Genomic DNA, 60,948 nt, shown 5'->3' with positions numbered 1-60,948 from the left:
TGGCATTTGCCCTGGCATTTGCTTGCTCTGTCTCTCCGGGGCAGCTGGCTTTTGTCCCACTGGAGCAAGAGAACAGCTCGGGTGGCCTCTGCGGCAGGCCTCACTTCTCCCATGCTTCTCTCTCTGCACCCAGAGATGTCTGGGAACCTGCATACAGACCTTTGAGCCCTCCCTCCTGGCCTTCCAGGCTCTGGGGCTCACAGGATGGCTGGGTGTGGTGGGGAAACTGAGGGAGAAAATCTGTGGACGTGGGGACCAGGAGACTCTGTGGGATCCAGGGTGCACCCCCCTCTTCTAAGATTGGTTCCCCCAGCTACAAAAAAGAGGAGCTGGATGCTGGGACTCTGTAAAGTAGGCAGTGGGTGTGAGACTGGTGGAGTGTCCACCCTGGAGCCTGAGTCAGGAGATCTTTGAAAAGAATGCTTCCTGGTCACGGGTCACCTTCTCTGTGCTACACACTGCATTAGGAAGTTTGTGTGCATGACCTCATGGAACTTAAAACCGTCCTCTGGGTTGAGTTTTATTGTAATAGCATCCTTGCCTTAGAGATGGTTAAGTCTCTAAGGACCAGAGAGGTTAAGTACCTGGTCCAAGGTGGCTCAGCTAGTAAGCTGTAGAGTCTCAATTTGAATTAGGTCTCCTGGACTTGCAACTTGTGCTCTTCCTTCTGGCAGTAAAGGTTCAGGAAGAGGCAGGTGGCCTTGGAAGGCAGGCTTTCAGCCCGTGGAGGATGACAGTCTCCTCTTTGGATCTGAGGGTAGTGCATTTCTCATCCAGGACATTACGTGAAGACCAGCCTGGACAGCTCTTTTTCCAGCCTCCTTCCACTTGGGATGGGGCTAGGGGAAGGGCATGTGGTTCTCAGCAGCAGATTCTAGTTTGAGATACCCCCAGCTCTGCCCTGAAGCCCCAGGTGGTCTCAGCACTGCACATCACCTCTGGTCCTCAGTTTCCTATCTTACCAAATGGACACAATTCTGGGGCTACTGGGTTTTAAAAGCTCAAGTGTCTCAAAGATCGCGGGTGAAAAACCCACCTTTACCCGTCACAGAATAATTAATAAAATGTCTTGGCTGGAGGCAGAGCCGAGGAAGTAAGTGGGAGGCGGCCGAGGTGACAGCTGGCTGGAGAGGTGGAGCCAGGGAATGGGTAGGGAGGGGGCGGGCCCGAGGGGCCGGAGCTCCCGGGCAGTTAGAGACGCACTCCAGGGGCCTGAGTCTGTCTCCAGCACGCAACGGCCACCCTGCACCATGAGCCGTAAGTCCGGCCCCAGTGCCCCCCGTTTTCCCCTGTGGCCTCCCGGTGGGGCTTTGAATGCCAGGCTCAGCCCTTCAACTCTCTCCCTTCGCAGGGCAGGGTATCTCGCTCCGATTCCCGCTGCTTCTCCTGCTGCTGTCGCCATCCCCCGTCTTGCCAGCGGACCCCGGGGCGCCCGCGCCAGGTAGGTGGCCTCTCTCCTGTCCCCGAAGAGCCCAGGTCCTGCTTCCCTGGCCCGGCACCCCATTCCCTCCTCTCCCCTCCCGCCCGCCCAGCTTCCCCTTTCGGCTCGCGATGCCTGGGAGGGGGGAGGGGGCTGTCTGTCGGTGGGATGGGGGCTCTCTGCAGACCCCCGGGATGTGGCCTGGGCTAGGTCCCCAGGGGATTCTTTTTGCGGGGGAAAGGGCAGACTGGGATCTTGGGCGTCTTTGGGAAAAGGGACCGAGTCTTTCCAGGCCCCTCACCTGTTCTGGGACCCCAGCGGTCCCAGCCGAGTCGGTCCCCAGCAATCCTCGCTGTTTCCCCTGCGGGCCCCTTTCGGAGGAAGTCGCAGGCGCCAGGGGAAAGCAAGCTGGCGCGTTTTCTGTTAGCCTCTAACTTTCCAGGACCCGTCCGAATTCCCAGCCCCGGTGGAGACAATCTCCCTGGGTGAGGACCCCGGGTACACCCGCCATTCCGGAGAGAATGGAGGAGGAAACGCACTTACAGGGCTGAGCTGCTTCCTCTGGAGACTGAATCTTCACCGGGGAGGTCCCCATTGCCCGGATGAGTCAAAGGAGGCTCAAGTTGGGGCCATAGCGCCCTCAAGCTCACCCAGGACACGGTGGACTCAGGGCTGGAAGTTTCCAGTCGTTTTGCAGGGTCTTTCTGCAGAGTTCTCCCTGCCCTCATCTCTCCCTGCCAATGGACCCCCGTTTCTTCACTCCAAAGATGACCAGGAAAGTCCTATCCTGGAGAATTCCCCTGCGTGGCGCCATGCCTGTGCCAGGTTCCAGGTGGAAGAATGCAGCTCCTCCTTCCCATAGCCTCCCTCCCCACGCAGTTTCTGTGTGTGTGTGTGTGTGTGTGTGCGCACGTGCACGTGTGCGTGTGCATGCTTGCACATGCAAGGTCTGGACAGAGCTTCACCAAACTATGTGAAACCTCCCCAGGGTCTTCATTTCTCATCTGCAAAATAGGGACAGGAGAGGATGGGGAGTGATCTGAGCCTTCTGTTGTGATGCTCAGAGGAGAAAGAATTCGGTGCTCAGAGGAGAGGGGAAGGACATCTCTGTGAACTGGGAGTCAGACCAGGCTTCCTGGAGCAGGGGGTTTGAGTGCGTGGCATTTCGGGAAGCCAAGGAAAGGGTGCTCTAGGCAAGAGTTTAGGCATGTGTAGAGGTCTAGTTTGTCAGAAGACGAGGAAGAAGACTCCCATGGCCAGCACTTTACAGTTTACAAAACCTAGCTGTTGGCTTCTCTGTTCACAGCAGTCCTGCCAGGGAGATGTTAGTCCCATTCTACAGAAGGGAACTCTGAGGCCCAGAGGGGTGAACCATTTGAGTCTCTGCTGACATTGGTCTGAGACCCCAGTAGCAGAGGCAGGGCTGACCATGCCATCCCAGTGGCCCGTTGTGTTAGCCCCTAGATCAGCCCAGCAGTTCCTCTGAGGCCCCATTCAGCCCCATCCGGGCCCCCGGGGTCCCGAGGCTCACCCTTCCTGTCTCCCTGTGTCTGTTCACCAGCGCATAGTGAGCCATGGGTGTACCCTTTTGCTTTTAGCCTTTTCTGCTTATCTTTATATTGTAAGTGTTTAAACAGAATTGTGTTTTTCACGCCACAAACATTCCCAGGGTATTGCTTTATGCCAGTCCTTGGCTGGAGCCTGGAGGCTGAGCTGGGAGGAGCTCGCAGGCCGATGGAGGAGACAGAAATGCCCACAGACTGCCATCAAGGAGGTCATGGCCATGACTGAGGGAAGCTCAGGGGTGTGTGGGGCTTGGGGATGGGTGATGATTATCTCTCAGGTGTGAGGAATTGCAGAAAGCTTCTTGGAGGTGATGACATTTGACCTGGACCCTAGAGGAGGTGGTAGTGGGAGGTAAAATGGTGAGGTTTTACTCTCAAACTCTGGAAGGGCTCTTCCAGGCAGAAGCAAGGGTATGAGCAGAAGCCTAAAAGTCTGAGTGATGGGAGTGGACAGGCACAGGAAGCCGTAGGACAGAGGCAGGTGTTGGCGGACATGGGCCTTTGGATACAGAGTGAGGAGTGGGCTTGGGTCTCAGGATATCCCCCTGGGAGCAGGGGAGTGAGACGGGGTGGATGACTTGGAGGTGAGACTGGAGGCTGGGAGATCATGAAGGAGGCTGCTGCAAGGGTCGAGGAAAAGACGGAAGACAGATTGGGGGTGGGCTGAAGGCTTCGCTGCCTTCCCATCGCCAAGTCTCTGGGTGAACTGAGGTCCAAAGTGCCCGGACACTTAGGAGAGGCATCTGCTCTGAAAAGCCAAAGCCTGTGTCTAGTCCCCAGAGTGTCAGCAGAGGCCGATCCCCCAGGAGATGAGGGCTTACCTGGGGGCAGGTGGCGGGGAGGATGCTGCTTCTGCCTCTCTTGTGATGGAAGGTGGAGTCCGGCTCAGAGGACAGGGCTGTCCTGGGGTATCCTCAATGCTCGAGTTCATCCCTTCCAGCTCCTGGACTTGGCTGAGTGCTCCCTCCTGGGCTAGGGATGGGGCATGACCTAACTGGAGCTCTGTGCCAGGCGGAGGGGCCTGAGGCCAGCTAACCCTGGCATGTGGGGCAGGCTTCCTGCGGCCTGCCACCTCCTATCTGCAGCACCAGCTGGGGCTGTGGGTTGGGAGGGGGCTTCCTTTCCAGCTGGGCTCTTCCGGCCGCCGGGGACTGGTGCGGTGGTCCCTGGCCACTGGCCGCTGCCCTTGCTGTGTGTAGGGGCTGGGGCCCACGTCTGGGCTGCTCCGGGCTCTTTTTTTCTCTTTGGCTGCCAACCTCCTGGAACTTCTCTAAATATTATTCTTATGGAATTTCAGTGCAGCCTCTTTAAAGGGCCCTCTTGCTGTCTGGTGCCTCTGCATCCTGAGAACTTGGTGTTCCCTCATTCTGCCTGGAATCCTGACTTCTGGGCTGGGGGACGCTTCCTTGCCGAATCCTCAGAAAGTTCTGGAGCCAGGCAGCCCCAGACTGTCCTCATTGGTGGGAATGTGTGTGCTATGGGCTTGCTGATCAACCCCACCTCTGGGGTGGCTTAAAGACTCAGAGCAAGCTGCTCAGTTCTCTGCTTATGGGGGGTGGGGATCATGTTGATGCAAGGAATCGAGATGTTTGGACATAAGTTGGCTTTATCCAGAGTTGAGAAGAAGAGAGGAAGAGAGGGAGGTTTCCTTAGAGCCTGTCTGTCCCCTCTCCTTCCTGGAAAACACTGAAAAATGAGGCCCACAGGACATGCTGTGAAGAGCAGGCACTCTCCCATGTATCTTCATCTAGCACCTGCTTGGTGCCCGGCCCTGTGCTGGGTGTGGGGACTCCAGACACTTTACACTCAGTGTCTGCATTTCCCCAGGTCTCTCTCTTGATGGTTTATTGTACAGCATGTCCTTCACTGGACACATGAAAGCATGTGGGATTTAAGTTAGACTGAAGGAAGGCCTTCCTTTGTGATTAGTTCCCAGCGCTCTAGCGTGGCAGGGGATGGTGATTCCTCTGGAGTCCTGGTTTCATTCATTCAGGATTTTCAGGTCCACCTTGAAGGAAAGGTAACATACCTGCCTCACCTGGGGTCATCCCCAGTCTGTGAAGCAAGGGGACTCGCCCTCCCAGCATCCCTTCCCCAAATCCTGGCCTGGGCACCTCCAGGAGGAGGAACGGAGGGGAAGGGAAGCAAGTTCAAGTGTTGCCTCTTTCGACTTTGAAGCAGTGGGGCTTGGATGAGCCCCTCGTCTGTGGTGGTGGCAGGGGGCCGGGGGGGAGTCTCACCCATCCCCAGGAGCAGATAAGTGAGGTGGATACACAAGGTTGGAGAGTCAGCAAGAGCCCTGACTTCCAGCCTGTCATGATAGTCCAGCTGTGGTCAGCCTGGGAGAGGGCAGAAAGTGACACCCATTTTCCTCTCTGCCCACCCTGACACCCTGGGGCCCCCAGCGACAGCTGCAGTCCTTGTTGAGGGGAGACTTTTCCTGCCCTGAGGCCACTGGTGCTTATGGAAAGATCTTGGAGGAGGAGGAGGAGGAGGGAGGGAAAGTTGGGCAGCCGGTCCAGGGGGAGGGGCCTCTGCTGGCAGGAGAGGGATGCCCTGGGCAGGAACTTCTGAGTCTGGGGGGCACGGCTCTGCTGCTGCTGGGCCCCTGGCAGGAAGCTCTCAGGCAAGACTTCAGAACCAGCTGTGTGTGGGGGGTGGGAGTTGAGGGAAGTGGATGGGGAGATGAGAGAACCTCTTTGACCAAGCTTGAAGTGGCCCGTCTCCTCGCTTCATTTTAAATTCCACAAACATTTGTTAAGCTCTGGCCACCGTATCTGGATTTCCTGGATGGATGGACCTCTCCAGGACGTGGGGTTGAGTCCCAGCTGTGCGCACGGCCTCTGGGAGAGGGGAGAAAGCCCAGGAAAGCCCTTTCTCTTGGAGGCTTGTGGTGGAGCAGAGCAGGTCGGGTTGGGACCTGGGGCCAGGGAGAGTGGAGTGTGAACATTTGGGGAGGCTTTCTGGTACATGCGCAGTGGGCTGGGTCGGGTAGATTAGGAGGGGATTTACTTGGGAGGAACCACAGCCTGGGTCAGGGAGGAACAGAGCTTTTGGCTTTGGGGTTGCGAGATGGGCTGCCCCAGGACCAACTGGAAGGACTTCTTGAGTTGGATTTGGGATCCCTACTGGCAGAGGGACGGGGAAACAGCCCAGAAAGGGCTGGGCCTCAGCTCCTGTACCAGCTGACTGCTATGATGATCTGCGCACCAGAGTTGGGAGCTGGGCAGTGTGGAGTCACAGCAGAACAGCACACTGTTCTGAGCAGAAGGGAGAGAGAGGTTCAGGATCTCCAAACCTGCTGCAGGGCTGACCCAGAGCTCCTTGGTGTTTCTGGGCCTGTGGCTGTGGGAGGGGGAGGCGGGTCCTGCCAGGCCCCTGCCTTGGGTTCCCCCTGCACCTGCCTGTTAGCCTGTGTTAGTCTGATAAGGCCTGTTTGTCCAGACTTCTTCCGATTGGTTCCTTCCTTTTACATCCTGCAGGGGCCACAGAGATGCTATTGTGGGGCCATGGGGAGTTTCCAGGGCTTAAGCAAAACTATTTGCATGATTCTGTGATGTGAGGAGACCTAAACCAGAGGGTCAGGCCCTCTGATTCCAGCATCCTGAGGTGACTTCTTGGGCTTCTCAAGAGGGTCCGTTGCTGCCCTCTTGACCCTCTATAATCAGATGCACAAAGAATTGGAGTTCCCTGTCCCGTTGGCTCTGAGCCCAGAGAAGGAAGCACGTTTGCAGGAGGGACCTGGCATTTTCTGTGTAAGGCTGGGGAAGGAGCCGCTGCCAGGAACTGGGCGCCCTGGTCTGAAGGAGGCCTGACTGTTCCATGGTCTTGGCCAAGTCACCACCTCTCCCTAAGCCTCTGAGTCCCTCGCTGAGCCCTGAATGAGCACCGAGAGAGCTCCAAGAAGTCTCTGACCTGGCTATTAGACGATCACTGAAGCTGTGGTTGGGGAGACCCGGATTAGACACAAGTAGGGACTTTCTGGAGGTCCATTCTCTAGGGGGTTGGGGGAGGGGTGATGCCAGAGCTCCACTCGCCCTCTGGGGAGAGTTTTCCAGCCACATGTCTCCTGTTCCCGTGGTCCCTGACCTCCCTCAAGGTCCTAGAGCCCAGACCCCACCCCAGGGGCCAGGGCTGGGTCTATCAGGAACGGGATCTGCGACTCCCCTCAAACCCATTCCCTGTCCATGGAGTTCTGGGAAATGTCTTTCCTTGGACTTGACTGCTGAGTCCATGAGGGTGGGGGTGGAAGGGAAGGGATGGGCAAGTGGTCTGGTACTACTTCCTGGGTGACCCATCTGGGCTTCCCCTTGTCTGGCCTCAATTTCCCCATCTGTTGGGACACCTGCTCTTCCTTCTGAAAAGGAAAAACAGAGAGATGGTGGGCGACCTCATCTTCTAAGTATCCAGGTGCCCAGAGGCTAGGGGCTGGCCTGAGAACCCCAATCCTTGTCCCTTTTCTGAACCCCATAAATTCTGCCGTTGGCTCTGACTTGGCAGAAAGTGAATGCTCTAGAAGCCTGTGGCCGTGGCATCTTATCAGCTGTGTGCCTAGCCTTCAGTGCCCCAGCCCGAGGCCTGGATGCGTCTGCACCATTTTGGTGGCAGCTGGGAGGGAAGGGGAGACTTCCTTTGGTGGCCTGACGTGGACAAGACTGAAAACCCAGAGCGAGGTCTGAAAACGGAAGGGCCAGGGGCTTTCTGTTCATAGCTGTGGGGACACAGTGGGCCCTGAGGGGAACACAGATGTCGGGTAAGTTAGAACAGAGTTGTGACTGGACTCCATGCCTCTGGCCTCAACGACAGGGGTCCCTGATCTCTGTTTCTCCCCCACAGTGAACCCCTGCTGTTACTATCCATGCCAGCACCAGGGGATCTGTGTTCGCTTCGGCCTTGACCGCTACCAATGTGACTGCACCCGCACGGGCTATTCTGGCCCCAACTGCACCATCCGTGAGCAGAGCCTCCAGCCCCTACTCCTTCTCCCCTGGGCTCGTCCTTCAAAGACCCCCACTTCCTACCCTTGTCTCTGGCCACGGCCCTCTTTCCTTGCCTACTTTTGACCTCTGACACTGCCCCTGACCTGGCTCCAGCACAAGCCCTTACTCCTGACACATCTCACTCCCTGCCTATGGGGTCTGTAGTGAGTCTTCACTGCCCGGCTCTGGCCTTACTGGCCTCCAACCCTGGACCTGTCTCCTGACCCCCGTCTGGTTCTGGCTATGTCACATGTCAACACTCCCAAGGTCCTATGCTTTACCCCTGACTCCTAAATTCCACCCTTGTCCATACTGGACCCTGTCCCTAGTTCCCACCTTCCCCTCTGGCTGCTTCCAGTGTTGCTAGGAGGGCCTGTCTGAGTGGCTCCCCCTGCCCCCACAGCTGAGATATGGACCTGGCTCCGGACGACTTTGCGGCCCAGCCCGTCTTTCGTCCACTTTCTGCTGACGCATGGGCGCTGGCTGTGGGATTTTGTCAATGCCACCTTCATCCGGGACACGCTCATGCGTCTGGTACTCACAGGTGGGTGGCAGAGGTGGTGCAGGGTCCCTCTAATCTAGGGGAGCAAGAAATCCTGCCACTTCCTGAAATTCTTGGCATCTGACCAGGGCAATGGTTGGGGATGGGGGAGTCAGGGTTTGGGTGCCAAATAAAAAAAGAACCCAGGGAATTCCCTGGTGATCCAGGGTAGGACGCTGTGCTTTCACTGCTGAGGGTGCTGGTTCAATCCCTGGTCAGGGAACTAAGATTCCACAAGCTGCTGTGCAGGGTAGCCAAAAACAAACAAATAAGAAAACAACCCAAGAGAAGGTGGGGAAGAGGGGTGTAACTGGAGGCAAGAATCCCTTGTCACCATCATTTTCGCCCTCTGCAGTGCGTTCCAACCTTATCCCCAGCCCTCCCACCTACAACATAGCGCATGACTACATCAGCTGGGAGTCCTTCTCCAATGTGAGTTATTATACTCGCATTCTGCCCTCCGTGCCCCGAGACTGTCCCACGCCCATGGGCACCAAAGGTAATGGTGATGGGGTGAGGGGGCTGAGCCTAGGGTGGGTCACAGGAGATGCTCCGTTCCCTTTGGGAAAAAGCAATCAGAAGAGCAATGACTGACCCATTTCACAGATGGGTGCACCAAGGCAAGACATGCAAGAACCAGGGATGAGGACAGGGGTGGGGAAAGAGGACAGAAAGAGGTTGTGGGAGGGTCTTGTCTGAGGTCAGTGGCAGAGTCAAACTAATGCTCCTGTATTTCCAGGGTGCCTCTTCACCCAAACTTTGTCTACTAAGTGGGTGGGATCCTGCTGCGATGAGGGTGACTTAAAAGTTGGAATGGAGGAAAGAAAGAATAGTGAGCTTTTTACTGGGTGCCAACTCTGAGTTTGGTTCATTACTAATGTGAACAGTCTTATGTGCTTCATCAGTGCAGTTTACACATAAAATCAAAGTTTTTCTTTAGTTGTTCAAGAACCTACTTGGTCTCATCGGCAGGAGTCTTCCTACCAAGACCTTCTTCCTCATCCACTCCTGATTGTCCGCAAACCTGGGGGTTTACTCAATTTAGAGCCATCAGTTCAGCTTCAAGTACACAAAGGGCGAAAGAGACATTAATCCACCACTGCTGCTGCTTCAGTTCCCACCGCATGGTGTCGCTGTTGAGCACTGGTCCCGTGCAGCCCCGTATGCTGTGTGCTTTTGCAGGTTCAGAACCTTGCACATGTATCAGTGTCCTTATTTGGGTCTCAAGGGCACTACTCTGATAGTTTTTACTATCCATGTACTACTGTTCCCAAAGCATGATCATTCTGGCAGGAAATCTGGGTCTCTCAGAGCTTCTGGACTCTGCCAACACTTCGCTGGCACCAGTCCTGTGCTGTTATTCAGTTGCTCAGTCATGCCTGACTCTTTGTGACCTCATGGACTGCAGCATGCCAGGCCTCCCTGTTCTTCACTATCTCCCAGAGTTTGCTCAAACTCATGTCCATTGAGTCGATGATGCTCAGTGGTAATCTGAGTGATAGATCCAGGTTACAGTGTGCAGACTGTAACTTCCCTTTGGGTGAGTTCCCTTTGAGGTCCTTGATGACTTTTCCTGCTACAGGAAATCAGTCAGTCATTTCAATCTAAAGAGTTATTCTAATGACATTGGGCCTCATAGATGTCTTTGAAAGATTGCCTTTTCTGCAAGGCAGTCTTGGGTACCAAGTCATCTGACATTGACTTACTTAAGAAAGGCTTCTTAAAGCTTGTCCTCACGGTGACAGACACATGCTTCAAGGTGACTTGTCTTTACCCCAGACATAGAAAGTTCTGGCATCTTTTAAAACAGATTGGCGAACTCCAGCCCGAAGGCCAAATCCACCCCACCCTCAATTTAAATAAAGCCTTGTTGAAACACATTCATGTTCCTAAGGTATTATCTGCCTTCCTGCAGCACCAGCAAACCTGAGTAGATGTAACAGAGACCATACATCAACAAAGCCTCAAATATTGACTATCTGGACTTGTATGGAAAAGTTTGCTGACTTTTGATTTAAGAGATTTCATCTCACTGGTTTTCTGTCATGCTTACACGGGCACTCCTCAAATCCACTGCATAAGAGAGATAGCATTTGCCCTATTTTATAGATGAAGAAATTGAGGCTCAGAAAGATGGAATGACTTCTCCCTCTTCACACACTTAATAAACGGCACAACCCATTTCGAACACAGCAACCTTATTCCAGGGTTGGGGAGTCCAAGGTTTTTGTTGTTGTTGTTATCCCTTTTTCTTTTTGGAGGTGGGGAAGGGTTAGCTTGTACAGAGCAGCAAACATACACGAAAGTTGAGAGAAAAGGATAATGAAGTCCTATGCATCCATCTCCAGATTTCAAGATTTGTCCACAATTTGCCAATGTTACTTCATCTATCCCCTTCACCTATTTTCTTTTTAATTGGAGAATAGTTTCTTTACAATGTTGCATTGGTTTCTGCCATACAGTGTGATAAATCAGCCATAAGTATACATATGTCTCCTCCCTCTTGAACCTCCCTACCCCCCACCCATCCCACTCCTCTAGGATGTCACAGACTAGCGGGTTGAGCTCCCTGTGTTATATAGCAACTTCCCATTAGCTATCTATTTTACATACGGTAATGTATATATTTTAGTTTTAAAAGCATATTCCAAACATCCTTCCATTTCCCAGAGTCTTTTGGTAGAGAAGGTGCAAGGGGCGGTCTGGTGAGAAGGAGGTGGTCCTGTGGGGTCCACTCTGGGATTCCTGTGTTAATCAGTTTGGTCTGGCAAGCCCAGAAAGCTCTGGGGCACAAAGATCCAGACAGGAAGCAGCTACTGCTCTTTCTTACCTCCCCAATCAGGGAAGAAGCAGTTGCCAGATGCGGAGTTTCTGAGTCGTCGCTTCCTGCTCAGGAGGAAGTTCATCCCCGACCCTCAAGGCACCAACCTCATGTTTGCCTTCTTTGCCCAACACTTCACCCATCAGTTCTTCAAAACTTCTGGCAAGATGGGTCCTGGCTTCACCAAGGCGTTGGGCCACGGGGTGAGTACCTAGGAGGGGCTCTGGACTTCTCTGGGCCACATGTGGCACAGGTAGGCTGCTGCTAGTGGGGCAGAACCCAGGGATCTGAATAGACTCTGTCTCTGTCTTTAGGTAGACCTCGGCCACATTTATGGAGACAATCTGGAACGTCAGTATCAGCTGCGGCTCTTTAAGGATGGGAAACTCAAGTACCAGGTAGCACTGGGCCTGGGGCTGGGGCGTTGGGAAGGGCCTTCCAGTCTCCCCTGGCAGAGGGTGTTGGTGGGGGGCCTTGGTGGTGTTCTATGGCGGAAGCTGTAGGTGCATGGGAGGAGAAGCGACAGTAAACCCTGGGAGCAGGTGCCAGGCAAGAGAAGCAGACAGGGAGCAGACGTGGGCTCTTGTGTTCTCTTGGGAGGTGGATTTTGGGGCTCCACGGAAAATGGACAGTTCCAGTCTGCATTTATTCGTTTAATCATTCCACAATATTAATTGGGCACTATGGTGTGCCGGGCAGGTGAGCAGTGGCCGTGGTAGTTGTAAGCCCTGCCCTCAAGCCCACAGACACAAACCCTAAGGTGCTAGTTCCACGAGGATTTTTTGTCGGAACTCTCACTGTCCAGGAATGTGAGGGCCACATAGGTGATTATCTCATGCGCTCCTCAGATCTACTGCATAAACTAGGTACCATTTGCCCTCTTTTATAGACGTGAGTCACATCCAAGTTATTAAAATTTTTCTAGTGGTCACATTAAAAAATGTAAAAAGCAACAAGCAATATTGATTTTAATAATATATTTTTGAATTTAACCCAATATATCCAGGATATCCTCATTTCAACATGTAATCAACACAAAAATTGTCAATAAAATATCTCATTTTTTTGTGCTGAATCTTCACATTCTGACTCATATCTTACAGTACATCTCAATTTGGGTGCCAAGTTTTCATTGGTGATTCTGATCAGCATTTAGATTTCATAAAATTTTGCGGTTGAGAAAGTAGATTCACATGTTCAAGTTGTTCTAAGCATAAAGACTTTCCGATAGCTGGGATCTTGATTTAAAAACGTAAATCTAAAGTAAATGAAATTGAAAATCAAGCTCTTTATCCACATCAGCCACATTTCTAGTCCTCAGTAGCTGCACGTGGCTAGTGGCTCCCGTGCTGGACCATGCAAATCGAAACAAAAACCGAGACGGGAGGTTCACTGCTGAATCTTTCGAGCTAAGAACAGTATCTGGCATATAGGAGGTCCTCTATGTTTATTTACTGAGTGAATGAGGAAACTGCCATATGATTAATTACACCTGTGATAGCTGCCACAGGGAGAAGCCAGGAGAGTGTGCAGAGGCTGGGGAAGGCTTCCTTAGGAATTATGAATAAACCAAGAGTTGCATGAAGGATAAGGAGGAATCAAGGAGGCCAAGAAGGGCCCAGGGCTGTCCAGAGTCTCAGGTTTCAAGGCTGGAGAGGGGCAGTCGCTTGAGTGACTTTGAGGCAGTGAAACAAGGGATATGCTGTTGGACATCTAATGAGCGTGGGTCGTATTAAGGATTTCTGATTTCTGCCAAGAGCAGAGAGAAGACTTGGAAGGTTCTTTAAGCCAGGATGTGATTCTAGATTTGGATGTTTTAAAGCAAGGGTCCCCTATCTTTTTGGTACCAGGGGCCAGTTTCAGGGAAGACTATTTTCCCATGGACCGGTGGGAGAAGGGATGGTTTCAGGATGATTTGAGCACCTTATATTTGCTCTACATTTTATTTCTATTATTATTACATCAGCTCCACCTCAGCTCATCAGGCATTAGATCGTGGAGGTTGGGGACCCCTCTTTTAAAGCACTGCTCTGGCTGCAGAGCTGAGAACGTCTAGAGGATAGAGTCACTTACAAGGGGAGTCAGGGTGGAAGATGAGGGTGGCTTGGAAGAGTGTGGTGGCCATGGGGAGAGAGAAAGGGACTCATGTTAGGAGAGCTTTAGGAGATAGAATCCACAAGCCTTGGTTAGGAAGGCCGGACAGCTGCCCTGCGTGTTACGGGCAGCTGTCAGTAGGAGTGGGCGGATGTCAGCGGTGCAGGTGCTGGTGCCCCGCCCCCTCCCCAGGTTACCAGGTGACTCCATCCCGCAGATGCTCAATGGAGAGGTGTACCCGCCATCGGTGGAAGAGGCTCCCGTGCTGATGCACTACCCCCGGGGCATCCCGCCCCAGAGCCAGATGGCCGTGGGCCAGGAGGTGTTTGGGCTGCTTCCTGGGCTCATGCTCTACGCCACGATATGGCTGCGTGAGCACAACCGCGTGTGTGACCTGCTGAAGGCTGAGCACCCGACCTGGGGTGACGAGCAGCTCTTCCAGACGGCCCGCCTCATCCTCATCGGTGAGGCCTCCCACCAGCCCTGCCCTGGAAAGTCACCCCCTCTGTCCTGAGAAGTGGGAAGTGGAGGTTTTGGGCACAGTGAGATTAGAATCCTGAGCAGGACCCTTCCCCTAGGTGAGCCTCACTTTCCAAATCTGTACAATGGGAATAATGATGCTTTTTTTTTTTTTGGCCACAGGGTGTGGCACGTGGGATCTTAGTTTCCAGACCAGGGATTGAACCCACATCCCCTGCATTGGAAGGCAGAATCTTAACCACTGAGCTGCTGGGGGTCCTGGGAATTATAATGATTTTAAGGATTAGTTGATATGATGAATGGGAAAGTACTAGGCACATAACAGGCCTTCAGAAAATGGGGTGCTGTGATAGCTGATTATTCAGTGGGTGGCTGGCAACAAATCTGATCAGCCACCCTAAGTCTCAGTTTCCCCATTGTACTGTGTCCAGGAGCACTAGAGGGCATCCTCAGCAAGCACAGGTCAAACCCCAGCTTGCCTAGGCTTCAGAATCCTTGGGTTTCCTGCCCTGCACGCATCTGCCTTCCTGAAGGTTGGCAGCTTCTTGGTGACTCAGGGACAAGATATTTTTGTGTCCCCTACGGGGGCGAGTCTGTAGCCTAAAATGTCAGATGGTTTCCTGCCTGGGAACTTGGCCCCCAACACTCCTGTCCAGACCATATTCACTCTGAGTCACCAGTGAGCCCTTGCCTCTGCCTCTGGGCATCTCTGGGCATGGCTGTTCCCAATTTTAGTACCCGAGTCAATGGAGCCTGGAAGAGCCACGCATCAGGCATAGGAATGACCTAAAGAACGAGAAGGGGCTGGCTCAGAAGTCCCAGGATTGCAGAGACTTTGACCAGAGAGGGCAAGTCTGTGTCTGCAGGCTGCCCAGCACACCAACTGGTGATGAAGCTGTGGCCAAAGGCAGGACACCGAAGGTAGGGCACCTCTAGTGCTTCATTCAACCCTCCCCAACAGCCTTATGACTCGGCTGTGATTATCCTTGTTATGAAAGTTAGGATGCAGAGAGGGTAGGTGAATTCTCCAAGGCCTTTCAGCGGAAAGAGACTTGAACCAGATCTGGTTGCCACCAGACTTCATGCAGTTTCTACCATGTCATGCAGGGAGTACTTTCCTGTGTGGGGAGGGGGTGCGAGCCTTAGTCTGATCTTTTGTGACATGTGAGTTTGGGGAGGGGATTCCTACTTCTACATGTGTGGACCCTCCCTATTATGCCAGGCTCTGTGCCAAGCAGTACAGATGTGCTCATTGTCTACTCCTCCTAGTGACCCTGTGAATATTATTATACTGATGTCATAATTTTTTTTAATTTCCTTTGTGAACATGTTTTACTTATTTTCTTATTTATTTATTTTTTGGCTGCATCATGCAGCATGTGGGAATCTTAGTTCTACCCCCGGTGCCCCACCACCCCACCAGCAATCAAACTTGCTCCCCCTGCAGGGGAAGCATGGAGTCTTAACCCACTGGCCTGCCAAGGAAGTCCCTATACTGATGTAATTATAATACTCATTTTACAGATAAGGAATTTAGAGTAAGTCACGCAGCTCCAGCCCAGGTGGCTGGAAGTGGTGATGTCAAGATTTAGACCCGAGTCTGCTGCTTGCAATTCCAATGGCTCCAGCTCAGTTTGCTAAAAGTCAATTTCTCTAGTGGCTCATTGGCCAAAATGTGTTTCTTTTAATAGCTAGTTCACCAGTTTTCATTTTGCTATGGAAGATTTGTTTTGTGTCTTCCCTGGCTCTTTGCTCTGAGCTGGTTCCTGAGAGGGCAGAGGAAAATTACTTGTAAGAATTCGATACATAAGCAGATATGGGGGTTATATTCGGGATGAGATTCACTTAGGTCTGTTGTGTCCCTTGTTTGTTGCTGTAGCTCTTAGAATGGTCTCTTGGGAGCTCCCATCACCCTCCGCCGCTCAGGCCCGCTGAGATTCCCTCACTAAGTTAATCTCCACCCACCTATCTTTTGTGGCCTCACTAAGCCTCTTTTAATGGGATGGTGGCCACCACGGGCCACAAAACCCATTCTCAGATACTTCCTCTCCATGTCATGCTCAGCCAGGCTGTGACCTGCCCATGGAACATGGGACTAGCAGGTGGCTCCTGTCTTGGGACAGGCTCCTGTCTTATCCAGCCTGAGAGGGAAGGTTCCATTTTCACAACCAGTGACAAAAAGACAAAGTGAAAGTGGCCCAACAAAGTCAAATAACCTTAACAACGAGAAAGAAGTCAAACCAAGCCCTTGGCATGAACCAGCCCGCTCCCCAAGCCCGATAGCTAACTCCCTGCGCTCTGCTGACCCCGTGCCCCATCCTTCACCCCAGGGGAGACCATCAAGATTGTGATAGAGGAGTATGTGCAGCAGCTGAGCGGCTACTTCCTGCAGCTCAAGTTCGACCCAGAGCTGCTGTTTGGGGCCCAATTCCAGTACCGCAACCGCATCGCCATGGAGTTCAACCAGCTCTACCACTGGCACCCGCTCATGCCCGACTCCTTCCGGGTGGGCCCCCAGGACTACAGCTACGAGCAGTTTCTGTTCAACACCTCCATGCTGGTGGACTACGGGGTCGAGGCCCTGGTGGACGCCTTTTCTCGCCAGCCTGCAGGCCGGGTGAGCCTCAGGGGAGCACTGGGGAGGGCAGCCGGGCTCTGGGATCCCAACACCAGTTTTCTGTAAAAGGGAGAGAGTGTCACCCCTCCAGGGTGGTGGTGGGGATCATTCCTTCATTCATTCTCTTCTTCTTTCATTCATTCAATGACACCAGGCATTGCTCCAGGCGCTGGAGACACAGTGGTGACCAAGGTCAATGTGGTTCTTGGGTCCTTGTGTTTTTTTGGCACTTGCCACCCCTAGTGGCTCAAACAGTAAAAAAAATCTGCCTGCAATGCAGAAGCTCTGAGTTCGATCCCTGGGTTGGGAAGATCTTCTGGCGAAGGGAATGGCCACCTACTCCAGTATCCTTGCCTGGAGAATCCCATGGACAGAAGAGCCTGTCAGGCTGTAGTTCATGGAATCACAATGGAGTGACTAACACTCACACTCACTTACCCTGGAAAGGGCTTCTCCGGTGGCTCAGTGGTAAAGAATCCACCTGCCTAAGCAGGAGACTTGGGTTTGATCCCCAGGTCAGGAATATCCCCTGGAGAAGAAAATGGCAACCCATTCTAGTATTCTTGCCTGGGAAATCCCATGGACAGAGGAGCCTGATGGGCTACAGTCCCTGGAGTCGCAGCAGAGTGTTAGCGTGTAAATAACAGGATACCCTAGAAAGGAACAGCAGTCGTGTGATGACTAGCATCGTTAGAGCCCTTACTATAGGTTAGGTGCTGTGCCAAGGTCTTTCCCGATGTTCTCAGAATTCTAAGAGCAGGTTAAGAATCACATTATAGAAGCCCACAGTGCTCTGGGAACTTGGAGACAGACTTCAGGCCCAGAGTTGGGGGTTGTAGATAAGGAAGTGATAGTTGAGCAGGGACCCAAAGGATGGGTAGGGATCTCCCAGGGCAAGAAGTAACATTTGTGACCTGGGGTCATTGTGTTAGGATGGAGCGGGTGGCATAGCAAAGGCCCAGGAGTCAGAGGGCATGGCAGTTTGAGGACCAAGAGGACATTCAGGGTATGGTGATGTATGCAAAAGTGCCTACACAGAGGAGGGCTTTATTGACTTGTAGGCCTCTGTTTTGGGCTGAAGTCCCCCTTGCCCCAAATTCACATGTTGAAGTCTTTACTTCCAAGACCTCAGCATGTGACTGTGTCCAGAGGCAGGGTCTTTAAAGAGCTGATTAAGGTAAATGGGGTCATTGAGGGGGTCCAGCTATGACTGGTGTCCTTATAAGCAGAGGAGATTAGGATATAGGTGTGCACAGAGGGAAAGCAAAGGGAGAAGATGGCCATCTCTAAGCCACAGAGAGGCCTGAGAATGAAACCAACCCTGCTGACACCTTGGTCTTGGACTTCTAGCCTCCAGAACTGTGAGGACACATATTTCTAGTTTTTTGTTTGTTTGTCTTTTAAGTAATTTATTTATTTATTCTTGGCTGTGCTGGGTTTTCGCTGGCATGTGGGCTTACTCTAGTTGAGGTGTGCAGGCTTCTCATTGCGGTGGCTTCTCTTGCTGGGGAGCACAGACTCTTGGTGCATGGGCTTCAGTAGTTGAAGCTTGAGGGCTCAGTAGTTTTAGCTTGTGGTCTCTAGGGAACAGGCTAAGTAGTTGTAGCACACGGGCTTATTTGCTCTAAGGCATGTGAGATCTTCCCAGACCAGGGATTGAACCTGTGTTCCCAGCATTGACCCCACCTCCGCCACCAGAAAAGTCCTATTTGTTTTTAAGTTTTTGTTCATTTATTGTCTGTTTTTTGGCTGTGCTGCCTGGCGTGTGGGATCCTAGTTCCCTGACCAGGGATAGAACTCATGTCCCGCACAGTGGAAGCATGGAGTCCCAACCACTGGACCACTAGGCAAGTCTCTGTTTCTATTTGTTTAAGCCATCCAGTCTGTGGCGCTTTGTTATGGCAGCCCGAGCAAGCTATTAGTCCTACCCCTGGGATGTTTAACCAGCTCCCTCCTCAATCTCCCCTTCCCCTTGTTTGGGAGCTCCCATCTCCTCCATCCTAGCTTCCTTCCTATCCTGCCACTCTCTTCTTTATCTAAGCCCTACCATGAAGGTGTGGCACCACGTGGGTTTGGGCTTCCTCCTGGTAATTTGACTGAAATTAGCATAGGCTGCCACCAATGGGGTTCAGGTCTCTGTTCTTTGTGGGGGCACAGAAAGGAGCAGAGACAGTCACTTGTGTGGGGGGCTGTATGGTGACTCTGGTGATGTGTGTAAAGAGCCCTGCTGTTTCCTGACACCAGCAGAAGGACCAGCATATCAAAGGTTCTCAGGATATCTCAGGATATCAAAGAGAGTGTGAGAAGTGATAAAACGGGGCTTCCCCCGAGAATTCCCACACATGGTCACACTACGGGATTACTGTGACCAACACTGTGATAGCTGCTTTGCATTCTTTATCTCGATTCCACCACAGCTATATCAGATAGATGCTTCCATTGTCCTCATTTTTGCATAGCATAAGTAATTTGCCTATGGTCCCGGTTTTTGTTGCCCAGGGCTACAAAAGGACCACAAACCAAGGGGCTTTAAGCTGCAGACATTTATTCTTTTCCTTTTTTGGAGGTTTAAAATATCACCTTTATTACTGATAAAGCTGATTCTAGAAAACTTAAATAACCTATGCTGACAAGCAGGCTTTTAAATACTAAACCCTCAAATTAGACAAATTTGGCTACCATGACATGGAGGCATCGAAACAAGGAAAATATCTCCCAACCTCCTCCTCGTCCCCCAGAATAAGGAATATGAGAGGAGGCATACTCCCTGGTATCAACTGAGTGCAAGAGCAGCAGCGAGGATTGCTTGTACAATGCACGCTTAGGTACTGCTCTAAAATTCACCCGTGATACTACGTCACTCCTCCTCTTCTGATAAGCAGTAAGTGGGAGAGGTTGGAAAAAGATGCTCAGACTGTTAGGTTACTGGAGTTTCCTCCATAAACAAAGTAAGGAAGTGAAATCACTTAGTTGCTCAATCGTGTCTGACCCTTTGTGATCCTAGGGACTGGGTTTCCCTGGTGGCTTAGCGGTAAAGAATCCACCTGTAATGCAGGAGACCCGGTTCGATCCCTGGGTCAGGAAGATCCCTGGGAGGAGGGCATGGCAATCCACTCTGGTATTCTTGCCTGGAGAATCCCTTGGACAGAAGTGCCTGGCAGGCTATAATCCATGGGGTCGCAAAGAGTCTGACATGACTGAGCATGCATGCATGCACGCATGGACTGTAGCCCGCCACGATCCTCTGTCCATGGAATTCTCCAGGCAAGAATACTGGAGTGGGTAGCCATTCCCTTTTCTAGGGGATCTTCTTGACCCAGGGATTGAACATGGCTCTCCTACATTGCAAGCAGATTCTTTACCATCTGAGCCAGAAACATCCAGAAAATGAAAGAAATATTCCCAGCTGACACCTGAGAATTAATAACTTTTATTCATTGATCCACCCAAACCTCCATTAAACATTTATTACACATTACTAATATCTAGGCCATTAAAAGAGATCCATCTTTAAACATTTCTCTAGAAAGCCCTTAGAGTTAACTCCCACAAATGGTAATCATAGATTTTTTTCTTTCTAGTTATGGAGGCTAGAAATCCAGCATCAGGGTATGGACAGGGTCATACTCTTGCTGAAGTCTCCAGGGTAGAATTGGTCCTTGCCTTTCTCTCGGCTTCTGGTGGTGATGGACCATGCTTGGGGTTCCTTGGCACGTAGAAGCATCACTACAACGTGGAGTCCTCCTTGTGTCTCTGTTTCCTCTTTTTATCAGGACACCAGTTGTTGAATTAGGGCCCACCCTAATGGAGTATGCCCTTGATCCCATCTATGTCCATATAAGGTCACATTCACAAGTGCAGAGGGGTTGGGACTTCAATATGTCTTTTGGGGACACACCTAAGTCAACACACAATAGCCTCCCAGTTCAGCTGAGACTGGCACCAGCTTCTGTTGGCTTTACCTCAGGGTGTATACTTTTAGCCAAGTATGCTTTTCCTCTTACCCAGTTGTCCTTGTTTTATCCAAACTGAACACATTCTTGAGCATTATTGTCAAATCATCCACAGCAATAGAACTTTCTTTTTTTTAAATTTTATTTTATTTTTAAACTTTACAATATTGTATTGGTTTTGCCAAACATGAAAATGAATCCGCCACAGGTATACACGTGTTCCCCATCCTGAACCCTCCTCGCTCCTCCCTCCCCATACCATCCCTCTGGGTCGTCCCAGTGCACCAGCCCCAAGCATCCAGTATTGTGTATCGAACCTGGACTGGCAACTCATTCCACATATGATATTATATGTATTTCAATGCCATTCTCCCAAATCATCCCACCCTCTCCCTCTCCCACAGAGTCCAAAAGACTGTTCTATACATCAGTGTCTCTTTTGCTGTCTCGTACACAGGGTTATTGTTACCATCTTTCTAAATTCCATATATATGCGTTAGTATACTGTATTGGTGTTTTTCTTTCTGGCTTACTTCACTCTGTATAATAGGCTCCAGTTTCATCCACCTCATTAGAACTGATTCAAATGTATTCTTTTTAATGGCTGAGTAATACTCCATTGTGTATATGTACCACAGTTTTCTTATCCATTCATCTGCTGATGGACATCTACGTTGCTTCCATGTCCCAGCTGTTATAAACAGTGCTGCGATGAACATTGGGGTACACGTGTCTCTTTCAATTCTGGTTTCTTCAGTGTGTATGCCCAGCAGTGGGATTGCTGGATCATAAGGCAGTTCTATTTCCAGTTTTTTAAGGAATCTCCACACTGTTCTCCATAGTGGCTGTACTAGTTTGCATCCCCACCAACAGTGTAAGAGGGTTCCCTTTTCTCCACACCCTCTCCAGCATTTATTGCTTATAGACTTTTGGATCGTAGCCATTCTGACTGGCGTGAAATGGTACCTCATCGTGGTTTTGATTTGCATTTCTCTGATAATGAGTGATGTTGAGCATCTTTTCATGTATTTGTTAGCCATCTGTATGTATTCTTTGGAGAAATGTCTAGTTCTTTGGCCCATTTTTTGATTGGGTCATTTATTTGTCTGGAATTGAGCTGTAGGAGTTGCTTGTATATTTTTGAGATTAGTTGTTTGTCAATTGCTTCATTTGCTATTATTTTCTCCCATTCTGAAGGCTGTCTTTTCACCTTGCTTATAGTTTCCTTTGTTGTGCAGAAGCTTTTAAGTTTAATTAGGCCCCATTTGTTTATTTTTGCTTTTATTTCCAATATTCTGGGAGGTAGGTCATAGAGGATCCTGCTGTGATATATGTCGGAGAGTGTTTTGCCTATGTTCTCCTTCAGTTCCGTTCAGTTCAGTTCAGTCGCTCAGTCGTGACCGACTCTTTGTGACCCCATGAATTGCAGCACGCCAGGCCTCCCTGTCCATCACCAACTCCCGGAGATCACTCAGACTCACGTCCATCAAGTCAGTGATGCCATCTAGCCATCTCATCCTCTGTAGTCCCCTTCTCCTCCTGCCCCTAGTCCGTCCCAGCATCAGAGTCTTTTCCAGTGAGTCAACTCTTCTCATGAGGTGGCCAAAGTACTGGAGTTTCAGCTTCAGCATCATTCCCTCCAAAGAAATCCCAGGGCTGATCTCCTTCAGAATGGACTGGTTGGATCTCCTTGCAGTCCAAGGGACTCTCAAGAGTCTTCTCCAACACCACAGTTCAAAAGCATCAATTCTTAGGTGCTCAGCTTTCTTCATAGTCCAACTCTCACATCCATACATGACCACTGGAAAAACCATAGCCTTGACTCAGTTATGAATCAGATTTTTCTGGAGTCCTTTTTTTTTCTTTTTTCTTTTGGGCTGTGTTGCTTGGCTTCCCAGGTAGTACTAGTGGTAAAGAATCTGCCTGCCACAGCTGGAGCTGTGGGTTTGATCCCTGGATCAGGAAGATCTTGTGGAGGAGGGCATGGCAACTCACACCAGTATTCTTGCCTGGAGACTCCCATGGGCAGAAGAGCCTGGCGGGGTACAGTCCAAGGGGTCCCAGAGATTGAGACAGGACTGAAGTGACTTGTATGCATGCATGGCTGTGGAATCTTAGTTCCTTGACCAGGGATGGAAGCTGGACCCTGGGAAGTGAAAGTGCTAACCACTGGACCATCGGGAATTCCCTTTGATGCACCTTCTTTATCGCATCAGATTACCTGGGCTTTGAACCCCATTTCCATCCCTTCACAGGAGATTGCCCCTTGGTCTTGGAGTAAAGCTCTGTTTACTTAAACTAAATGTGCTTATATATTACACCTTTCATGGCGAGATTTTAGCTCCATCCCTGCTAACTTACAACAATTCCTCTCCCAGGAGGCTTGGCAAACAACAATTCCTCTCCCAGGAGGCTTGGCAAAAAGAAGGAGAAGCAGGTGGGGTCACCTGCATTCCTGTGTGCAACTTTTTCTGGTCTGGATGAAGTGACTTGATGCTCTGTGTTCCTGCCTCCTAGCTCAGTTTCTCTTTTCTAGTGGCAGCAGGTTATTAGGGGTTCACTTTTTAATACTAGACACTCAGTAAATTTTGTATAATCTCAATTCTGTGCTACAGAGAGTGAAAAACAATAGAAATAGGTTCTTCAGTATGTGTTCCTGCTGAGTTGCTTCAGTTGTGTCCGACTCTGCTGGACACTATGGACTATAGCCCACCAGCCCCCTCAGTCCATGGAATTCTCCAGGCAAGAGTACCAGAGTGGGTTGCCATGGCCTCCTTCAGGAGATCTTCCTGACCCAGGGATTGAACCGCATCTCTTATGTCTCCTGCATTGGCAGGCAGATTCTCTACCACTGGCACCATCTGGGAAGCCCCGGATTCCTCAGCAAAATCCATTAAAAGACTAAATATCTTTGTTCTGTGATAAGAACTGATTTGGGGGATGACAGACACGTCAGTTCTGCCAGGTAGAGTTTAAAAAATATCCCAGGAAAGTCATACAGTTTTGGCCCCTCAAACTAGTGTTTGTCCATCCATCAGTTTCCATCACTTAAAAGCTCAGAAACCTTTCTGCCTTTATTTCCAGATCTGAAATGCCAGTCCCCTCTGTTTGAGCTCTTGACTGTGGCCATGTTGGCCATCTCCTCTGCAGAGTCCTAGTTGTTGTATCTAATACCTCCAGAACCTTCCTTAACAGGATGTTGGAGGTCCTCACCTAAATTCAAAGGGCTGGGGAACCATGTGTCCAGTGAGTGACTAGAGAAGTCCTCCTGGACCACTCTACAGTCTAAAGATGAGGAAGCTGCTGGGACTTCCCTGGCGGTCCAGTGGTTAAGACTCTAAGCTCCCAGTGCAGGGGTGCATGGGTTCCATCCCTAATCAGGGAATTAACGTCCTGCTTGCCACTCCATGTGGCCAAAAATACAAATATAAATAACTAAATAAGATGAGGAAGCTGAGAAGCATGGCCCTGCAGACCTAGGTAGGGTTCATAGCTTGGTGCTTGCTAGAGTGAGCCATACTTTCTACTCAGGAAGGATTCCTGACCTGAAGTTCTTCTCCAGGACAACATGTCTTGGCTCTCAGACCACCACTGTATTTATCTCTTGGCAGATCGGTGGGGGTAGGAACATAGACCACCACATCCTGCACGTGGCCGTGGATGTCATCAAGGAATCTCGGGAGCTGAGGCTGCAGCCTTTCAATGAGTACCGCAAGAGGTTTGGCATGAAGCCCTACACTTCTTTCCAGGAGCTCACAGGTGAGCAGCTGCTTCCTGACCACGATTCCTGCCCTCCAGGGGCTCATGCTGAAGTGAAGAAGACCTCAAGGAAACAGAATGGGGCGATCCATGGTCACATGTGGCCAGCCCTGTGACCGTGGGATTTGAGGGGTGTGGGAGCATGGTGCCAGGGGTGGCGAGTGTTGCAGATGACTCAGCCTGGGGAGAGAAGGTGGGTTCTCACCTGGGTTTGAAGGATAAAAAGGGGTTTTCCAGTGAAGAACAGAGGGAAGAGCTTTCTACGTGGAGGAACAGAAAGTACAAAAACACAGGGGTTAAAAAGAATGAGCCTTGAAAATATCCTGGCCTATTCAGGAAAATAGTCCTAGGTGTGGCTGGAGCAAGAGGCTTGTGAGGGCAGAGGGTAGAGTTGGTGCTAGGAGGCTGGCTCATACTGTGTGGAATTTTGGATTCTATGCTAAGATTTTGAGTTTTATTTTGTCTGAAGTGAAGTGAAGTTACTCAGTTGTGTCCGACTCTTTGCGACCCTATGGACTGTAGCTTACCAGGCTCCTCCCTCCATGGGATTCTCTAGGCAAGAGTACTGGAGTGGGTTGCCATTTTCCTTCTCCAGGGGATCTTCCCGACCCAGGGATTGAACCTGGGCCTCCCACATTCCAGGCAGACGCTTTAACCTCTGAGCCACCAGGGACTCCGTCTAGTGGTTCCTAAATCCCATTTATGGATCAGCTTCCTAAAACTCACTTAGAAAACTAATTAAAAATACCAAATCTGAGATTTCACTTCTAGAGATTCTGATTCAGTAGGCCTAGACTTAGCACACAGGTCGTGCCCAAGAGTATATGTGTGTGTGTGTATATATAGATATGTATATAGACACCATAGATTGTATACATGTATACATATGTGTGTATATATAAGACACAAATATGTATATAACACTTACATATATAACATATGTATTATATTTTATATATATATAAATATTTGTTGTTGCTCAAAATACCCAGTTGTTGGGAAGCCAAGTTCAGAAACTCTTGTCACAGATGATGAGGGGCCACTGAAAGGCTATGACCAGGGTGTGACCTGACCCCTGACGTGTACTGCTGCCCCATGGAGGGTGGACTTGAGGAAACGGGTAGTGATGCTCCACGTCTGTTTCCCATGACAGTCCAGAGAGACAGACAGAACACTGTCGCTAAATCTTTATGTGAATTTGGACAAGTGTGAACTTGAAGCTCCAGTGGCATGCAGGGTCTTGGGCCAGGATAAGGCCTTGAAACCTGCCCATGAAGGAAACAAGATGGGGAGCTTCTCTCTGTTGTAAGGATCAGGTAATCAGGGCACAGAGGTATGGAGTGAGTTGTTTCAAGGTGCACACTGTCTGGTTGCGGATCCAGGCCCTTGACTCCATCTGCAGTAGCAAATTTCTTCTCTCCAGGCAGCCCTGGAGCAGGGTCAGTCAGCCAGGCCGGATTTTAGGTCACCTGCTCATTTGCTCAAGTTGATCTTCTAAAGTCCCTTCTTCTCCCTGGAATAGGGTGGACCTAGAATGTTCCCTCCTGAACCTTAATGGATGGCATCATAATTCTGACTCTGGCTTCCCCCCTTTTGCAGGGGAGAAGGAGATGGCAGCTGAGTTGGAGGAGCTGTATGGAGACATCAATGCTTTGGAATTCTATCTGGGGCTACTTCTTGAGAAGTGCCATCCGAACTCCATCTTTGGGGAGAGTATGATAGAAATGGGGGCTCCTTTTTCCCTTAAGGGCCTCTTAGGGAACCCCATCTGTTCTCCAGAGTACTGGAAGGCAAGCACATTTGGTGGTGACGTGGGCTTCAACCTTGTCAAGACGGCCACGCTGAAGAAGCTGGTTTGCCTCAACACCAAGACTTGTCCCTACGTCTCCTTCCATGTGCCAGACCCCCATCGGGAGGACAGGCCTGGGGTGGAGCGGCCACCCACAGAGCTCTGAAGGGGCCAGGCAGCAGCATTCTGGATGGTAGAGCTTCCTGCTTGCTGTTCCAGAATGCCGAGGGGTGGATTGTCTTTGATGTTGGGTTTCTGATTTGGCGTCGACAGTATCAGTGTGGACATTTAGAAATCTAGGTCTCTTACCCATGGTCTGGAATACTGTGGTTCTTGTTTGTTGTTCTAGAATGCTGAATTCCTGGTGAACCATTGAGAATGTGAGGAATGGTTATCCCTTCAGCATGCCAGAACACTGGGTTCCTGGGTGACCACCTAGAAGGCCAGATTTCTAGTTGATCCGGAATTTAGGCATTCTGAAATATGGGACTCCTGATGGAATCTTCTGGAAAGTGAAGGGGTTCTTATTTTGCATTCTAGAATTCTGGGTGGCCCTCCAGAATGTTGACTGGTTATTCTGACTGGTTATCCAGAATGTTGTGCTCCTAGTTGCTGATCCAGAACAGTGGCTGGCATTCTAGATCAGTCCTGTTCCGAATGTCTAGAGTGTTGAGAATTCGTTTTCCTGTTCAGTGAAACAGCCACGGAGCAGGAGGATCTCATGTCCTACAAGAACGCATTGGATCTGTGCCTGCATGGAGGGGGCAAGGAAGTGGGGTGTTCGTCTTCTCAGTGGGACCCCAAATGAGACCCTGGATATGGAGAGAACAGGTGGCTTTCTCCAGGCCATTGGTTGGAAGCCACCAGAGCTCTGTCCTCATCCAGGTCTCAACTCACGGCAGCTGTTTTTCATGAAGTTAATAAAATGCTTTTTCCAAATTGCCTGCTATCTGTGTCTCTTTTGATCCCATCCCCAGAAGCAGGGATAATACGGAAGAAACCTTTCTCCTGACCACAGGCTACATGTGCTGGAGGTTTGCAGGAGGAGATTATCTTCTGGGATCCCCGGGGCCTGTCACTGTCCAGATCTTTCATCACTGACGTTTCATCCTGCCCCTCCCACCCCTACTCTCCTGACATGGGTTGCTGCTGCTGCTGTTTCTAAGTCGCTTCAGTCGTGTCTGACTCTGTGCGACCCCATAGACACTAGGCTCCTGTGTCCCTGGGATTCTCCATGCAAGAATACTGGAGTGGGTTGCCATTTCCTTCTCCAATGCATGAAAGTGAAAAGTCAAAGTGAAGTTGCTCAGTCGTGCCTGACTCTTAGCAACACATGGACTGCAGCCTACCAGGCTCCTCCATCCATGGGATTTTCCAGGCAAGAGTACTGAAATGGGTTGCCATTGCCTTCTCCAGACATGGGTTAGGCATTGCCTTTTCCAGGCTTCTCTCCTAAAATACACAACTTCCCAGCCCCAGGAAATGTGGCATTCAGCTCCCACAATCTGATTAGAGCAACTTCCTCTCTTACTGAGCATGCACCAGAGCTGAAAGGCATTTGGGGAGGAGAGCATTTACTCTGTGCCAGTTTCACATATTTCATTTCTTGGTTATTTTCAACCCAACAGTGTGAAGTTGGTGGTATGATCCCTGTTTCCAGACCAAGGAAACTGGGACTTCCCTGAGGACCCAGTGGTTGAGACTCTGCACTTCAATGCTAGGGGTGTGAGTTCCATTCCTGGTTGGAGAATTAAGATCTCACATGTCACATGGCCAAAAAACAAAACAAAAACATTTAAAAAAGCAAAAAACAAAAAACAAGGAGATGGAGACTTAGGGTGGTTAAGTGACATGCCCTCAACACGTCAGAGCCAGACTGGGACCCAGATCTGGTTGAATCTAAAGCTGTGCTCGTTCCCCCATCTGGCTTCCTCTTGCTTCCTGGTTTGACTCACTTCCAGGCCTGATCTTGCTTGTCTGGCTCAGGGTCAAGGGCAGAGATGGGGTGTATCCTCCACCTTACTTGCAGGGTATTTGTTCAGTCACAAATGTTTATATTCCTAATTGCATGCTAGTTACTGTCTCAGACTTGGGCTACAGCAGTGAGTGATCAGTAGATAAGGCTGTGCAATACGGCGCTGTAGTTTGTTTCATACATTGTACAGCACATGGAGTGTAGCCATTACTTTATAACTTTAAATGGAGTTTGGTGGCTCAGACAGTAAAGCGTCTGCCTACAGTGTGGGAGACCTGGGTTTGATCCCTGGGTTGGGAAGATCCCCTGGAGAAGGAATTGGCAACCCATTCCAGTACTCTTGCCTGCAAAATCCCATGGATGGAGGATCCTGGTAGGCTACAGTCCATGGGGTCACAAAGAGTCGGACACGACTGAGCGACTTCCCTTTCCCTTTGAATGGAGTATAATCTATGAAAATATTGAATCCCTATGTTGTACACCTGAAATAGAGTAAATCAGCTCTACCTCAATAATAAAATAATAATTAAAAAATGTCTCCTATAAAGTTCAAAGTCTGAAGAAATGACAGGCTTCAGCCTGCATGGAGCTCACATTCCAGCGAGGGCAGAACAGACAATAAAGAGGAAAACAAAGGAGAGAACTCAGGGGAGCGTGATCTCCCTTCTAACTCACACTGTCCTACCCTGCTTGACTCCGGAGCCCTCAGGCTCTGCCCAGCCACACAGACCCCCGTAGCCAGCAACGAGGGAGGAGAAGTCAGAGGGATGAGGTAAGAGGTTGGAAAAGCTTCTTCATGCTCGCATTTTGGGTTTAGAGTTCCTTATGAGGAATGATGACAGAAACAATGCAGGAAATTGGGGTCCAGGCTGAGGTCCCTGGCTGGGTCTACTGTCTCATGGTCCAAAAGTCCTGTCTCTCCTGAGCTGACTGGGGACTGCTTCCATCACTTCTCCCTGGTCCTGTTGAATGAAGAGAATGCAATCCTTGCCTGCTCCCCAAGCTGCTCTGATGTGGAAGGACTCTTCGGGTGCTGTAAGTGGGCATGGCATAGCTGTGTCTTGTCCTTGCTGGACCTGTATCTATTTCCTCTCTTCTGCTAATACTTTGACTTTGTTGAGAATCCTTCCCTCTGTGTTAATTTCAGACTTGGTGGTTCTGTCCAGAGTCCTTTCCTGGCCAAGAGGTGGGCCTGTGAATCCATCCTGGTCGATGAAACACCTTCTTTTTATACCCCGGCCCCTGTGTAGAGTTGCATGGAGACTGAGAAGACTGGGCTTTTCCCCCACAGCTGGGCTCTCTCTCCTCTCTCTCTCTTTGTTTTTGGCTGTGCTGAGCATCATGTGGGATCTTAGTTAGACCAGGGATTGAACCAGCGCCCCATGCATCTCTGCATTGGGAACATGGAGTTTTAATCACTGGACTGCCCCAGAAGTCCCCACAGCTGGGCTCTGAAAACACTGTCCATTTGTTCTTGCTTTCAACATCTCCAGGGAAGTCTGGATTGCTGACCTTCTCAAAACGTTAGCTATTCCTTCCATCCTGGGGGGCTGGTCCATGAAATCCTCTGTCACTTAAATTGGTCAGAGTTGGGAATCTGCTGCTTGTAACCAAACATTAACAGCTGCAGACAGATGCAGTAGGATGGCTCTGGAAGGAATTGAATCAGCAGAGACACAGTCAGTCTGGAGATTTAGAAAAAGCAGCCTGGGGTAGGGTGGATGGCAGAGTAGAGCAGGATGGACTGCAAGGAGGCAGAAAGTAATGAGGCTGTGGCTGTGGTCCAGCTGAGACAGGATGGCAGCTGGGTGCCAGGTGAAGGGCTGTGGCGATGGGAGGATGGGATAGATCCTAGAGATAGTCTTTTTTTGAATAAAGGTTCCTAGATTAGGGGGACTTTGTTTTGTATGGACAACTGTTTGTGGAACTTTTGTAAATAGAAACTCTGTCAAATGTACCAATAAGACTTCTTAAGAATGAAGGATCTTTGCAACACTGTGTACAATAACTAGGACATGGAAGCAACCTAGATGTCCATCAGCGGATGAACGCATAAGGAAGTTGTGGTACATGTACACAATGGAATATTACTCAGCTATGAAAAAAGAATGCATTTGAGTCAGTTCTAATGAGGTGGATGAAACTGGAGCCTATTATATGGAGTGAAGTAAGTCAGAAAGAGAAACACCAATGCAGTATATTAACGCATATATATGGAATTTAGAAAGATGGTAACGATGACCCTATGTGCAAGGCAGCAAAAGAGACACAGATGTGAAGAACAGACTTGGGACTCTGTGGGAGAAGGCGAGGGTGGGATGATTTGAGAGAATAGCATGAAACATGTATATTACCATATGTAAAAGAGATGACCAGTGCAAATTTGATGCTTGAAGCGGGGCACCCAAAGCTAGTGCTCTGAGACAACCCAGAGGGTTGGGGTGGAGAGGGGGGTGGGAGGGGGGTTCAGCATGGGGGGCACATGTGTACCTGTGGTTGATTCAAGTCAATGTATGGCAAAAACCGGCACAGTAATTAGCCTCCACAATTAAAATAAATTAATTTAAAAAAAAAAGAATGAAGGATCTTTAAATGTACACCCATGGCTGATTCATGTCAATGTATGGCAAAAACCACTGCTGCTGCTGCTGCTAAGTTGTTTCAGTCGTGTCCAACTCTGTGCGACCCCATAGACAGCAGCCCACCAGGCTCCCCCGTCCCTGGGATTCTCCAGGCAAGAATACGGGAGTGGGTTGCCATTTCCTCCTCCAATGCATGAAAGTGAAAAGTGAAAGGGAAGTCACTCAGTCGTGTCCGACTCTTAGCGACCCCGTGGACTGCAGCCCACCAGGCTCCTCCATCCATGGGATTTTCCAGGCAAGAGTACTGGAGTGGGGTGCCATTGTCTTCTCCAAAAACCACTACAATATTGTAATTAGCCTTCAATTAAAATAAATATGTTAAAAAACTTTTTTTTTAATTGGGGTATAGCCAATTAATAATTTTGTGGTAGTTTCAGGTAGACATTAAAGGGACTCAGCCATGCAAGTACATGTATTCATTCTACCCCAAACTCCACTCCCATCCAGGCTGCCACATAACATTGAGCAGAGTTCCTTGTGCTGTATACCAAAGGTCCTTGTTGGTTATCCATTTTAAATATAGTGTGCACATGTTCATCCCAAACTTTCTATCTTTTTCCCCTGTCCTTCCTCGCTGGCAACCACAAGTTCACTGTCTAAAAGTGAATCTTCTGTTTTGTAAATAAGTTCATTTGTATAATTTCTTTTTAGATTCCACATATAAGGGATGTCATATGATATTTCTCTTAGGAGTTGTTTAGTTGCTAAATTGTGTCCAACTCTTGCGACCCTATGGACTGTAGCCCTCCAGGCTTCTCTGTCCATGGGATTTCCAAGGCAAGAATACTGGAGTGGGTTGCCATTTCCTCCTCCAGAGGATCCTCTTGATCCAGAAATTGAACCCACGTCTCCTGCATTGCAGGCAGATTCTTTACCGTTGAGCCACCAGGGAAGCCCTCCTAAGAGTGAAGGATCTTAATGTTCATAATTTGAGTGCTCATGCCTGGAATTTTTATTTGATGGGTGTGGTGATTCATTTTCTGTGTCAACTTGGCTGGGCTACAATTATTTAATCAAACACTAATCTGGGTGTGGCTGCCAAGGTATTTTGCTGGCTACTTAATACTTGCTGCTGCTGCTGCTAAGTCGCTTCAGTCATGTCTGACTCTGTGCGACCCCATAGACTGCAGCCCACCAGGCTCCCCCGTCCCTGGGATTCTCCAGGCAAGAATACTGGAGTGGGTTGCCATTTCCTTCTCCAATGCATGAAAGTGAAAAGTGAAAGTGAAGTTGCTCAGTCGTGTCCGACTCCCAGTGACCCCATTGACTGCAGCCTACCAGGCTCCTCTGTCCGTGGAATTTTCCAGGCAAGAGTACTGGAGTGGGGTGCCATTGCCTCCTCCACTTAATACTTAATACTACTTAATACTGCAATCCGTTGATTTTAAGAAAGGAGATGACTCTTGATAATGTAGCTGGGCCTCATCTAGTTTGAAAAGCCTTTAGAACAAAAGCTGATGCTTCCAAGAGAACATATATGTATATAACTGAATTGTATATAATGATGCATATATGTAATATATATGTAACAGAATCATTTTGCTGTATACCTGAAACTAATATAACATTTTAAATTCACTCTACTAAAAATAAAAATCATAGTAGAGTGTATTTAAAATGTTAAATTAATTAAAAAATAGTAGTAGAGTGGATTTAAAATATTATGTTAGTTTCTGGTATACAATAAAATGATTTAGTTACATATATATTACATATATGTATTATATGTACATATTCTTTTCCAGATTCATGTCCATTATAAGTTAATACAAGACATTGAATATAATTCCCTGTGCTATATGATAGGTCCTAAGTTGTTTACCTATTTTATATATAGTAGTGTATATTGGTTTGGAGAAGGCAATGGCACCCCACTCCAGTACTCTTGCCTGGAAAATCCCATGGATGGAGGAGCCTGGTAGGCTGCAGTCCACGAGGTCGCTAAGAGTCGGACACGACTGAGCAACTTCACTTTCACTTTTCACTTTCATGCATTGGAGAAGGAAATGGCAACCCACTCCAGTATTCTTGCCTGGAGAATCCCAGGGATGGGAAGCCTGGTGGGCTGCCGTCTGTGGGATCGCAGAGTCAGACACGACTGAAGCGACTTGGCAGCAGTGTAGACTTGTTAATCCCAAACTCCTAAATTTTGCTTCAAGACAACAATATAAACTTCTCTCTGAGTTTCCTGCCTGCTGGCCTGCCCTGTGGGTTTTATTCTGCCCTTCTGGCCTTTGGGCTTCCCAGGTGACTCAGTCATACAGAGTCTGCCTGCCAATGCAGGGGTCACAGGCTACAGGAGTTCAAACCCTGGGTGGGGAAGATACCCTAGAGGAGGAAATGGCAACACATTCCAGTATTCTTGCCTGGAGAATTCCATGGACAGAGGATCCTGGTGGGCTACAGTCCATGGGGTCCCAAAGAGTCAGACATGCCTGAGTGACGGCGTGCTGTGGATGTTAGACTTTCCAACCCTGACAATGGTGGGAGCCAGTACCCCAAAATAAAGCCATTTGTATCTATATGTATCTCTGTATTTATGTCTAATCATCTCTATATATCTATCTCCCACATATACATTTACACACATATATATATATTTATATCATTTCTATACATCTATCTCCCCATGTACATACATACATATATACATACACACATATGTACATATATACACATACATACATATGTAAATATATGTCCTATTGTGCTAAGAGCCCTGAGTGTATCACCCACTGTAGCATTCAGGGTTCTCCAAAGAAGTAGAACAAATGGGTTCCTCTAGCCCATTTCAGCAGGAAGGAGTTTTTTTTTTTTTTTTTTTAGGAAGGAGTTTATTAAAGGACATTGTGTAGCTCATGGAAACAGCTGTGGGACCAGAGAACAAGGCTCAGAGGCTTCACACCAGGAACAGCAGCTGCTGCCCCAGTGAAGACACCTCTGCTGCTGCCACAGGACACAGACATCTCCGACTGCACCTCTGCTGGCCACACCCCACCACTGCTGCCCCTGAAAGCTGGCTGCTGCTACCCACCCTTGCCAGAAAATGAATTCATTCTGCACAGTGCCTGCTTGCCCACTTTACTTCAAATTCGAGTTACTTTTACTTCACGTCTGATTGGTAGAGCCTACCTCACAAGCCTGCACTCTGGCTCCAAGAGGAGGTGGGAAAGTGAGCTTTCTGGCTTGAATATTGGGAAGGAGGGACCCATAATGTGGGATTGTCTCCATCCATGGGAGGGCGTTCAAAGAGGCTGGCAAGCAGAGATAGTCCACCTTGGTGGATCTGAGTTTTTAAGTTCTGTTTTGCCCCCGAGAACACTGCAAAGAACATCACAACCGTTGACCTGACAATAGCTCAACATTATTGCCAGCCAGGAACTTATCAAGAGAAATCACGGAAGTGCAGAAGATCAGAGATATAGCAGACAGCATGCAGAACACTACTGTGATACAGAATGTACCCTTTTGTGTCTGACATTTTTGCTCAGCATATCAGTTGACATCCATGTTGTTGTGTGGATCAGCCATCTGGTATTCTTTATTGCTATGTAAATATTTAACGTATACCACAGCTGACTTAATCTTTTCTGGTCAATTGTCCATAGACATTTTGGTTGTTTCTTTCTTTTTTTTATTATTATTGTGAATAATGCTGCCTCTAGGGCAGATTTTAACCCTTAAACAAGGACTCTCTTTTAAAAAGTCATCTTTTAAACTAAAAGAATAAAAAAAAAGAAAGAAAATTTAAAAATAAAGAAAATTAAACTAAAATAAAAATGTCATCTTTTCACAGACATAGAGAGTGGACATGTGGACCCAGGAGTGAAGGGGAGAGTGGGACAAATTGGGTTGACACAGATGCAACCAGGTGTGAAATGAATGGCTAGAGGGAAGCTGCTGTTGAGCACAGGGAGCTCAGCTTGGTGCCCTGTGATGAACTAGAGGTGTGGGATGGGGTGGGAGGGAGGCTCAAGAGCGAGGGGATGTATGTATACACACAGCCGACTCATTTTGTTGTACAGCAGACACTAACACAACATCGTAAAGCAATTATACTCCACAAAAGTAAATGAATAAAAAAGTCACCTTTCAAACACACTTATTATGGGAAATGGCTCCTGTTCTCTATTTAAAATCCCCTGCTATACCTTCTTTTGCTTTGTGACCTGACGGAAAGACCAAGTGGATTCAAAGTGTGACATGCACCATTGGAGAAGGGGAAAAGGAATTAAATATTTATTAAGAGCCTACTCTGGGGCATGTACTCGACCTGTCAATTTCATTAACTCTTACCAACAGCCTACGAGTAGATTTTCCTGTTTCATAAAGGCGAAACTAAGATGCAGAAAAATCAGGTTACTTGTCCAGAGTGATACAGCTGCAAAGTCGTGAGATGCAGCAGTGCAGTTCCAACGTGTGGTCAGTCTCCACCGCATGCCCTAAGGCTCGAGATCTCCAGAACCAGAGACTCAGTAGGGATGGGCGTGGGGTGAGGATGAAGGGTGGAAGGTGTGGTGATGTGGTGGGCATTGGTGATGGTGATATACTTCCAGATGATTCTGTTAATGAGCCTCAGATGGAGACCGTGCACCCTACTGGGCTGCCTCTTGGTCATTCATTTCCTCTTTAGATGACTGATGTTTTTTTCTTTCCTCTCCTTGTGACTCACTTTTTCCAGGCTTGCTATCTTCTGTCTGATCTGTGACTTGCACTCTGCACGCCGTGATAATGTTCACTGAAAAGCGGTCCCCACAAACCTCCCATCTGCTGCTAACTTCCCCTCCCTGCCTCCCTTCTGGCCACTTTGGGAGAAGCTCCGACGCGGAGTCCTCCCTTCCCTCACCACAGGGATACTTGAGTGCCTGCTCTTGTCTTAGTTCTCAGTTCTCGTCTCTATAGGAGGGGCTCAGGACAGACTCTGCTTTCTACCTCCTCCCCACTCACTCTGTGAGATAGAGAGGTGAGAGGTATAGCAGGGCTTTTCTTGTTTGTTTTTTTTTGAACATGAAGTTGACCACTTTAACCATTTTAAAGTATACTATCGAGTGGCATTTAGTGCATTCACTACGGCGCAGTATTTAGTTCCAGAACATTTTCGTCATTCCAAAAGGAAACCCTGCACCCACTGAATAGTCACTCTCCATTTCCTACTCTTCCCCTACCCCCCAGCTGTTCATCTGCTCCCTGTTTGATAGCATTGCATTGTGCTAATCTCATCATACACAATATCTTATTAATTATCATGAAAGCAGCTCTGTGAAATGGGGGTTCTTCCTTGTATTTCCAGATTAGATGACTGAGGCTCAGAAAAGAGATATTTCTGTGAGGTCATAAAGCCGGTAAATGGCAGAACCAGGAAAAGAAGCCACGGCCAAGTGCTGTGTCCAAACTATGCTCACTGATGACCCAGATCTAAGAGGCCTTTCCTGTGATGAACATGGCATACATCTGAGTGGCGCCTAAGCTCCATATTCTTTCCATTCTGAAGGTCAGTGGTCACGAAAAAAATGCAGTTAGCACATGTTCAAATGATTTAGGCTTTTGGAATTTTCCAGGATCTGGGATGCTGCTTTGAGGGAAGTAGCTTGGTGGCAAGATCCCAGATAATGTGACCTAAGACACTGTCGGTCGCCTTTTCAAATCTTGGAACCGCACGCAAGGCAGCAGAATAAGAAGAAATGGAGTGATTCCAAATGTGCCCCAGGCTGAGGGGGGTCCCATGAAGGGGAAGACTCTAACGAATACCAGATGCCTAGGTCTTGTGTGTTGGTCATCTGGACTCTCTCTTCAAGAGCTTGAGCTCCTGGTTCCCAGACCGTGTAGACTGACTTCTCTTGTGGTTCCAGAAATGGAAGAAGCACTTGCAATCTCCTTTTGGACAGAGATTTTTTTTTTTTCCTCTAATTTTATTTTATTTTTAAACTTTACATAATTGTATTAGTTTTGCCAAATATCAAAATGAATCCGCCACAGGTATACATGTGTTCCCCATCCCGAACCCTCCTCCCTCCTCCCTCCCCATACCATCCCTCTGGGCCGTCCCAGTGCACCAGCACCAAGCATCCAGCATCATGCATCGAACCTGGACTGGCAACTCGTTTCCTACATGATATTTTACATGTTTCATTGCCATTCTCCCAAATCTTCCCACCCTCTCCCTCTCCCACAGAGTCCATAAGACTGTTCTATACATCAGTGTCTCTTTTGCTGTCTCGTACACCGGGTTATTGTTACCATCTTTCTAAATTCTATATATATGTGTTAGTATACTGTATTTATGTTTTTCCTTCTGGCTTACTTCACTCTGTATAATAGGCTCCAGTTTCATCCACCTCATTAGAACTGATTCAAATGTATTCTTTTTAATGGCTGAGTAATACTCCATTGTGTATATGTACCACAGCTTTCTTATCCATTCATCTGCTGATGGAGATCTAGGTTGCTTCCATGTCTTGGCTATTATAAACAGTGCTGCGATGAACATTGGGGTACACGTGTCTCTTTCCCTTCTGGTTTCCTCAGTGTGTATGCCCAGCAGTGGGATTGCTGGATCATAAGGCAGTTCTATTTCCAGTTTTTTAAGGAATCTCCACACTGTTCTCCATAGTGGCTGTACTAGTTTGCATTCCCACCAACAGTGTAAAAGGCTTCCCTTTTCTCCACACCCTCTCCAGCATTTATTATTTGTAGACTTTTGGATCGCAGCCATTCTGACTGGTGTGAAATGGTACCTCATAGTGGTTTTGATTTGCATTTCTCTGATAATGAGTGATGTTGAGCATCTTTTCATGTGTTTGTTAGCCATCTGTATGTCTTTTTGGAGAAATGTCTATTTAGTTCTTTGGCCCATTTTTTTGATTGGGTCGTTTATTTTTCTGGAGTTGAGCTGTAGGAGTTGCTTGTATATTTTTGAGATTAGTTGTTTGTCAATTGCTTCATTTGCTATTATTTTCTCCCATTCTGAAGGCTGTCTTTTCACCTTGCTAATAGTTTCCTTTGATGTGCAGAAGCTTTTAAGGTTAATTAGGTCCCATTTGTTTATTTTGCTTTTATTTCCAATATTCTGGGAGGTGGGTCATAGAGGATCCTGCTGTGATGTATGTCGGAGAGTGTTTTGCCTATGTTCTCCTCTAGGAGTTTTATAGTTTCTGGTCTTACATTTAGATCTTTAATCCATTTTGAGTTTATTTTTGTGTATGGTGTTAGAAAGTGGTCCAGTTTCATTCTTTTACAAGTGGTTGACCAGATTTCCCAGCACCACTTGTTAAAGAGATTGTCTTTAATCCATTGTATATTCTTGCCTCCTTTGTCGAAGATAAGGTGTCCATATGTGCGTGGATTTATCTCTGGGCTTTCTATTTTATTCCATTGATCAATATTTCTGTCTTTGTGCCAGTACCATACTGTCTTAATAACTGTGGCTTTGTAGTAGAGCCTGAAGTCAGGTAGGTTGATTCCTCCAGTTCCATTCTTCTTTCTCAAGATCGCTTTGGCTATTCGAGGTTTTTGTATTTCCATACAAATTGTGAAATTATTTGTTCTAGCTCTGTGAAGAATACTGTTGGTAGCTTGATAGGGATTGCGTTGAATCTATAAATTGCTTTGGGTAGTATACTCATTTTCACTATATTGATTCTTCCAATCCATGAACATGGTATATTTCTCCATCTATTAGTGTCCTCTTTGATTTCTTTCACCAGTGTTTTATAGTTTTCTATATATAGGTCTTTAGTTTCTTTAGGTAGATATATTCCTAAGTATTTTATTCTTTCTGTTGCAATGGTGAATGGAATTGTTTCCTTAATTTCTCTTTCTGTTTTCTCATTATTAGTGTATAGGAATGCAAGGGATTTCTGTGTGTTGATTTTATATCCTGCAACTTTACTGTAGTCATTGATTATTTCTAGTAATTTTCTGGTGGATTCTTTAGGGTTTTCTATGTAGAGGATCATGTCATCTGCAAATAGTGAGAGTTTTACTTCTTCTTTTCCAATTTGGATTCCTTTTATTTCTTTTTCTGCTCTGATTGCTGTGGCCAAAACTTCCAAAACTATGTTGAATAGTAATGGTGAAAGTGGGCACCCTTGTCTTGTTCCTGACTTTAGAGGAAATGCTTTCAATTTTCACCATTGAGGATAAATGTTTGCTGGGGTTTGTCATATATAGCTTTTATTATGTTGAGGTATGTTCCTTCTATTCCTGCTTTCTGGAGAGTTTTTATCATAAATGGATGTTGAATTTTGTCAAAGGCTTTCTCTGCATCTATTGAGATAATCATATGGTTTTTATTTTTCAATTTGTTAATGTGGTGTATTACATTGATTGATTTGCGGATATTGAAGAATCCTTGCATCCCTAGGATAAAGCCCACTTGATCATGGTGTATGATCTTTTAATGTGTTGTTGGATTCTGATTGCTAGAATTTTGTTAAGGATTTTTGCATCTATGTTCATCAGTGATATTGGCCTGTAGTTTTTCTTTTTTTGTGGGATCTTTGTCAGGTTTTGGTATTAGGGTGATGGTGGCCTCATAGAATGAGTTTGGAAGTTTACCTTCCTCTGCAATTTTCTGGAAGAGTTTGAGCAGGATAGGTGTCAGCTCTTCTCTAAATTTTTGGTAGAATTCAGCTGTGAAGCCGTCTGGACCGGGGCTTTTGTTTGCTGGAAGATTTTTGATTACAGTTTCAATTTCCATGCTTGTGATGGGTCTGTTAAGATTTTCTATTTCTTCCTGGTCCAGTTTTGGAAAGTTGTACTTTTCTAAGAATTTGTCCATTTCTTCCACGTTGTTGGACAGAGATTTAATAGAAAAGTTACAATCAATATGTCATCAACATTTTCTTGGAAAATGTTGCTATTAAGGCTAATAGAAAACCTCCTTGCTATTAAGGCTATCCTTTCTGAACACTTCATCCTACATCCTACCAAACAGATTAAAAATGCATCCATATGCCACAGCTAATATAATTTCCATATGTATAGTCTACATGTATTTTGAGGTGGGTTTTAGTTCACTTGTTGTTCATAACAAGTTAATAAGCTGTGTCCAACTCTTTGCCACCCCAACGGTGCACCAGCATCTTTGTAAATAATTAAGCCACATGTGTGTGGCTCTATTTCTGGCCTCTGCTATGTTTCACTGATCTGTTTATCCTCATGACAAGACCACACTGACTTTTAGCTTTATAGTAAATTTTTTTTTCAATTGGGATATAATTGCTCTATGGGCTTCCCAGGTGGTGCAGTGGTAAAGAATCCACCTGCCAATGCAGGAAATACAAGAGACAGTTTCCATCCCTGGGTTGGGAAGATCCCCTGGAGGAGGAAATGGCAACCCACTCCAGTATTCTTGCCTGAAAAATTCCATGGACAGAGGAAACTGGCAACTATAATCCATGGCATCACAAAAAGTGGGACTTTTTGAGACTCAGTGACTGAGACTGAGCCAAAGCGTGATAATTGCTTTATAATGTTACATTAGTTTCTGCTGAATAATGAAGTGGATCAGCTATATATAGGTATACACATGCCCTTCTTCTTCGACCTCCCTCCCACCCTCCCATCCCACCCATCTAGGTCACCGCAGAGCCCTGAACTGAGCTCCCTGTGCTATACAGCAGGATTCTACTAGCTAGCTATTTTACACATGGCAGGGTGCACACATCAGTGTAAGTCTTGAAATTGTTCACTGCAATTCTCCAACTTTGTTTTCCTTTTTAAGATTAGCTTATTAGTTATATATTTTAAACTATTCTCTTAGTGCTTACCGTACACATTATAATGTATATCATTTGCTTATTAAAGTCTCATATATATAATTTTTTTTACCATGTCCTGGTAAATTCAAGAACTCTAGGATATTTGAACTCCATTTCCCTTCTTCTTGCCTTTTATGCTATAGTCGTAATATATTTTAATTCAAAATGTATTTTAAACTTCATAAGACACCCTTACTTTTGGTTAAACAGGCAATATTCACTTTTAATGAATATTAATTCATTAATATTCATTTGCCTGTATTTTTGCTCTATATGCAGTGCTTCATTTCTTTCTGCATTTTGTGCTTCCCTCTGGGGTCATTTTCCTTCACCCTTTCGTGTGTCCTTTTGTGAGACTTCTAGTAATATAAGATTATGCTTTTTTTTTTCACCAATTACTCACTCCCTTCTGAATGCTCAGTAGCTACACCCTCAATGGCTTTAAATGGGAGAGTCTCTTGAATTTTTGTTTTGATTATTCACATTTGTATTTGTATTTCCAAGCACATCAACATCAGATAGTACTACTTCAGTTGTTTCAGTTTGGATTGAAGTTGGAATGATAATCAGGTTGATACGAAATGAAGTCAGACTTTGTAAACTATGTGGTTTGATCCTATACCAGGTGTGCTGCACATAATACGATTTCTTGGTAGTTGGAATAAAGTGGTGGGAGAAATGAGTCATCCCACAGCGTACAATAAGATGTTATGCTCACTATGCCATTGAAGAGTCACTTCATGTTATGAAATGTAATTTAGTTTCAGCAAACTGATATAACGCATAACATTAAATTAATGCTGTTAATTTATTGGTTTTGCTGTTTATTATTTTGGTTTTATAATTGTATAAGTACTGTTAGCCTAAGACATTTATTTATACATAGCTCTACTATTATTTATGTTTAAGTAGTACTCTTGCCTGGAGAATCCCATGGGCAGAGGAGCCTGGTAGGCTGCAGTCCATGGGGTTGCAAAGAGCCGGACACGACTGAGCGACTGGACTTTCACTTTTCCCTTTCATGCATTGGAGAAGGAAATGGCAACCCACTCCAGTGTTCTTGCCTGGAGAATCCCAGGGACGGGGTAGCCAGGTGGGCTGCCATCTGTGGGGTTGCACAGAGTCAGACACGACTGAAGTGACTTAGCAGTAGCAGCAGTATAATATGGGCTTCCCTGATGGCTCAGTGGTAAAGAATCTGCCTGCCAATGCAGGAGACACAGGGGACTCGGGTTTGATCCCTGGGTCAGAAAGATCTCATGAAGAAGGAAATGGCAACCCACTCCAGTATTCTTGCTGGAAAATTCTAAGGACAGAGGAGCCTGGTGGGCTACCATGGGGTGGCAAAGAGTCAGACGTGACTTAGCGACTAAACGACATTAACAACAAATTCCTATAGGTTCTATTTTTTGTCTCCTATTCCCCCACCACAAACATCTCTACTCTTTTTTGTTTTCCTTTTCCCATGAGTGTCACTACCAGTCTCTGTTCTGGTCTGTCTTTTTAGCCCATCCACCAAGAACTTCTCTCTAGTTTGTTCTTGCACAGCATCCCGATTACCCAGATCAGTGTGGTACTTGCAATAATAATCCAATACTAAAAGCACAATGGAGAGAGTTATTAATCCCATTTGGACCCAAGGATAAGAAGAATGCTCAGAGAAAGCTATAGAGGTGATGTCAGGCCTCAAGGGATGATAACTAGGCATTAACTAAGTGGAAAGGGCTTCCCTGGTGGCTCAGATGAGAAAGAATCCACCTGCAATGCGGGAGACATGGATTTGATCCCTGGGTTGGGAAGATCTCCTGGAGGAGGGCATGACAACCTATTTCAGTATTCTTCCATGGAGAATCCCCATGGACAGAGGTACCTGGCAAGCTATAGTCCATGAGGTCAAAAAGAGTCCGACATGACTGAGTGACTAAGCACACACAACTAAGTGGAAAAGAGGCGAAGATATTACAATCCCATATGAAAACATGGAGGTGTGTAAAAAGAAGTGTTTGGGGAATGCAGCATAGTTCCGAATTTGATATAGGGTACTGATGGTGAATTGGGTTTCCCAGGTGGGGCTAGTGGTAAAGAACCCACTTGCCAGTGCAGGAGATGCAAGAGATGGGGATTCAATCCCTGGGTCGGGAAGATCCCCTGGAGCAGGGCATAGCAACCCACTCCAGTATTCTTGTCTGGAGAATCCCATGGACAGAGGAGCCTGGACGGCCACGGTCCATGAGGTCACAAAGAGTCAGACATTACTGAAGCAACTTGGCACACACACACATGGATGGTGAATACATAGGTGACTAGCTGCAATCTCTTCCCATTCCTTATCTGTGGCAGACATAGCTAATCTACAGAGCATTTTCCTCACTGGGATTGAGCAGAGGCCTTGAACCATTCTCAAATTAACATACTAGGCAGCTACTCTTAATTAAGTGGTAGTGGCATAAGAGGTGAAACCTATTTGTTGTTCTGGGGATGAGAGAATGAGATGTCATGAAGAGTAATTGAGGCTGGGGAGTTAGTTAGCCAGGAGCCAGGCTGGGAAATTGCTTTTGATGATGGAATTGGTGATTATAATCTCTTGGGGAAAGAGAAGTTTCTGTGCTTTGAATGTGAAATATCAGAAAAGTTTCAGTGCTCTGGGAACTGCCTCTGTGGGCCTTGTCTAGTCTATGACCTTGTTAACAAGGCCTGGGAGAAATTCTGTTTGAGAATTCCCTAGCTACCCTGCTTTGGTCCTAATTAGCCACTCTGGGAAGTGTGTGGTTTAATTAAGAAACATCTATAGTTAAAAGTTTGGCTTCTCCTAACTGAGCGGTGATTAGGAATTAAGCAGGGTTTCTCCATGGAAACGTAGTCTTTGGCCATCACCAACTCAAAGTACCGCAGGAACAGAGGTCCTTTCTCAGGCTCATCTATCTGCCTCACTTCCCAATAGATAGTTGGGCCTATCTGGGTCTGCTCTGGAATTACACTTGGAACTGAGGCACCAGGTTGGAGGATGGGTCTGGCATGGCTGTAGACATCCCTTGTAATTTCCTTTGTGTTGAAGGAGACCTACAATTATAAGACAGGATTGGTGAAAGCCCTGAGGCAGAAGTGTGTCTGGTGTGTGTGAGGAATAATAAAAGGGCAAATGGACTGGACTGAATGAGCAGAAAGAGGCAGGAGACGAGTCCAAACTGATCAGAGAACCAGTTCATGTAGGACCTTGTAACCATTGTGAAGATTCCGGCTCTAGTGCTACGTCAACTCCGTCAGTGTTTCGTTGTCAATGCATTTTCATTTTACTTAAGACATGTTTCTCACGTTTCTCTAGCCCAAGGCCTGAAATACAACTATCTTTTTTTCTACAAGGTTTTATTTTTAAGATGAAGTCTTATTACACATAGAGTACAATTTATATACAATAAAATTTATCCATGTTAAGTATTTTGTTGATGAGTTTTGACAATTGTCCTGCATTTTGTAGCAATTACAATCAAGACAGAGAACATTTTCAGCACCCTGGACATTTCTCTTGCCCCTCTAATAATTTTTCTTCTCCCACTCCCAGCTCCAGGCAAACACTGATCTGATTTCCTGTCTCCCCCACCTCCAGAAAAAAGTCATACAAATAGGATCACACAGTATGTAGCTTTTTAGATTGTTTATTTAGCTTCTTTCACTTTGCACACTGCTGTTGAGTTTCATCCAAGTTGTTGTATCATCATAGTTCTTTCCTTTTTAGTTCAGTATCATTTCTTGTGTAGATATACCATTATTTGTTGATCCATCCATCAGTTTCTAGACTGTCTTAGATTTTGGCTAGTATGAATAAAGATGCTACAAAACACTGGCATACATTTCTTTGCATAAGCACAATTTTCATTTCTTTTTTTTATTTTAATTGGGAGCTAATTACTTTACAATATTGTATTGGTTTTGCCATACATCAACATGAATCCGCCACAGGCATACACGTGTTCCCACTCCCGAACCCCGCTCCCACCTCCTTCCCCAGAATATTGGAAATAAAAGCAAAAATAAACAAATGGGATCTAATTAAAATTAAAAGCTTCTGCACAACCAAAGAAACTATAAGCAAGGTGAAAAGACAGCCTTCAGAATGGGAGAAAATAATAGCAATTTTAATTTCTTTTGGAGTATCTAGGAGTGGGATTTCTGGGTTACATGGTAGGGGTATGTTAAACTTTTTAAGAAACTGTCAAATTGTTTTAAGCAACTGTTCCATTTTGCAATGAATGAGATTTCCAGATGCTCAGGACTTGGTATTGTCAGTCTTTAAAATTTCCTTTCCGGTCTGCGCCAAGCTAGCCCTCAGGCAGCACCATGAGCAATCTGAAGCCCACCGGCGAGCACAGCACTGGCGTAGCACGGGCTGTGGCGGCACCCTGGCGGAGGAGGAGGTCAGGACGCTGTGGGTCAGTGGGTTCCCTGTGGACATTAAACCCAGACAACTCTACCTGCTCTTCGGGCCTTTCAAGGGATATAAAGGGTCCCTGATCATGCCTACATCAAGACAGCCTGTTGGTTTTGTGGTCTTTGACTGTTGGGCAGGAGCAGCAGCCGCCAAGAATGCATTGAACGGTATTTGCTTTGATGCTGAAAACCCACAGTCTTTGAGGCTAGAGTTTGCCAAGGCCAACACCAAGATGGCCAGGAACAAGCTAAAGTGAAAGTCACTCAGTCGTGTCCAACTCTTTGCGACCCCATGGACTATACAGTCTGTGGAATTCTCCAGGCCAGAATACTGGAGTGGGTAGCCGTTCCCTTTTCCAGGGGATCTTCCCAACCTAGGGATCAGACCCAGGTCTCCCCATTGCAGGCGGATTCTTTACCAGTGGAACCACAAGGGAAGCCGACGAGCTAAAGGGAAGAACAAATGAATGACTACACGAAATCCTACCAATGCCAACCCCACCCTTGGAGCACACTTCATTGCAGGGGACACCTATAACCTGATGGGGGCCGCTCCAATCCCTGCATCCCCAGAGGCCTGGGCCCCCTACCCTCTGTACACTATGGAGCTGACCCCAGCCATCTCACATACCGCCGTTCACCTACCCAGCCGCCACCGCTGCTGCTGCCACCCTGCATGCTCAGGTGTGCTGGTTCAGTTTAGCCCAGTTCAGTTGCTCAGTCGCATCCGACTTTTTGCGACCCCATGGACTGCAGCACTCCAGGCTTCCCTGTCCATCCCAACTCCCGGAGCTGCCTCAAACTCACATCCTTGAGTTGCTGATGCCATCCAAACATCTCATCCTCTGTCGTCCCCTTCTCTTCTCGCCTTCAATCTTTCCCAGCATCAGTGTCTTTTCCCAATGAGTCAGTTCTTCTCATCAGGTGGCCAAAGTATTGGAGCTTCAGCTTCAGGATCAGTCCTTCCAATGAATATTCAAGATTGATTTCCTTTAGGATGGACTGGTTGAATCTCCTTGCAACCCAAGAGACTCTCAAGAGTCTTCTCCAACACCACAGTTCAAAAGCACCAGGTGCGCTAGTACCCTTCCTCTGATACCACCCAGCCAGGATGGAAATATTGGCACTTCTGTTCGCTCTCCACCCTTGTCACCACAGCTCGAGGCCCCTGCCCTGCAGGGGAGGAAGCCACCCTGAGCGCCCCGTGCCCCCAGGTGGCCCTGCAGAGCTGCTTCTGTTGCTGCCCTCCAAAGACTGTGAACTTTAAGCCTGACTCAGTGGACTCTTTTTCTTCCTCTCTTCCTCCTCAGCCCTGTCCTGCCCCACAGCCTGTCTCCAAAGCCTCAGGGCTGGATTCAGGGCCCTTCTTGCTGGGAGGGCTCCTTGGGGACTGAGCAAGTCCCAACCTCCCAAATCTGCTTCCGTAACCCCCCCTCAAGACACTGAGGCATTTAATTTTGAATGTTTTCTGCCATGAATTAAGACAGTTAAAACTTGTGTGTACATGAGTGTACAGTTTGTTCTCACATTGCTTCACCATGGCAACAAGGCCTGGCCACTAAGGGCTCATCATCATTCTGGGTTCCTCTCCCTACCCCTCTGCCCTGCACCACCTGGCTTCATTGAGGACCAAGCCCTGTAGCCAGTTCTGCTTGGCAGCTGGCACTCCACCACCACCACCCCCCCACTCACTTCCAGGCTGAATAGGAAGGACCACCCAGCCAAGACAGAGCGTTTTCCTGGTCATTTCAAATCAGGGGCCTCTGCTTCTTCCTCCTCAGATGGGCCAACAACCATTAAGAAAATCCTTTCTCTGCTCATTTCACTTACCTCTCCCCGGTGTACCCTGGTGCACCCCACCCCTGCCATGGCTCCTCAGTCTTTCCAATCTTTGAAACCAATCAAAAAAGTGAAAGTATTTTTGTACCCTGTGTAACAAAATGTTTATGCAACATGAAAGAGGAAAGTGGAAAGGCTGGCTTCAAGCTCAACATTCAAAAAACTAAGATCATGGCATCCTGTCCCGTCCTATCACTTCATGGCAAATAGATGGGGAAACAATGGAAATGGTGACGGACTTTATTTTTTTTGGCTCCAAAATCACTGCAGATATGAAATTGAAAGACGCTTGCTCTTTGCTATGACCAATCTAAGTTTGAAAGTGAAAGTTTAGTCACTCAGTCATGTCTGACTCTTTGCAACCCCATGGATTGTAGACTACCACAGGATTTTCCAGGCAAGAGTACTGGAGTGGGTTGCCCTTTCCTTCATGACCAACCTAGAACATGTATTAAAAAGCAGAGACATTACTTTGCTGATGAAAGTCCATCTAGTCAAAGCTATGGTTTTTCCAGTAGTCATGTATGGATGTGAGAGTTGGACCATAAGGAAGGCTGAGCACCAAAGAACTGATGCTTTTGAACTGTGGTGTTGGAGAAGACTCTTGAGAGTCCCTTGGACTGCAAGGAGATCCAACTAGTCAATCCTAAAGGAAATCAGTCCTGAATATTCATTGGGAGGACTGATGCCGAAGCTGAAGCTCCAATACTTGGCCATCTGATGCGAAGAACTGACTCATTGGGAAAAGACCCTGATGCTGGGAAGGGTTGAAGGCAGGAGGAGAAGGGGCTGACAGAGGATGAGATGGTTGGATGGCATCACCAACTCAATGGATGTGAGTTTGAGGCAGCTCCAGGAGTTGGTGATGGACAGGGAATTCTGGCAGTGCTGCAGTCCATGGGGTCACAAAGAGTCAGATATGACTGTGACTGAATTGAACTGAACTGAACTGAAAGCTTCGTGTGTGTGTGCAATTAATTATTGAAGAGCCCTTCTCAGACTTGTCAGATAAGTTTAACGTTTTCTTTTGAGGCATGAAGAAGAAAAGAGTTTCTTTTCTTCAGTAGTGAGCCTTAGCGTCAGCCCTTAGTTTAAGAAAAATGAAGGAAAAATTGTGCAATTTTTTGTTTTGTGAGCACATCAGTGCTTTGCTGTTGGCTGCAGCTGCGGCTGTCTTGCCATTTTCAGACTTAGAAGACGAGGTGGGTGTTGTAATTGCTGATCCTGTGAGAATGTGAAACTGGATAATATATGAAACACAAAATAAAAGAAATCATCCAAAGTAAAAAAGAAAAAACAATAGCACACTGTTGATTATTGCAGCTTAGTAAGTCTTGAAGCTAGGTAGCTCGAGTCCCCTCCTTCTTATTTTTTTTCAAATTTATTTTGATTCCTCTAGGTTCTTTGGCATTTCCATATAAATTTTAGAATACATTTTTTAACTTCTGTAAAAAAACTGGTAGAACTAAAGTAACTTTTGGTTTTTAATATTTTTATCTTGTTTCGGTATCCCTTATGGGAAAGTAAATTTTAAGAAACTATACTCCTGCTACCCAGAGATGACCATTATTTTTCCAGTTTGGTGGGTTTTCTTCTCTGACTTAAAAATTATTTATGTTTATAGTAGATCTTACTTCTGAAGAGTTTAAGGCAGCTTGGAGTAACATATACGCTACAAGATGGATAAACTGAAAATAAGGTTAGACAAGCACAAAAGAAGGAATAAACAAGGGTGGGGACATAAAATTGAGCCAGGAATGACTCTGAAAATGCAGATGGTCATGACCCTTGTTACGGGTGAGCCTTAGATTTGGCTCCAAGCTTTCTGATCAGTCACAGAATTCACAACCAAAGATAAAAATAAACAGTTGCTTAGATGAAATACTAACATCTGTGTTCTAAGAACAGACACAATGCATGAGCTTTCGTTTAATCAGCTTCAGTTAGAGGCTTTTGGAAATCACATTCGTGCATAAAAATTAATATTAGTAATGGTTTGGAGGCAAAAATCACACTGTCTAGATGGCACTAGTGGCAAAGACTCCACCTGCCAATGCAGAAGACACGAGAATTGTGGGTTCAGTCTCTGGGCTGAGAACACCCCTTGGAGTAGGAAATCTATGTATTCTTGCCTGGAAAATCCCATGGATAGGGGAGACTGCCGGACTACAGTCAATGGAGTTGCAAAGAGTTGGACATGACTGAGTGGCTGAGCACACAGATGTTTATGTCTCCAGTGATCTGTGTTGACTACACTGGATATCAGATCCATGAGAAAGTATGGATGTTATACACGTCATTTGGGCAATCTTCTCCAGATAATTTTTCCTTTAGTTCAACTTTTGATAAACATCATGTGTCAGTGAGCTCTAAATATTATTTCCTGGTTGGTGCTTCAGCTATGACTGTTTTTTTTTTAATTATTAGTTGAATATAGATGAGTCTTATTTAGTGTTAGTGATCAAGTAACATATTGTAGTGTTGAGAGCAGAGCATTGGGCCAGACAGGTGTTTTAAATCCTAACCTCATAACTCTACTAACTGTGTAGACATAAGCAAGTTATGACATTTCATCAAATCTCGGGGGTCTAATACGTCTGAAAAGGTTACATGTTCTATGATTACAACTACATGACATTCAGGAAAAGGCAAAGCGGTAGAGATAGTTGAAAAGATCAATGGTTTCCAGATGGTTTTTTAAAAAATAATTTTACTCATTTAGTTTTGGCTGTACTGGGTTTCTATTGCTTCAGGAGAACCTTCTCTAGTTGTGGTGAGCAGAGCCTACTCTTCGTTGCAGTGAGTGGAGGCTACTCTCTTTGCGGTGGCTTCTCTTGTTGAGCACATGCTCTAGGCCTGCGGGCTTCAGTAGTTCTGCACAGGGGCTCAGTAGTTTCAGCTCGTGGGCTCTAGAACACAGCTCGGTAGTTGCGCTCATGGGCTTAGTTTCTCCAAGTCATGTGGAATCTCCCTGGACCAGGGATTGAACTAGTGTTTCCTGCACTGGCAGGTGGATTCTTTACCACTGCACCACCAGGGAAATCCTGGAGGGCTTTTTGTCTTTCTTGGTGGGAGGAAATGAATAGGTGAAATAGCATTTTTAAGGCAGTGAAACTAGCCTATTATATATCTCATAGAGCTCAAATTCAGAGAAGGCAATGGCACCCCACTCCAGTACTCTTGCCTGGAAAATCCCATGGATGGAGGAGCCTGGTAGGCTGCAGTCCATGGGGTTGTGAAGAGTCGTATACGACTGCACGACTTCACTTCCACTTTTCACTTTCATACATTGGAGAAGGAAATGGCAACCCACTCCAGTGTTCTTGCCTGGAGAATCCCAGGGACGGGGGAGCCTGGTGGGCTGCCGTCTATCGCACAGAGTCTGCTGTCGCACAGAGTCGGACACGACTGAAGCGACTTAGCAGCAGCAGCAGAGCTCAAATTGTCATCTCACTACACTGTATTCAATTTTAGTGTTGAAAAATGAGGGCAATTGTTCTCCAAGTGACTAAACCAAATTATACTCCTTTGTGCACTGTCATAGACTTTCAGTGTTCCCTACACTCACCAATGTTCAGAATTGCCAGGAATATTTTTTTCTTGTTCATCTGCTGTGTGTAAAATAATATCTCACCCTGGTTGTAGTTTTCCTAATCACTCCTGAAGGTGAGCACAAACCATCTTTTTATAAACAATCTTTCTAAATGATTATGTGTTCTTTCTTCTGAAACAGTGAGTATGGCATGTAATTTGACTACTCTGATGAGTCTAAACGCCCATCTTTCTTCAGAGCATAATGGAGAGTGGTCTTCAGGTGTGTCACACCTAAAGCAAGTGGCCCCAGGGGAGGTTGGGCAGAGAAGTAAAAAGTGGATCTAAGAGAAGAACCATGATAGAGTCAGTGGGTTTGGGAAGGCAAATGGGAGGACAGTAGAGCTGTCCACTAGGCTGCTGACAGGCTACTTTTCTACTGCAGCAGCAACTGATGGCACAATAGTAAAGAACTGATAGTAAGGAATCTGCCTGCCAGTGCAGGAGATGCAAGATGAAGGTTCGATCCCTGGATGGGGAAGATCCCTTGGAGGAGGAAATGACTACTCACTCCAATATTCTTGCCTGGAAAATTCCATGGACAGAGGAGCCTGGCGGGCTACTGTCCATGGGATGCAAAAGAGTCAGACACGTTTGAGCAACTGATCGCACACGTACGGGGGCAATTAAAGTGGAGTTCTAGCTCCTGAGTTCTGACACTTTCTGTGTCAGAAAGACACACTTCTGTGTCTTGCAGAGCCCCTTCTTTTGTCCAGGTAGCTGTAGAAGTCCTGGTGTAGAGTTGTACGTAAATGCAGTTCCAGTACATGGTGTAGTGCCAGTTGCCTCAGATCATCTGAGAAGCTTATGAAAGATCCCCGAGCCTCTCCTCTGTAGATTCTTTTTAAAAAATTTTGTTAACTAATTTTATTTAAAAATAAAAATGTTTATCTGACTGCACTGAGTCTTACTCGCAGCATGCAGGATCTTTAGTTGCAGCATATGGGATCTAGTTCCCCATCAGGAATGGAACCCTGGCCCCCCGTATTGGGAGTCCAGAATCTTAGCCACTGGACCACCAGGGAATTCCTTCCTCTGTAGATTCTGATTCACCTAGTCTAGAATGGGACATAGAAGGCTACATCTCCCCATTTCCCAGATTTTTCTGAGTATTTTCCCAGGACTCGCCTCAGATAATCAGGAGCTGATCCTTGTGTTTTTGCTGCCAGACTCTGATGTGGCCAGAAGCTTTTGCAGACATCCCAATCTGCCCAGAAGGAAGAAAACACTGCTATACCCTGCTCCATTTTGTCAGGTATGGGCATAGAGTCTTCCCCAGGTGGCCAGAGTACAGTAAGTTCAGTTCAGTTCAGTCGCTCAGTCATGTCTGACTCTTTGCTACCCCATGAACCGCAGCATGCCAGGCCTCCCTGTCCATTGCCAACTCCCAGAGTCCACCCAAACCCATGTCCATTGAGTTGGTGATGCCATCCAACCATTTCATCCTCTGTTGTCCCCTTCTCCTCCTGCCCTCAATCTTTCCCAGCATCAGAGTCTTTTCAGAGCTGTGAGTCAGCTCTTCACATCAGATGGCCAAAGTATTGGAGTTTAAGCCTCAGCATCAGTCTTTCCAATGAACACCCAGGACTGATCTCCTTTAGGATGGACTGGTTGGATCTCTTTGCAGTCCAAGGGACTCTCAAGAGTCTTCTCCAACACCACAGCTCAAAAGCATCAATTCTTTTTTTTTTTTTTACTCATTTCACAAATATTTAAATCATTTATTGTCATTAATTTACAGCATTTCAATATACACACTGCACGGAAGTACAAATAGCTTTTCGAACACTGGCAATGTGCTTTCCGGTATGCGGCCAGCTGTCAGCCGGGTCATGGTCATTAAGGATATGCCTTCTGAGTACTTAAATGCTAATGGTTACAAATTTTGTTCTCTTCAGTTTTTCACTAAGTATATTCTTACAGATAATACACATATTACTGCAGATAAAACCTTCATTGAGAATTATTAAATTGATTGCATATTTGTGCTACTCTTTCTGAAGAGAAGAAAATATTCAGTACTCATAAGGCAGCAGAGAGTTGGTTTAGGGACTCTGCTATGTCTAGAAAAATAGTCCGGTTAGTAAAAATAGCATTCCGCGTATTTTCCTCAGCAAGACTATTCATGATGGTGGAATCCGTGACTCGGCAACAGCAGCTGGCGATGCAGTCCCTTCAAAGGCCGGTTCTTCATCTCCCGTTGTTACGCTGATGCCTTTTTAAACATCCAAATGTCATCCGCCCACTGATAATCTCTGGGGACTTCTTCATGTCATTGATGGCGGCAATGGGAAGACCCCAGTTGGCTACTGGGCCCCAAAAGTGCGTACTCATGAGGTAGTCCCGGAAGTCCTTGCTCCGGACATAGTCCGCCGCCTTCCGCACCAGCGCTCCTGCCATGGCCGTGCCGGACACCTAGCTGCCCGCGGTGCCCTCGCTGCAGCTCCTCGGATCCCAATAAAAGCATCAATTCTTTGGCACTCAGCTTTATTTATAGTCCAACTCTCACATCCATACATGACCACTGGAAAAACCATAGCCTTGACTAGATGGACCTTTGTTGACAAAGTAATGTCTCTGCTTTTCAATACGCTGTCCAGGTTGTTCATAACTTTCCTTCCAAGGAGCAAGCGTCTTTTAATTTCATAAGGCTATATCTGTTGACAAACCTAGACAGCATATTAAAAAGCAGGCATCACTTTTCCGACAAAGGTTCATCTAGTCAGAGCTATGATTTTTCCAGTAGTCACGTACGGATATGAGAGCTGGACCTTAAAGAAGGCTGACCACCAAAGGATTGATGCTTTCAAACTGTGGTACAGGAGAAGACTCTTCAGAGTCCTTTGGACTGCAAGGAGATCAAACCAGTCCATTCTAAAGGAAATCAGTCCTGAATAATCATTGGAAGGACTGACGTTGAATCTGAAGCTCCAAAACTTTGGCCACCTGATGGGAAGACCTGACTCATTGGAAATGACCCTGATGGTGGGAAGGATTGAAGGCAGGAGGAGAAGGGGATGACAGAGGATGAGATAGTTGGATGGCATCATTGACTCAAAGGACATGAGTTTGAGCCAACTCTGGGAGATAGAGAAGGACAGGGAGGCCTGGCATGCTGCAGTCCATGGGATTGAAGAGAGTCGGACACGACTGAGACTGAGCAATAACAAATGCCTGTTGATAATATTTTATTGAAGAATCACACCATAGAAAAGAGAAGTACACCATAGAAACTACTTTCAAGTATAGCAATAGGCCCTAACTTCTCCTAAGAAATCATCAGGCCAGCTGCTAGACTGTCTCCACATGGACAAAGGCATTTCCTGTCCCTAGATGTGGAGGTCTTCTCAACGCCTATCACAGTCAGAGCTCAAATGCTTCTCAAGAGCCCTGAAAAGAGACAGTTTTCCCCTTACTTGTTTCTAGGTTCCAGATTCTCATGTAATCAGCCATTCTGTGCCCATGACTTTTTTTTTTAATTTTATTTTATTTTTAAACTTTACAATATTGTATTAGTTTTTCCAAATATCTAAATGAATCCGCCACAGGTATACCTGTGTTCCCCATCCTGAACCCTCCTCCCTCCTCCCTCCCCATACCCTCCCTCTGGGTCGTCCCAGTGCACCAGCCCCAAGCATCCAGTATCGTGCATCGAACCTGGACTGGCGACTCGTTTCATACATGATATTATACATGTTTCAATGCCATTCTCCCAAATCTCCCCACCCTCTCCCTCTCCCACAGAGCCCATAAGACTGATCTATACATCAGTGTCTCTTTTGCATGACTTATTGAATAAGGAGATATTTGGTCGAGAGAAATTAATGCAGGATATTCATTTTCAGCTGCACTTGAAAGGAGCGAATGACAAAAGAGAATGGGAGGGGGAGATGAGGACTGAGTATGAAGACTCTGGCCAGCTGGGGGGCTGCAATAAGGTGGCTTTGATTGGTGGATATATATATATATATATATGAATATATTGTATACTTCTATAATTATACTAAAAATAAGACTGTAGATTCTAGTCTTGTCAGTCATCTACACCATTTTTAATGGACTCTTGGCTTAGGAGTGTAACCTTCAGTAACTTACTTCAATTAGAAGTGAGGGGCCTCAGGAGAAGACTTACCCCTGAGTATGCCCACAGGAGTGCTGCCTAGGACATCCTCCTGCTCATCAGCTTCCTCAGGCCTCTCTTCATATCTTTGTTCCTCAGGCTGTAGATAAAAGGGTTCAGCATGGAGGACAGAATGGTGTAGATGACTGTTTCCACTCGGTCCTTGATGGTGTAGGTGGACAGGGGTCGGAAATAAACATAAATAATGCTTCCATAAAAGAGGGTCACCATGGTGACATGGGAACCACAGGTAGAGAAAGCTTTATATTTCCCAGCAGCCGAAGGGATCTTAAGAACGACAAGGAGGATGCGTAGGTAAGAGATGATAACACATATGAAAGGGCTCACCAGGGTTACCAGTCCTTCGGTGTTAATGACAATTTCATTGACAAGCGTGGAGGAGCAGGACAGCTTCAGTAGAGGGTTGATGTCGCAGAGGAAGTGGTGGATGATATTGGAGTCACAAAAGAGAAGACGATTTATCAGGAGAACCAGTAAGAGGGAATGGAGGTGAGAGATGGAGCAGGAGAAGGTCACCAGCAGGACACAGCGGTGGCAGCTCATGGTGGTGACATAGTGGAAGGGGTCACAGATGGCCACATAGCGGTCAATGGCCATGGCTGCCAGGAGGTAACTCTCTGTGTTGGCAAAAGCCAAGAAGAAATACATCTGGGTCATACACTCAGCATAGGAGATGGACTTCTTCTTTGACAGAAAGTTCACCAGCATCTTGGGAACTATGGTGGTTGTGTAGCAAACATCAATAAAGGATAAAATGCTAAGGAAAAAATACATGGGTGTCTGAAGCTGAGTGTCAGAGCAGATGGCCAGAATGATAAGCACGTTTCCCACTATGGTGACTACGTACATGATGAAGAAGAGGGCAAAGAGTGGCTTCTGGTCCTCAGGCCGGGAGGAGAGTCCCAGAAGGATGAACTCAGAGACACTGCTGGTTTGGTTAACTCTCTCCATGGTCCTGCATAGGCCAATACATATATTCAAATATATAGTAAAAAAAATATTTTAATTCAACAAATTTCAATTCATTCCTCTCTTTCCTAGGATTCCTATAAAAAGTCCATGATTTTGTCATCCTTTCCACAGTCCACAAAAGTAAGTTGAACAATAAAATTGAACCTGTGTTAAGTGCAAGGACATCAGAGAGTGAATTTCCTTTCAGAAAGAATCCCAGGTAGACTTCAGCCATGCACTATTCTTATTTCCCCACAAATATTTATTAGATTTGCTGAAGTTCATCTCTCTACCATCCTTGCAAACAAAACAAAACAAATAAACAAAAAACCAAACAGTGAATCAGGTAAATAAGGTAACTGCTGACATAGGCACACAGTGACACAGTGCCAGTAGTCACCCTTTCAGAGCCAGTATTTTAATTCAAACCTGGTTTGGGGGAAAAAAAAAACTGTATTATAGAGTTGGCCAAAATTTCATTTGGGGTTTTCCATAAGATATGGAAAAACCTGAATGAACTTTTTGGTCAGCCCAATATTTGAACCTATGCATTAAAACATTCATAAACATTGAGGATTTATGGTCTCACAATTATTCAGTATCACTGTTTTAAACACTCACTAGGAACCCAACACTGAGATTAAAAAGATGAGTGATTCTCAGTTCCTATTCTTAAGGCGGTTATAGTCTGGCAGGAAAGACAAACTTTTACACAAATAACTGCCACAAAATTCTACAGGTATGGTGATAGACATACTTAAAAGCAGTGAGCATCATGTGGTGTCTTTGAGAAGAGCATGCGTTTTGAAATCAGCTCCTTCACTTTCTGGCTGTGTGGCTTTGGGCTGGTTACCTAACATCTCTGTTTCCTGGTGTCCTTCTCTGAAATCTGGGACAGTAAACACCTCCCTTCTCGGCTTCCTCTTCTCCTGCTCCACCATCGTCTTCATGTCTTCCTTTACTTCCTGCCCAAATCCTCTCCTTTGTCAGGTGTATCTGGATGCTCTTGAAAACACTTATTCTGTACTTTGCAAAACCTTATAGCTTTCATATTTTTCATTGTTTGACCGTGCTTCACCCAAGTTTACGAGACTTGGTGGGAGAAACATTTATTTGTGCTTTGTATGATTTGAAAATGAGCGCACAATTAAGAGAAACAAAAGTCATACTTAAGACCTATTAAGCCTTACTGTGTATTAGGCAGCGAGCTAAATGCTTTATGTATATGACAGATGACAATTCTCTAACCTGGTTCTCAGCAACAGTCCCTTTCAATAGATGAGAACATTGAGGTTAGGCACTGAGCACTTTCCTCAAGATCACGCAACCCAGAAGGGCCAGAGCCTAGATCCCAAATGGGATAGTCTTAAGCACAAATGCTTTCATAAAGCTTCAGAAGTTTATGCTAGGAACAAATGTCCAGGGGAGTTGTTTTTCACTGTGGAATTTTCCACCGTAACATCTTTATTCCAGTGACGACAGGCTTGCAAAATCAGTGTTGCGTGTAGTCTCTTACTGTAACTGCTAGAGACAGGACCGCTCCCAAGTCTTGTGTGGACTGGGAGCTGTGGTTCTGTGGAGCTGTGCCAGGGGGTAGGGAAACATTCAGGAGACAGAGCCAGGAGATGTGGGTTGAGATCTGGGCTCCACCGTCTACTCACAATGTGTCTGGCAAAATCCCTTCATCACTCTGAGTTTCACTTTCCTAATCCTTAAGAGATTGCTCTCCTAATGCTCTCAAGAGAAAAACGAGGAACATGGGTGTGAAAACCACAAACACAGTATATGTCAGCAGGATGACTGGGAAATGTCTGATAAAGAAGAAAGTAGCATCAGGGGAAGGTGAGGTGGAGCTAAATGGAATGCAGACACAGGAAAGGAGTTCGGCTATGAGAACAGACCAGGCTGAGTCTAGAATCATGGTGGGTGGATGTTACTGGAATCAGTGATTTTCCTATTTTATTCCATTCCGTGTAGTACCCATTAGCGTGGGCTTTGATTCTTTAAGGATCTCCGTGGTTTCACCTGCTAGGTATCTCTTGAATCTTCAACTCTTCCTCTCCCTGGTCAGCACTCTGTTGAAAGCCATCATTTCCCATTCAGATTGTTGCAGCCTCATCTAAATGATGTATTTGGTTCCCCTGTCCTCTCTTGACAGCCCCTCCCCCGTCATTCTCTGCCCTGCAGCCACAGTGATCTTTTAACAATAAATGTAATCACCTGAGTTTTGAGGTTCAAGTCTGTTTGTTTCCTAGGGCTACTGTAACAAGGTATCACATCGGAGAGATGTGGTTGGAAAACTCTCCCCAGAGGGTGAGTGGAGCTCTGGCATCACCCTTACCCCAGAATCCTTGGAGAATGGGTCTCCAGGAAGTCCCTCCTTGTATCTTAACTGGGTCTTCCCAACACAGCTTCAGTGATTACCCAACAGCAAGGTCAGAGACTCCTTGGAGCTTGCTTGGTGCTCATTCGGGGCTCAGTGAGGGACACGAAGTCTCAGGGAGAGGTGGCGACTTGGCCAAGACCATGGAACAGAGTCGGGCCTCCTGCAGACCCAGGGCGCCCAGCACCTGGCACTGGCCCCTTCCCAAGTTTTACGCAGAAAATGCTAGGTCCCTCCTGCAAACATGCTTCCTTCTCTGCGCTCAGAGCCAATGTGACAGGAAACTCTGACTCTTCATGCATCTGATTATAGGGGGTCAAGAGTGTAGCAACGGTCATGAGGAGCCCGAGAAGTCATCTCAGATTGCTGGGATCAGAGGGCATGACCTTCTGGTTTAGGTCTCCTCATGTCACAGAATCATGCAAATAGTGTTGCTTAAGGCCTGACTTAAAACAATCAAAACGCCTTTTCTCATGGTTCTGGAGGCTAGAAGTACAAAGTCAAGCTTGTGGCAGGATTGGTTCCTTCTAGAGATGCTTAGGGAGGTCTGCTCCAGGCCTCTTGCCCAGCTTCTGGTGGATACAGGCAATCCTTGATATTCCTTGACTTGGAGATGCCTCACTTCAGCCTCTGCCTCTGTCTTCACATGGCCATCTTCTGCTCTGTTTCTTTACATGGCCTTCTCCTCTCTGTGCCTGTGTCCAGAATTCCTTCTAAGAAAGACACCAGTCTCTAGGGCCCACCTGACTCCACTGTAACCTCATCTTAACTTGATTATATGTACAAAGACCCTACTGACAAGTTAGGTCTCATTCTGTTTCCATACCAAATCCTATCTGAAAACAGTGTACTTAAGAATCTTCACAGCTTCTGTTAGAGACATAATTGACATAATTCCTTTATAGGAATGAAGGAAAATACTCCCATTTTTGAACCATCCTTTGATGTCAATTCTACACAATTGCCTGTTACTTTATACATATTTTAAAAGATATAATTATGTAAATATTTAATATTCTGCTAATTTGATTTTGAATTGTAAATGTCAAGTATCCTGCTATTATACTTTGTTAAAAAGGAAACAGCATCGATTTTTAGAATATTTTTATGAAGAAATTTAAGGCACTGAAAATAAAAAAATTAGGTCACTTTCTGGAGTTTTTGGTGAATATAAATTTAGTGGGAGGGGGGACACTACTCAAGCCCCTCTTCATTTAATATGAATTGAGTTCCTATTCCCCTCCAGTCTCATCACATTCCTGCTTCCCCAGGGACTTCCTCCTGGTCTTCAAACACATTTCTATCTGGATGGTCCTTGCCCCTCGCCCCGCATGCTTTTCCTCTCTATCGTCCTTTGGGTATCAACTCAGACGATACTTTTTCTGGGTCAAGTCACCCTGTTTTATGTTCTCATGAAACTCCTTTCCCTTCCTTTATGGCACATATCAGAGTCTGTAATTATTCATTTATTTATGTGAGTGGTGTTTGTCTTGACCAAATACAGGAATCCAGTTTCCTTTCCCTCACCGTTCTATCCCCAGAGTTTAGCACAGTATTTGTGGAGGAAACGAAGCCACACCTGGCATTGAGGCTGGGGTACCACAAGATAAAAGTCAGAGTTGGGTGTTACGATGAAGGAGGTGATGATGCCTTGTGTCCTCAAGTTGCTTGTCTGTGTAGAACTTGTGTCTGTGATTCCTGATGGGCTGGTTGACTAGACTTGGCTCTGGCAACGTGTTTACCTGAGCTACAAACCCGGCCCAGGCACTGCTCTTGATTCTGTATTTTCTCTCATTTCCCACATCCCACTGATGATCACATCCTAGCGATGTTGCCTGTCCACCTCTCTTGGTCTCTGCCAGCACTGCTCAAATGGAGACCTTTATCATTTCCAGCTTCCAAAATAGCCTCCTGGCAGCCATATTTGTCTTTCAATTTCCTCTCAGCACTGTAGGCAGGTCAGTTTTTCTAAAGTGCAAATTTGAATAGCTCGCTATATTAGTTTGCTGGGGCTGTTGAAACAAAGTACCATGCACTGAGAGGCATAAACAGTGGAAATGTACTGTCTCACAGTTGCCGGGATGAAAAGTCCACAAAGTGTCAGCGTGGTTGGTTCCTTCTGAGGGCTGTGAGGAAGTGTCTGTTCCATGCCTCTGTACTTGACTTACAGATGGGGTCTTCTCCTTGTGTCTCTTCTCATCCTCTTTCATTTTGCATGTGTGTTTCTGTGTTCAAATTTCCCCTTTCAATGAGGACGCCAGTCATATTAGATTAGGATCCACCCTGATAACCTCATTTCAACTTGATTACCTCTGAAAAGACCCTACCTCCAGGGGACTTCCCTGGTGGTCCAGTGGTTAAGAATCTGCCTTCCAAGGCAGGAGATGCAAGTTTGATCCCTGATTGGGTAACCAGAATCCCACATGCTACCAACTACAGAGCCCATGTGCTCTGGAGCCCCCAAGCCACCACTAGAGAAAAGCCCGTTTGCTGCCATAAAGATCCCATGAGCTGCAACTAAGACCAGATGCAGCCAAAAATACATAAATATTAAAAAAATAATTTAAGAATCTTAAAGATCCTGTTTATGTATAAGGTCACAATCTGAGGTTCTTGGGATTAGGCTAGGCTAAGTCACTTCAGTCATGTCCGACTCTGTGTGACCCCATAGACGGCAGCCTATCAGGCTCCCCCGTCCCTGGGATTCTCCAGGCAAGAACACTGGAGTAGGTTGCCATTTCCTTCTCCAATGCATGAAAGTGAAAAGTGAAAGTGAAGTCGCTCAGTTGTGTCCGACCCTCAGCAACCCCATGGACTGCAGCCTTCCAGGCTCCTCCATCCATGGGATTTTCCAGGCAAGAGTACTGAAGTGGGGTGCCATTGCCTTCTCCTCTTGGGATTAGGGCTCCAATATATCTTTTTTGGGGGGGGACACATTTCAACCCATAATAGTTACTTTTCTACTGCAGAAGACTCCTTGTTGCTAAGTTGCTTCAGTTGTGTCCAACTCTTTGCGACCCTATGAACTGTAGCCCACCAGGCTCCTCTGTCCATAGGATTCTCCAGGGAAGAATAGTGGGGTGGGTTGCCATTTCCTTCTTCAGGGGATCTTCCTGACTCAGGGATCAGACCAGCATCTCTTATGTCTCCTGCATTGACATTGACAGGCAGGTTCTTTACCACTAGAGCTAACTGGGAAGCCCCCAGCCTCCCTGTTACCCA

At 46.8% G+C, this 60,948-nt stretch overlaps 2 protein-coding genes and 2 pseudogenes across 2 annotated transcripts; 2 read left to right on the top strand and 2 right to left on the bottom strand.

Moving 5' to 3' along the window:
* Positions 1-1,117: 1,117 nt before the first annotated feature.
* PTGS1 (prostaglandin-endoperoxide synthase 1) lies at positions 1,118-26,957 on the top strand. Its single transcript, XM_014478016.2, has 11 exons — positions 1,118-1,257; positions 1,352-1,441; positions 7,822-7,938; positions 8,368-8,508; positions 8,861-9,004; positions 11,348-11,529; positions 11,641-11,724; positions 13,638-13,884; positions 16,231-16,517; positions 24,082-24,229; positions 25,829-26,957. The coding sequence occupies exons 1-11, from the start codon at positions 1,146-1,148 to the stop codon at positions 26,182-26,184; spliced, it is 1,908 nt and encodes a 635-aa protein (XP_014333502.2). The 5' UTR covers positions 1,118-1,145; the 3' UTR covers positions 26,185-26,957.
* A 17,774-nt stretch (positions 26,958-44,731) lies between these two features.
* Positions 44,732-50,991, top strand: LOC102288280 (RNA-binding protein with multiple splicing 2-like; annotated as a pseudogene).
* A 977-nt stretch (positions 50,992-51,968) lies between these two features.
* LOC138989957 (mitochondrial pyruvate carrier 1 pseudogene) lies at positions 51,969-52,704 on the bottom strand (annotated as a pseudogene).
* A 1,706-nt stretch (positions 52,705-54,410) lies between these two features.
* Positions 54,411-55,343, bottom strand: LOC102280291 (olfactory receptor 1L8). Its single transcript, XM_005911448.2, has one exon. It carries the CDS (start codon positions 55,341-55,343, stop codon positions 54,411-54,413), a length of 933 nt encoding a protein of 310 aa, XP_005911510.1.
* Positions 55,344-60,948: the final 5,605 nt, after the last annotated feature.

This window comes from Bos mutus, chromosome 11 (assembly GCF_027580195.1).
Source record: "Bos mutus isolate GX-2022 chromosome 11, NWIPB_WYAK_1.1, whole genome shotgun sequence".
Taxonomy (NCBI): Eukaryota; Metazoa; Chordata; class Mammalia; order Artiodactyla; family Bovidae; genus Bos; species Bos mutus.
The sequence above is the reverse complement of the archived record's forward strand: the minus strand, read 5'-3'. Positions and strand labels throughout refer to the sequence as shown.

Bases quoted from the DNA above. Each gene is read 5' to 3' on its own strand.
- PTGS1 (XM_014478016.2), top strand. From the start codon at position 1,146: ATGGGTAGGGAGGGGGCGGGCCCGAGGGGCCGGAGCTCCCGGGCAGTT. The intron at 7,939-8,367 runs GTGAGCAGAGCC...CTGCCCCCACAG, and splicing joins TGGCCCCAACTGCACCATCC to CTGAGATATGGACCTGGCTC. The intron at 13,885-16,230 runs GTGAGGCCTCCC...CCTTCACCCCAG, and splicing joins GGCCCGCCTCATCCTCATCG to GGGAGACCATCAAGATTGTG.
- LOC102280291 (XM_005911448.2), bottom strand. From the start codon at position 55,343: ATGGAGAGAGTTAACCAAACCAGCAGTGTCTCTGAGTTCATCCTTCTG.